The sequence below is a fragment of the Musca domestica genome, unplaced genomic scaffold (genome assembly GCF_030504385.1).
Source record: "Musca domestica strain aabys unplaced genomic scaffold, Musca_domestica.polishedcontigs.V.1.1 29, whole genome shotgun sequence".
Taxonomy (NCBI): domain Eukaryota; kingdom Metazoa; phylum Arthropoda; class Insecta; order Diptera; family Muscidae; genus Musca; species Musca domestica.
This window is the reverse complement of record NW_026712296.1, coordinates 2,972,283-3,044,371: the sequence shown is the minus strand read 5'-3', so window position 1 is coordinate 3,044,371 and position 72,089 is coordinate 2,972,283. Positions and strand designations below refer to the sequence as shown.

Sequence of the window (72,089 nt, the reverse complement as noted above, 5' to 3'; positions counted from 1 at the left end):
TTTCATACATATACGTATAAGGTAGCGATATCCAATTTTAAATCGATTGCCAACATATATATATGTGCAATAATATCTTTGTTGGCGAAAACGACTGAAACTAGAATATTGAACTTTTTTTCGCGGGATCATTCTTAGTCCGTAGGTGGTGATAAGGCTGGTTTTTTGAAAATTTACACTAAAAGGAAACGGAAACTACTAAAATGTACTTAAAATTGAATGTTTTGAATATCCACTGCACAATTAGAGAAGGTAGAACAAAACTATGTCTAAAAAACATGTTTTTCTTTTGGTGCCTTTATTATGTAACAACATATTCAGGGTGAGATAAAAAAACGACAACAAAGTCAAAAGCCATAATTTTTAAATATATATCTTTTTTAAATTTTATTGAAAGAAAGCAAAAAACGTCGAAAATAGTATCAAAATTTAGAATAAGTTTAGATTTGTTCAAATTGGTCACCTTTGGCACGAATTATGGCCTTCAAACGGCCAATGAAACCGTCACACGCTGCCCGAATGTTGCCAACCGATGGTGCACATTTTCAGCTGACCTCTTTGACAAGTAATAACGATCATTTTGTTTGTTTACAAACTGCTGGACAACGAATGTTTTCTTATCGGAGAAAACCTAATTCGGGAGTTCACCACTTTCGGCCAAGCGAAACAACTCTTTAGCTCTTTCGAGTCTATTTTCTTTCTGTTGCGGGGTAAGTTCTTCTACTTTTTGGAATCGCAATGGCTTTACCCCGATCTCATTTTTCAATATTTGCCGAATGGAATATTGCGATATGTTCAGCTCACGAGCCATTATTCGGCCACTGCGACGCGGGTTTCGATCAAGTCGCTTCTTTATTTTTCGAACCATTTCTGCTGATGTTTCTGTTTTCTTCCGTCCACTTCTTTGACGTCGGGCTACGCTTCCAGTATCACGGTAACGAGCGATGATATGAGATACAAACGATTTATTCACATTTACATACTGGAGTGCTCCAACGAAAGCCACTTGTGCTTTTCCAGTCAAATATAAAGAAATCACACTATCACGCTTGAATTCCATCACAAATAACTTTTTCTGGAAAATTTTCACCAAAATGCTTTTGTACCCGATATTCAGTTCAATTACGGTTGTCGTTGCTATAGTCGTCGACTTTATGTGCGAGTCGCCCTCGCTGTCGCTTCGATCCAAAAATGGTATCATGGTAAGGCATAGAAGCGACATCGACAGTTTGTGCGCTGGAAGTTAGTGCAGCGGCGAGTGCTAAGGCAGCAAACAAATATATTTGCATGGCTCTTGATTGTGTTGTTCCAAAAGTTTATGCCGCTCTTTCAAGAGTTTCCTTGATGACTTTTTACCATTGTTTTTTCTGGGCGATCGAGAAGCTTCAATAGTAGGTTACATCAGTCTCGCCATTAGCATTGTCCACTTGCTCATTTTCATGAACTATAATGTCTGTTACACTTATGTTTTCCGTATTTTCTATTTCAAGTGCACGACCTGGTTGAGTCACTAACTTTTGAAACTGCATTACATTCGCGAAAGACTCCTCCCAAGGCGACATAGTCATTTGCTTAAAAATACCACCTCCAGTGCTGCTGGCTTCACCTTCAGCCTTTCACCTTTCACCTTTTAGATTTAAATTTTAAATCTTTCCAAATCCAGAATTAGAAGAACTAACTAATAACAACATACAAAAATAATTTTAATTTTAACATACTTTTTGCCAGCCATTGGGGTCATTAATCAGAGGCCCATTCACATTTAATTTTGTAGCAATGGATTCCCAATCTGATTTAAAATTAGCTGGAACATGACCTTTGGTAAACTCTTTTACCAAACACGGATTTTTTTCCAACTCGGAAACCAACATTTCAAATTGTTTTGCTCTTGTTATTTTCATGGTCGACTAAAAAATACAATGTCGTCACAATTTTTTACGGCGACAGATATTCTCAAAAATCGACTTCACGTCGACTGTTGTATCGACAATGATAATAGCAATCATTTGTCGCTATCGACAAAAAACGACAACCCTAATATCATAATTGTCGCCTCGACTTTATTTTGCGACGACGACGACAACCGTAATAGGACCCATATAATATTAGCACCCGATATTAAGTATTTTGATAATTTTTGCCACATTTTTCCATTTGTCCCTTTGTCCATCTCTCTCTTGTATTGTGTCTAGGATGGTTGGTATTGCCGCCATATAACGATACCTTCCGATATAAGGTATTCTGATGATGATATAGTTCCATATAAGATTGATCCATATAAGATTGGTATCTGGAATTAAGATACGGAATTGGTTTTGGAAATATGTACAGAGCTGAAATCCTCAAATTTGATATGTATGTCACTGTTGGTGTCTGTGGTTGAGAGAAGAAGATGATTTTGGATATGCGTACTATAATAGTACTAAAGTGGGTAATGGGGAAAATTACAACATTTTAATTGAGCTTAATTGGGTAATGGGGAAAATTACAGAGTTGAAATCTTCAAATTAAATATTGGAGTCACTGTTGGTATTTGGTCCTGAAATCTAATGGTGGTTTTGCCAATATAATTGTTCGAAAAGTACTAAATTGCACTAATTGGTGCCTAGGATGGATAGATGTAGATTGTTTTGGATATGCGTACTAAATGTTAGTAAATTTGATATTGGGTGAAGGAATAGAGCTGGAAATCTGAAATCTTCCATAGAGGTCGCTGTTAATTTCTAGGGTTTATATATGGAGACGTTTAAATAGTTTTGGACAGAAAAAATAAATGTGAGTCCATTGTGCAAGGGTTCGGTAAAATGCGAAATTACAGATATTGAAGACTTTTTGGTGTAAAAAGTAAACTTGAATAATGTATAAAACCTTGGAGGTCTTAAAATTTCGACTTAGAATATGATTCCGTGGATATCATTAAAATAAACTAAAGGACAGCTGATTGTTAATAAATGTTGTCCTATCTTTAACAAATTTCGTATCCTTACCAAATTTTTGGTTTTTATGAATTGATTACAAGGATCCGATCGACGTAGACAGCATGAATATCATTAGAGGAATTAATCTATGTCAACCAAGGCCTACATAAGGTCGTTCAAAAAGTCCATCTGACCAGAAAGTTTGCTGTCAAAAACACAATTATGATTTGAAATACAAAGAGAGTCAAGTCACAATAGAGCAGAACTACTACGTTTACTGCCAAATCGTTGTCAAAAATAGTCTTTCTGGCCTAGATCTTAACTCCAGCTAATTAATTTCTAAAAAGAATAAAGAAGAAAATTGCATTCAAATTGTTTTTCATTTTTGTTTGTCGAATTTTGAAGCCTCTTATTTATAAGGGAACGTATTTCGCCTCGCCGTGGGATGTTATCAAAAACCCATTTTAATTTGAATTTCATTCAATTATTTGTAATGACGCAAATAATTAGATCTAAATATTTAGAATAAATGACGTTCAATTCTAAAGTCATGTGAATTCCAAAAATCCAGATAATATTCATTCATTTCTTTCGCTTTCTTTGGCAGCAAGAAAAAAACCCTTTTGGCAGCCAGCAATGGCGACACAGATACCGTGACGCAAAAGGAAAACTTTTCAATTGCAGGAATACTTTTCCACGGACGTAATAATAATACCGAATTCCATAAATTCTTGCTCTTATCTGTTCGGAAGCAATAAAAATAACAATTTGAAATGATTTAAATGAGAAAACCTTAATTTTTGCCGATTGCCGATTTAGGCCACAACATCAATGAACGTCATTTGAATGCGTAATATTTTACAAGTGGCTGGACAAAAATACTGGGCGCCAATATGATCACATGATCATTGACTAATTGATGCCTCTATTTCCGAAATGTGTGTTTAGTTGGAATTTTTAATCAAAGAAAAAAAAAAACAAAAACGTTATTGTTTCCGTTTTTTTATTGATACGTGGTGGTCTGTTCCAGAGCCTGCATGAATCTAATAGTTTTGATATTTTTATTTATATCGCAAATGTTAATATATGAATAAATATTTAATCTATGTATAATGTATAATCTGTATAAACTCGACTAAAGTTATTGACAAAATTTAGGAAACCAAAATACCAGTGGATCCTTTGGACAGAGAAACATAATGAAACGTATATTGAAAAAATATTAGCAGTTCGTGGTAGGCTGGTCTTCTTTGACTACCTCAGTCGGAGTCGTTCAAAATTACAACTCATACATGGTTGACGCCTAAAATCTGGTCATAGTTCAAAATCTTTTTTACAAACGCCAAACTTCAACCTTTTAAATTCATGATTTTGAACACTTTTTAATAACTTGGAGAAAATTAAGAATTTTCAAAAAATGGATACCAGCAACTTAAACTTTCCCAGAGATTTGTGGCTTTACTTTTCCCCAACACGATTTTTATATAAAAGTGCAAACAATTAAACGGCTTCATATGAAGACTACACCAAAACGTTAACCAATCACGATTAATTTTTGCAGGAACATATGTTGGTTATATTCAAAGAAAAATTCAAATCGGGTGGTGCGGAATATTTGACCCGAAAACCTGGATCAACTACCCGGGTAAGACCCGTATATACTTAAGGTATAACTTGAAACATATCTAACAACTGGTCATATTAAGGGGTTATTAAAACATCTCGGGAGTTATATGTAAATTATTAATTTTCTGGACCCCCAAAGTGGAAAAAGGGATATTGTGAGATTTTCTCATCTGGGTATTTCCAACACCGGTTACGCGAAATAAAGTAATTTATACTAGAATTGGGTTGTCCTTGTTCAAAGACCAATATTTTTGGATCCAGGAAAAATTATTACTATCCAAATTGATTTATTGTATCAGGGTCTTAGACCCGAACTGTCGGATCAAATATTCGGGTATTCGATTCCGTCCTCCATGAAGAAATACCTTCGCGGAACCAGGGTTGATGAAAATAATTTCAAAAATATCCGAGAGTTTTTACTAACCTATAGTTAAGCAAGCCTAAGATCTGGTGCGGTTCAACAAATCATTTTCGCAACTGTGATTTTTTATAGGTATATATCATTTGATAGGCCAAAACGTGCCTCATCGAAATAACGGACCCCTAACTAGACTCTAACTAGGTTTTTTTGGACCAAATCTGTTTCAGGCGCACAAAAACACTTGAAGGGAGTATCTGATTTGATCCAAGATTGGTATATCACATTTCTGTCAAACTTGGATCAAGTTCGGAGATGGACAGTATCGGTCCACTCCTTTTGGAAGCTCCCCCACAAAGGGTTAACATTTTCTCAGAAAATAATTTACCGTATAGAACAAAAAAAGATAATTCTATTTGGTGCAAACTTTGCAAATTCCAATATTTGTGCTATGTCAAGTGTGAAAATGAACAATATCGGACCACTCCTTTTGGAACCTTCCCCACAACGGATCAATATTTTGAATAATTATAACTCTTGTAAAATTCGAAATAACCAACCGACAATCTTCAACTTTCACAAATTCAAACATTTTTAATAACACAAAATAAGGTCTAAAGATGGATCATGTCAGAGCACTCCTTCTGTTAACTCCCCCAAAACGGGTAAAATTTTTGAATAATCCGTTTCGCTTCAAGTTTCACATATCCCAATATTTTTACTGACGCAAGATTTGGTATGAATATGGTATATATCAGTCCAATCCTTCTGGTACCTTCCCCACAAAGGGCTCAAGATATTGAATAGTCATTAAGCTCAGAACGCATATAAGCATCCGATTATTTTCAAACTTAGCACATCTCAATATTTCTATCAACAAAAGATTAGGTGTGAAGATGGATTATTTTGGGCCACTCTACCTCCCCCACAACGGGTCAAAATGTTGAATAATTATGTCTCTCATAAAAAGCGAAATAAGCATCCGTTTCTCTTCAAGTTTCACATATCCCAATATTGGTACCTCCCCCACAAAGGTGACAACTTTAACTACTTGTATCTTTCATAACTTGCGAAACAAGTCAGCGATTCTATTCTAAAAATTTCTGTTAACCAGACATCTGATGTGAATGGAATTTATCGGCTCATTCCTTCTCGTACCTCCCCCACAAAATGATAAAATTTGTCTAAAAATTGGTATGTGTAGTTAGTAATGGGATCTATCTCCGGTGGCGGAACATAGTACATATAAGGCCTCGTTTTCGGGTAGCCCCCATATAAGGGTACCTCCCGATATTCGGCGTTTTGATCCACGTATATGTCCAAAAATTGGTGTTTCTAGTTCGTAATGGGTTCTAGCTGCTGTGGAGGAACATAGTATGTATAGGTCCACGTTTTCGTGTACCCTCCATTCCGTATTTTGATGATTTTGCCACATTTTCCCACAGATTTATCAAAAAATTGGTATTTGTAGTTTATAATGGGTTCTAGCTCCGATGGCAGAATATTGAATATTAAGTCTCACTTTTTCATATAGCGCACACATAACGATACCCACCGATATTTGATATTTTTATAATCCAAAAAGATTTGGTAGATGACAATCCTTGAAATATGAAATTGTCTATAGAGGTTCCCGTTTTAGTATGGCCCCTATACAAAGGCCTCACACACTTTATGGTTTTTTGAAAAGTTTAACAGCATTATGCAAAAGGTCTAACTGGTATTTGTAGTTTAAAGTGGAACACGTTTGAATTCAGATACTCAGATGCTTAATTATACTTATAATACGTAATGTTTTCTACTTGTTTTTAACATGTTTGGTCTAATTTTGGTCTATATAATTGATAATATCGATCAAAATATGTTAAAAAAATTGTTTCCTCAGCTGCACCGATGCGACTACTTGCTATATCTGCTTTGTGTTGAACATTTATAATCCCTGGAGAATGGATGACAATTTCTCTCATGAACCATGACCTTTTTTGTGATTGAAAATTTTCATTCCAATAAGTATATAAGCCATCATTCCATTCTAATTATAATCTTAAAACGTGACTGATAATATTATCAATATTCCCAAGTAGGTGTGCATGTCAACAAAAAACATATATAAAATTAAAATTGAATATTCAATTTTAGAATGTGTGTGAAAATTGCTAGCGATCCAACGAATAATTACACCATACTACATATATAATTGAGCTTTACGTTATTATACCCCCAGCCATATGGCTAGATAGGGTATATATCATTTGATACGGTCAAAACGTGCCTAGTCGAAATAACGGTTTTAGACCCTAGGTCTCTTTGGACCAAATCCATTTCAGAACCTTTGTAGTCGATCTAGCGATGTCCGTCCGTCTGTCTGTCTGGCTGGCTGGTGTGCACGATAACTCTCGAAGGGAGTATCCAATTCGGTCCAAACTTGGTACATCGTAATATTTTTTTATCAAACTTAGATCGAGTTCGGAGATGGGTAATATCGGTTCACTCCTTCTGGTACTTCCCCCACAAAAGGTCCAACTTTGCAAATCCTAATATTTGCATCAGTGCTAGTTCAGGTGCGAAAATGGACAATATCGGTCCACTCTATCAAGTACCTCTCCCACAAAGAGTCAATATTTTGAATAATTACAACACTTATAAAATGTGATGTAAGAATCCGATTGTCTTCAAATTTCACACATCCCAATATTTATATTAACCCAAGGTCTGGTGTTAAGATGGAATGCATCGGTCCACTCCATCTGCTACCACACCCACCAAAGATCGAAATTTAAAAAAGAAATATATTTTCTGCACAGAAAGAGAGACGATAATCGGATTTTACCCCAACTTTGCAAATCCTAATATTTGCGTCAGTGCTAGTTCAGATACGAAAATAGACTATATCGGTCCACATTATCAAATACCTCCCACAAAGGGTCAAAATTTGGAATAATTACAACTCTTATAAAATGTGATGTAAGAGTCCGATTACCTTTAAATTTGACGCATTCCAATAATTTTATTAGCTCCATCAAGTGCTTCTCACACAAGGGGTCAAAATTTTGAATAATTATAAATCTTATAAAATATGATTTGGCACATCTGAATATTTCTATCAACACAGGATCTGTTTTAAAGAAGGTAGAGATCGGACCATTTCTTATGATACCTCCCCACAAAGGGTCAAAGTTTGGAATAAACAAAACCTTTATAAAATCCGAAATAAGCATCAAGTTCTCTTTATATTTCACACATATAAACATTTTTGCTTATACAAGATCTGTTGTGAAGATGGGATATATATTGAAATTTATGTTTTCGCATAAAATTCAATATAAATGTTCGATTCCTTAAATTTTTGCACATGCCAATATTTTTATTTGTATCAGATAAATTATCAAAATTGAATACTTCGGCCCGCTAAATCTCGTACCTCACACATATTTTCACATTTTCCGAAAAATTTCACATATCTCATATAAAGTGTAGGAAGTAGTCGATACAGTCCAAATCTGGCTCGTTATATTTATATTAGTCTTAGGTCTGATACGACTTGGTCAATATTAGCTAAATGATTCGGAACCTCCCCCATAAAAGTTCAACAGTTTGAATAATCATAACTTAAGGCTGGGGTATATATCTGTCGGCAAAACCGACTGAAACTATTTTACTTGTTTCCAAAGACTTTCAATTCGGAAAGTAATGTGACTTCTATCCAGATTCATCTAAATAATAATAATTCATTTACCTTTTATTGAACACATTTTAATGATAATTTACAGACGTTTTTTAATCCGTAAGGGGCTTAAAAATGATTTAATGGGCCGTTGTATGCATATATTACAAGTTTTCATATTTCATAACACTGTGTTGGAATAATGCAATAAAATAAATAAAAACAATTTTTTACAATATTTTATTATTTATTTATTTTTTGAAATATGCAGCTTCATCGTTATGACGATCATTTAAAAAATGAGGTGATTGGTCTTGAGCTAAATATTATTTTTTCCAATTGCATTCCTATCAATGTGTCGCAATCAACGATTGGGAAATAAAACATGATGCGTATAGGCATGTGTCTTTTTACTGTCGTCCAAATATTATTATGTATATAAAGAAATTGTCAGCAAATTGTAGCAATAAAACAAATGTGTTTCTTTTCTAAAAATATATATATTTTTTAATTTTCTAATCAATAAAATGCATCTTTATAATCGGTATGAAATATTTGCATTTAATCTTTATTTATTTATTTTTTAGTTGATTAATTGTTCTATTTTAGTTTCATAATGCTCACGGATAACCGAGCAGCCCATTCACATTGAATCCCATACTCCGTGAGATGTTATCACTTAATTCGTCGCTTACTTTGAAAAACAAAAAACCAAACTCAAGAGAAACAGATGAGAGGATTCAATATCCCACCTCATTTTCTCTTAGCATTGCTGATAAGGATATTTTTCTCTTGGGAACATTTAGCTGACGACTAAAGAGAAATGGACTAAAGCAACAATAAATTTGTTATCACCAAACCTGATCTTGAAGTTCAAAACAATCTGCGAACTATAGTAAATAACAAGTAAACATGACTATATCATCCATACAAAGAGTTCGGGATAACTGGGCTTAAAATGGAAGTGGGCGTGGGGGATGGAACAAAGCGAAATATTAAATACGTATCATAAGTTTACGAAAAATACTAATATATGAAAAATACCGTACTATATAACGGCAGAAGGCTTTATAATAGTCCTATAACAATATGAAGTTGGGGTTGTAAGCAAAATGCAGATTTTTTCTGTGCTTAGGGTATAAATTGAATTCTATCCAAAAAATACAGGGTAAGATAAAAAACTGCAACAAAGTCAAATAATTTTTTCAAATTGGTCACATTTGGCACGAATTATGGCCTTCAACTGGCCAATGAAACCGTTACACGCTGCCCGAATGTTGCTCGTCGGTATTTTGGCCCATTCCTGGCGGAGAGTTTGCTTGAGGTAATCGACACTTTGGTATTTTGATATACTCCAGACACAATAGTCCAACGAATTGGTATCCGGAGATTTTGGTGGCCATTGTGCGCTGGAAATGAAGCGAGGAATCTCATTTTGTAACCATTCTTGGGTGGAGCGTGCTGAGTGCGATGGTGCTGAGTCCTGTTGGAATGTCCAAGGTCTGTGGCCAAAATGTTTGCGTGCAGAATATTTTCGCGATAATATTTGGCATTTATTCTGATGCCACGGCCTATTAATACGAGCGAAGAGCGATCATCGGCTGTTATGGCGGTCCACACCATCATCATAACGGCGCTTGAGTTCTGGGGGGGCAACTGGAGGTGCACTTTTCGAGTTCGAGTTTGGAGATGGGTAATATCGGTCCACTCCTTCTGGTACCTCCCACACAAAATGTCAAAAATTTTCAAAGAAAATAATTTATTACCGAGAAAGAGAAAGGATAATTCGATTTTACTCCAATTTTGCGATTGCTAATATTTGCATCACTGTTAGGTGAGGTTCGAAAATGGACAATATTGGTCCACTACATCAAGTAATTTTGATTAATTATAACTCTTATAAAATGTGGTGTATGTGTCCTAGTGTCTTCAAATTACACATATCACAACATTTTTATTAATCCAAGGTCTAGTCTGAAGATGGAAGGTATCGGTTCACCCCTTCTGGTACCTCCCACTTAAAGAGTCAACATTTTGAATATCAATGAAACTCATAAAACGCGAAATTAATATCTAATTCCATTCACAATTGGCACATCGCTATATTTCCATAAACACAAGATCTTTTATAAATATGTTAGAGATCGGGCCATTCCTTCTGGTACCTCCCCCACAGAGGTTCAAAGTTTTCAATAACCAAAACGATGATAAAATCCGAAATAACGAAATAAGCAACCGGCTCTCTTCAAATTATACACATCACAATATTTTCATTAACCCAAGGTCTGCTGTGAAAATGGGATACATCAGTCTACGCCTTTTGGTACCTCCCCCACAAAGGTTCAAAATATTGTATATCCATGAAGCTCATACATCGCAAAATTACCATCCGATTCCATTCAGACTTGGTACATTTCAATATTTCCATAAACACAAGATCTGTTATAAATATGGTCCAGATCGGACTTTTTCTTCTGGTACCTCCCTCACATAGGGTTCAATATTTTTGAAAAACGAAACGGGCAAAGAAAGCAATATAAGCATCCAACTCTATTCAAATTTCACACATCCAAATATTTTTTCTAACGCAGGATCTATTGTGAAGATGATATATAACTGAGATCCTATTACCTAACCCACAAAGGGTCACAGTTTTCAATACTTTTATCTGTCATAAACAGGTCGGTCATTCTTCACAACTTTTATCTAAATATTTCTCTTAACCAAACATCTGATATGAACATGTATTTATCGAAATTTATGATTTCGCATAAAATTGGATATAAATGTTTGATTTCTTTCAAATTTTGCACACGCCAAAATTTGTATCTGTATTAGATGAAGTATGAAAATGGAATACTTCAGTTCGCTATATGCATGCATATTTCCACATTTTCCAAAAATGTAAAGCATTGGAAGTAGTCGATATAGTCCAAATCTGGCACGTTGTAATATTTGTATCAGTTTTAGGCAAGATACGAATTGGTCAATATAGGCCAACTACTTCGGAACTTCCTCCATAAAGGGTAAAAAGTATGAATTATCATAACTCAAGGCTGTAGGTATACATCTGTCGGCAAAACCCACTGATACTATTTTAATTGTTTTTAATTATGATTCAATGACATATTGAATGTAATTTTTATCACTGAGGAATTATATTTGAAATATCTCTTCTAAAATGTTTCAATCCTATTTCCATTTACAAACATTGTGTTTTGTCCTATGCTATTCTGTGTTAATATTGATTCTATTCGGATGACATCTGATATAGAACAATTAAATCAATGCGTGTAATTTTAGTGATACAACAAACAACAGCCACCACCACACAGGGACCAAAGCAGCAGATACGATAAAACCAAAACATCAATCTCAAGAACCAGCGGTAGCAAGTGGCAATAGCTGCTGGTCATATTGGAAATCATCAGCATCGTCATAATCATCATCATCATCATCTTCTTCTTTTTCTTCAGAGCAGCAGCAATAAGAATCACAACAACATTTAAAGCAATCCGAATGTCGCCAACGCCGCCGCAAAAAAGAAACAAAAACAAAACAACAGCATTTCAACTACCATCGAGATCAGCTATGCCCGCCAGTCAGTCAGTCCTCTTCCCAACTAACTAAAGCATAAAACGGTCAGCCAAGTATTTTCCCAGTCTTAAAAGAAACGTGTTGGAATACGGACGTATTGAGAGGAAAAACAGCGATTATTTTGAGAAAAGTTCGAAAGTCAATATAAAAAGAAAAAAAAAAAAAAAAACAGCAACAAGAAAATAATAAATAAAAACAAATTAAATACAAGAGTAAAAAAATTATAAAAATTATTATCTCGAAAAGAGAGTATTTTGTAAAAAACAAAACACAAAAACAAATGAAATATTCAATTCAAATAAAACAAAATAGAAACGAATGATTATTATTTATTATTTGAATAATATTGAAATTCCGCATCGATAATATAACAACAATAACAAGAGTAATAACAGTGACAAAGTTATTGGGAATTGCTTAGAGGTGCTGTCGTAGCGATCGAACAATAAATCCCATAAAACATTCAGTTTCCCAAAGCGAGAGTTCGAATACGAACTGCTTGCTCCGGCCTTTTATTTTCGCTGGAATTTCTATTAGATTAATTCAATTGATATATTGATGGGTCAGATGTCAACTACGACGAATACGAATACGACTGCGACGACGACAACAGCGACAGTGGCAAGTATTGGTCTATTTGATTCGATCGTGTCCAAGTCATACCAATAATTGAAATTCAAATTCGTTCAACGTCTACCCGAGACGCCGGAACATTGGCAAACGGCAAGGTGGTTGCAGTATCAAGCCATATAAGCCAGAAATCCCATTCCATTTATCAGTGAATCAGTGATATAAACGAAAAAAAGTATTTATTTGAAAAACAAAAATAAACTGCAGTTCTAAATCTCCCAAGAGAAAGAGAGAGGAGAGAGTGAAAAGCATCTCTCCATCAAAGAACAAAAACAAACTGAAACATTTCAATTTGTTTTCGAAGAGAATTCCAATTGCCCATTTCGGCGCTGAGTTGTTGATAATTTCGAATTTTGATGAATGTTTTGAGTTGTACGTCCGTCATTGGACTTGATAAGAAACAACAGCAGAAGAAAAGGCAAGCAGCAATCCAGCCCGCAAGTCAGCCAGCCAGCCAGCAATCTCAAGTAGCCCCTCGGTTCGTTTAACATTAAAACGCCGTCATCACTGTTTAGTCGTCCTAGTCGCAGTCGCTCGCAGTAATCACAGTTTGCCTTTCTCCTTCCCCGATCTTCATCTCGTCAACTGATTGTGGTGTAAATTTGTGAAATTGTTTTTGTACAACAAAAAAAAAATTAAATTTTCCATACGGAAAACCCGTGGCAAACATTCAAACATATTTAAGTCAATGAGGAACATATGTATGTGAGTGTGTCATGAAAAATCTGTAATTCAATAGAATCCGGAGTCATAAACACACAAATACGGGAAGAGAAATAAAACCGACCGACCGACCTACCGACCAACACATCTGTGATTGTATTAGTGAAGGAAACCAAAATCAAATCGAAAATCACGAAGAAAAAATTTCCAAAAGTGGTTAACATAAAACTACACTTGAATTAAAAGAGAATCAATAAAAAATAATATATTATTCATAATTGTGAAAATGTTGTTACAAAAATATTAAAATAAAAAAAAAAACAAACATAACAAAAAAAAGTGTTTCAACCCGTAAATACACATACACATTTATATCAAAGAGCAAAACCTTGATACGCGCAGTCCTCCAAAATGGCATCATTAGTTTATGCCGTTTGGAGTATTACCAATGTGGCCTCGGTCCATTGTGCTGCCCGACCCGAAATCTCGCCCTGTACCTGTGAACCCACCTATGCCCATAACTATGTTGAGTTGTTGTGCGAAAAAGTCGATTCGTTCCATACCATTGTCAATGCCTTGTCGAGTAAATTTGATCCCTATGTCAATGTCAGCCTGAAAATAACGCATTCGCATCTAGAGGACTTGGAAATGTTGTCGTTTATGGATATGAAAATGAATTTGATAAAACTTCGAATGCAGTGGAATGAGCTAAAGTAAGTGCAGAATTATAAAGAAATTATAGATGTGTATATAAGTGAATATATATGAGTATGCAAGTGAGATTTTTTTTAATAAATTCTATTATAGTGTTAAAATATTGAAAGGAATCTTTTTTTTTAATTAGGAAAGCAAGAAAGAAGAACAGTAAAATGATTCGATGATAAAAATGATTCGATATAAATAGTAAGAGATTTCTCTTGAGAAAATGTTATTTATGAAGGTATCAAAAAAACAGTTTTTTATAGGTCAACACATTAGCTCTAGACTTGATTTGGTCTCAGATTGAACTAATCGTTACGACACTTTGTGTATGGTTTGAGTTACGACTGCGGCTCGAAAAATATCGCATTGAACATCATAACGCTCATTTACTCAAAGACGATTACATCCCTAAAAGATTTCAAGTTATCGATTGAAATTCGACTTCCTGAATTAAAAACAAGTAAGCAAAGGCTATAGTCGTGCGGGGCCGACCATGTGATACCCTGCAGCACTTAAATGTGTTGGCTGACCCCTTGGGTCTAAATCCATTTTGGTAGATTTCGTTTTTGAAATAATGCAATGCTGCCCTTTCCAAATGTTAAGTTTGGTTGTTGCCCTATATTTTTGGCCTTCTGTGGTGCTGATGGGTATTCAAAACAATTTTACACGAAGGGTGTGGTCCACTTTACCCGCTAAATAAAATGCAATGGTTATCCAAAATGCTAAACTTCTGCCCTGACCCTAATAGTACGTTTATATATATGAGGGTTAACCCACTGGATTTGAATTTAAATTGTCATATCCATTACTTTTACTTCAAATAAATCCCCTCAAAATAGGTTAACCCTACAAAAACTTCTAACGTAAACATGGCATAACTCTCTCCTCCTGCAAAATTCCGTGTCATTTGGTTCAATAGCGACCTGTAGAGCGGCTGACAAATCAGGTACATTTTTTTTGGTCAAATAATGGCTAATATCCGCCCAAATCGAGTGAATTTCGGGACGTACGTTTCCATTTGGTGGAAATCGGCTTCGATATATACTTTTTAATATAATCTTTCTCGAAGAGATCATGCACTCTATAGCATGTCAGTTGGTATAAAAGATAAAAATTTCTCCGTCAAATTTAGTGAAAATCGATTCAAAATTGGATATGCGTCCCATATATTAGTTCCCTCTAAAACCAAACTATAAGTGCTCTAAAGCCAAATGTTGATTCGTGATATGATCTACTTCAAATAACTTCTTTTGTTACGGAAGCTCTACAAAATATACATAGTGGTGTAAGGTATAATATAGTCAGCCCGCCCGACATTTGACGTTTCCTTACTGGATCGAAAATATAAACGATAGCGGGCGATATGTTGGAAATACTAAACGGATGGATCATTTGATGATATTATATTTACACGAGAGCCCCGACTTGCGTCGTCACGATTTGTGTCGTTTTGAGTTGCGTCGCTTTTCAAAAACCAGAAAATTCGATTTGCGTCGTTGCAATTTCAAGTTGCGTCGGTCCGAGCTACATTGTGGATTACTATTTTTTGCATTTGCAGTGCCTGATTTAGCAAATTTTCTGTCGTTTAGCATTTTTACAACTTCTGGCACCACTGTTTTAAATATATTAACTAGTAAACTAAATTTCAGTGATTCGATTTGCGTCGTTTTCAGTTGCGTCGCGATTCTCCGGTCCCTATTAACGACACAAGTCGGGGCTCTAGTGTATTTGAAGGTCCTAATGGGTATAGCCCCAATATAATGGTTTTTATTTAAAAGTCATTTTTCGACAATTTTTTTTTACCTTTTTTCCACTACCTTAAAAATGGTGGAGGGTATTAAAAGTTCGGCCCGGTCGAACTTAGATGTTTTTTTACTTGTTTCCTCTAGGAAAGTACGGGAACACCACAAATATTTTTCCCAAATACTGAAACTACAAAATTGTAGCCCATATAGTAGAACATAAACCGTTAAAATAATTATGGGATACCGTTACTACCTCCACTTAGACTACAGTAAGTGACCAGGACCTCTATAATACGTAAAATTAGCTATATGACAGTCATTTAGTTGAATATTCAAGCTAATACCTTCGAAGTTACGAAAATCGGGAGACACCGCAATGTGAAGACCACAAGAAATGATGGACCCACACTGAAACTTCTGTGCCAAGAGGATGAATGATTTACTAAAAGTATGCACAGGTGATTTACTTAAAAGTGAGCCGATGTATGCTACTTTGAATACCAGTTTAGTTCTGAGAGCTGTATCACGATTTCGTCAGTCGGACGGGCAGATATACAGATGGGATAAATTTGAATAAAATGTTGCTCTGAACAAGATATAACGACAAAAGACATATATAATCTGATACTTTATATAAAGAGGCATAATGTTGTAAAATGCAGAACATTTGAATTTGCCGTTTTACAGGTAAAATGTGAACCCCACCTAATTAATTAAAGTGTGGTAAAAACTGAAACAACCTCCATTCCGAAAGTGCCTTTAAAAAAAACTATAACACGGACATTTGTAACTTTTAACATGTTAAAGGAGTGAACCGATATTCTCCTTTGACTTGATTCACATTATGTGATAGTTGTGTTTTCTCAAGATATTGGCCCGTTATGTACCATGTTGAGATACACAAAGTTTGAAAAATGCTGCCAACTGTATACGCATGTTATAAGAGATACAGGATGAGATGAAAACACTGCAACCAATTTCAGACTGCTGTCATTTCTAAGCCTGTTAAAATGTTAAAATTATTGCAACGACATCTCATTATATTGTTTCGGCGTCGCCGTGGCCGAAAAATGGCTCGTGAGCTGAACAAATCGCAATATTCCATTCGGCAAATATTGAAAAATGAGCTCGGGGTAGAGCCATTGAAATTCCAGAAAGTGCAAGGGCTTACACCGCAACAGAAAGAAAATAGACTCAAAAGAGCAAAGAGTTGCTTCGCTTGGCCGAAAGTGGTGAACTGCCGATTTTGGTTTTCTCCGATGAGAAAACAATCGTTGTCCAGCAATATGTAAAGAAACAAAATGATCGTGTTTATTTACCAAAGAGGTCAGCTTAAAATGTGCACATTCGGTTGACCACCAGAACTCAAGCGCCGGCCATGATAATGGTGTCGGCCGCCATAACAACCGATGGTCGCTCTCCGCTCGTATTAATCGACCGTAGCATCAGAATAAATGACGAATATTATCGCGAAAATATTCTGGAGGGTGTATTAAAGCCTTGGGTACGCAGACATTTTGGCCGCAGACCTTGGACATTCCAACAGGACTCCGCACCATGGCACTCAGCACGCGCCACCCAGGAATGATTCCAAAATGAGGTTCCTCGCTTCATTTCAAGCAAGCGCTTCGCCGAGAATGGACCAAAATACCGCAGAGCAACATTCGGGCAGCGTGTGACGGTTTCATTGGCCGTTTGAAGACAATAATTCGTGCCAAAGGTAACGAATTCGAACAAATCTAAACTTATTCTAAAATTTGATGCTATTTCCGACAGTTTTTGCTTTCATTCTATAAAATTAAAAAAAAAATGTAAAAATTATGGCGTTTGAATATGTTTTTTTATCTCACAATTATTAAAATTTCTGACCATCAGAAAGTGGTTCCGCTATATCCCATTTTCATGCCAGATCTTGTGTTTGTAGAAATATTGGGATGTATAAAGCTTGAAAAGAATCAGATATTCTTTTCGCTTGGTTATTCAAAATCACGACCCGTCGTGGGGAAGGTGCCAGAAAAAGTGATTATTTTTATCCTAAATTCATACCAGATCTTTAGTTGGAAAAATATTGGAATTGTTAATTTTTATTTGGCAATAAGACTTTTATTTTTAGTTTTGTACGAATTGGGATTATTTAAAATGTATATCCTTTGTAGACCGATATTATCCATGTTAACACCTGACCTAGTACGAATTCAAATATTAGAACATGCTAAGTTAAAAAGACCGACCAACGAAAAAAAGCATCAATAATTATATAGTCTGTGCCAAATCGACCTTGAGCAATGCAATTTGACAATTCTCCTTCAGTGTGAAAAAGCGATATGTTTGAAAAAATTGCAATTACAAAAATATAAATTGCTTGAAAATTCCTTACCATTTTAGCCTAGTTATATGCAAATCTCACGCAAAGTCTTTAATACAGGTCAATACTCATAGACAAGGTAAAATAAACCAAGAATATATTTCTTGCAATTATTATACATGTACATACATGCATGCATACAAACATACGTATGTAAACATACATACAAACATACATGAATTATGTGTACCTGTGATGATAAACTTCAAAACGTGTGCAGTTTTGCATTTTTATGTGTTCATCGACCCATTCTATTGTACATTCATTCACACATCAACAAATGAATAAATAATTTATAATAATTGAATCCTTATCAATAATTATTTTGTGATCGTAAGAAATATACTAATAATAATAATAAGAAGAAGACGACAAAGTCTAAAACAATCGCATTCTTTCTACAAAACAAATAATGTAAATGTTTCGTTTCGTTTTTGTTTCATTTGTATTTGTTTCGTTTATAACTAAAATGCAAAGAGCAGAGTAAATAAGCGGCTGCTGCTACTACTGCCGTTCCTTTGTATACATGCTTATGTATGTACGTATATTCGGCTAGATGACAGACGATATACACAGACATCTAGACGCACAAAACTAATATTGTATGGTCAATATTCCCAGTAGAACTACGTAATTTGGTTTCGGATAGGAATGTGATTAAGTGGGGGAAACCGCTTAAAGTCAGTTTTCACCAAGCGTTTTCAGAAATATTTTGTTCGTCAGTCAGTCAGCATAGAGGGCACCACCATGACTTGCTCAAGTTCCAAATATATGTTTCATTTATTTTTGTACTGTTTAATATGCAGCTCGTAGAATCTTATTGTTTTGGTTTTGAATTTTCATATTGTGGCAGGGCGTTGAGTAATTTGCTCCAAACAATGCAAAAATGTATATTTGATCCCAAATATCAGCATAATTTAATGTTTAAACTTCAACAATTAAATGTCAGGGATTTAAAACTTGTGATTAACGTATCCCCTATTTCACTTTGATATGTAATCATTGAATGGTAATGACAACTACAAAGACTTAAAAATTAAGTTTGCGAGTCATGGAAGATTTACTAGAAGGTAGAAGGATTAATACAACAAATGTCCTGCATCCACAACAACATAAAAAATTAACTTTGAAAAAAATTCAAGTATAGAGGTCTACCTGCTTGGCTTGTAATGTCAGAATCCCTATCAAAACAATCAAAAAACCAAACAACTCGTTGCATTGATTTTGAATACATAATTGAAACCCGCGAAAACGGAACGAAAGGTTAAAATATCTTTTTAAAAGCATATTCTATATATCTTTAAAGGTTTATTTCGCTATTAAAACTGTAGATTTTATAGATGGTTACGTTGCAATAAGCATTTTGAAAACACCCGAATTTGAATACTTTCTGAACAATTATACAACACTATGTGTAGGGGGGTATTATAAGTTTGATTGGGCCAAAATTTATGTAACACCTCGAACTGTTGGTTTCCCACATAGGAAAGTATATATGGATCTTCCTATATCGCCGAGCTGGGTCAATCTAGCTATGTATGATCGTCCGTCCGTCTGTCCATGTTAATTCGTAATCAATCTACAGGTCGCAATTATGGCCTGATCCTCAGGGTTAGGGTCAGAATAGAAGCTTATTGTTTTTGTGTTTGGGTTGAAATGGACCAAAAAAAGAAAAATTTCTTGATTTTGCATTGCCCTACAGGTCGCAATTATAGACCAATCGACAGAATTTAGCATGAGGCTAGAGTTAAGGGCTAGTCGGAAGCCTACCATTTTTTTGGTCATCGGACAATATTTAGCGGTTAAAATAGACCATCACTTTTATGTAAAAATTACGAAAATGTCCACTAAACCGTGAATATTTTTAGTCCTGGCGTAATCACAAATGCACGTAAATGCTACTTCTGGCCTTTACATTTACGATGATATTCAATATATTGCATATACAGGGTGAGATGAAAAAAACTGCAACCAACTTCAGACTGCTGTCATTTCTCGTCCGACAGCTGTTAAAATTATTTCAGTGACAGCTCATTATATTGTGTACAAGCGTACAAAGACAAATGCACGAAAATGTCATTTCTGACCTTTACATTTACGATGATATCCAATATATCGCATATACAGGGAGAGATGAAAAAAACTGCAACCAACTTCAGACTGCTGTCATTTCTAAGTCACTCGTCCGACAGCTGTTGAAATTATTCCGGTGACAGCTCATTATATTGTGTACAAGCGTACAAAGACATTTTGGTGAGAATTTTCCAAAAAAAAATTTATTCATTATGGAATTTCAGTGTGATAGTGTGATTTCTTTGTATTTGAGTGGAAAACCACAAGAGGCTATCGTTAGAGGACTCCAGCATTTAAATGTGAATAAATCGTTTGTGTCCCGTACCATCGCTCGTTACGGTGATACTGGTAGCGTAGCCCGCAACATCAGAAGAAATGGTTCGAAAAGTAAAGAAGCGACTTGATCGAAACCCGCGTCACGGTGGCCGCAAAACTTACACCGCATCAAAAAGAAAATAGACTCAAAAGAGCTGAAGAGTTGCTTAGCTTGGTCGAAAGTGGTGAACTGCCGAATTTGGTTTTCTCCGATGAGAAAACATTCGTTGTTCAGCAGTTTGTATAAAAAAAATGATTGTGTTTGCTTGCCAAAGAGGTCAGCTGAAAATGTGCACCTTCGGTTGGCCACAGGAACTCAAGTGCCGGCCATGGTGATGGTGTGGGCCGCCATAACAGCCGATGGTCGCTCTCCGCTCGTATTAATTGACTGTGCATCAGAATCAGAATAAATGCCGAATATTATCGTGAAAATATTGTGGTGGTTGTATTAAATCCTTGGGCACGCAAACATTTTGGCCGCGGACCTTGGACATTCCAACAGAACTCAGCACCATCGCAATCAGCACGCGCCACCTAAGAATGGTTACAAAATGAGCTTTCTCGCTTAATTTCAACTGCGCAATAACCACCAAAATCTCCGGATACCAATGCGTTGGACTATTGTGTCTGGAGTATTTTGGAAAGCAAGGTTGGCACTAAAAAATGCCGAAGTGTCGATCACCTGAAGCAAGCGCTTCGCCGGTGACCAATTCGAACAAATCTAAACTTATTCTAAAATTTGATGCTATTACCGACATTTTTTGCTTTCATTCAATAAAATTTGTTTAAAAAGTTTGTGCAGTTTTTTTATCTCACCCTGTATAGTAAAATATATACAATCTTATATATCATTGAAGGATATGTTTGTTAGACCGCGTGTAACTCAAGAACGACTGAACGGATTTTTACAATACTGACAAATTCGGAATGGCCTCTTGCCAATAAAAAAATAAAATCTTAGAAAATCGCGTGAAAACATGCCAGTAAAAAAGAGAACATTTTTTGTTAAATTATGTCATATTTTTTATCGCATATTTGACTTACAATATTGAATTTTACGATTGATATTATGGTGTGGTCCCCTTACAACACTATGTTTTGGGATTATTATATTCAAGTCGCAATTATCGCCCGATTCTCAAGAAATGTTGCATGCGGATAGAGTTAGGGTCAGAAATAAAGTCTATTGTTTTTAAAGATGTATGTTTAGGTATTCAAATGGACCAACAATTAAAACTCTCCTGATCTTGCAGTGGCTCTACAGGTCACAATTAAAAACCAATCGACACGGAATTTTGCATGAGGTTACAGTTTAGGAGTATAAAGTGTAGCATTTTGGACGACCCTTGAATTATATTTAGCGGGTAAAATGGACCACAACTTTTGTGTGAATTGTTTTGGATACCTACCAGCACGACATGGAGTATAAATATAAGGAAAATATCCCCGGTAAAAAACCAAAAGTAACATTTGTGCAGGACAGTATGGCATTATTTCCAATAATCGACTAAAATGTGTATGGATCTAAGGGGGGTTTCCAATATATTATCGTGTTGTAGGGTATCACACGGTCGGCCCGCACTCTATCTTGTTTCTTTGTGATATCGAAAAATTGCAAAACTAATAGATTCTTGCAGGTTCTGGAATAGAGCATTTATAGTGAATTTGTAGGAACACTTCTTACAAAAATTGTACTCCTTTTATTTGGGTATCATAAAGAAACATTAAATAATTGATTCAAATTGGTACAGATGTAGCTAATAGTTAAGTATATTTTAAGAACAAACATCAGTTGGGGAGAAAATATATGCATATATTTATACATCAGGATGGTAACGTGGAATGGGAAATTATCTCCTTGGAAGTTATCGTAAAGAAAATGAATGTTGTCGACTGATAATCAATCAAGCAGAAAGAGAATAATGACAACACGGCTCAGCATGTCTGAGAGTAACTCTTTAATTCTGCTTGTCTGGAAATATTCCATTGATATGGATTTTTTGTTTTCATATTTTTTTATTTTGAAAATATTGTTTATTTCATCCCAGGAAAAACAAAAAAAAAAAAAATGATTAGTCAATTGTCTAATGAAAATCCAAATAAAAACAATTCTTGTTTTTTTTTTATTAATTCCACAGAAAACATGTGGAAACAGCATTCAGTTCAATCGGACTTTACTTTCGACTCAGCGGAAAAAAATTTGCAATAACTTTGGAAAAAATATAAGAAGAAGTTTGTCAGATTTATTTCAAAATTTGTATTTAATTGTATGTCCCAATTTAAATCTTGAATAGACAATACGGCAAATGATATTCTTAAAAAATTACCCCCACATTTTAGGTTTTTTTTTCTGAAAAATTCCCAGGTCTTGATGATCGGCTCATTGATTAAAAAAATAACCTCAATTTTGGAAAGTCCCGAAAAAGTCAATAAACATTGACAACAAAGTTGCAATGTTTTATTCATTGAAAATAAAAGAGACAAATAAAATCTCAATTATAATCTCTGTGTCTAGCAATGTGAGTAACAAATCGGATGTGGGCGATTATTTCCACTTAAAAATGTTAAGTTGTACTTAAAAAACCGCTCTCTATAATCACGGCATCACGCACTTAGGCTTATCATCAGACGTTTCACGACATGGCGCCTTCATACCGCAACGTTTTTGTTTTTCACACGGATTTCACAAATGATATTAAATTAAAATCATAAACGATTGCAAAATAAGAAACAAGTAAGCAAAAGCTATAGTCATGCGGGGCCGACTATGTGATACCCTACAACACTACAATATGTTAAAAGCCCCCTTATGTCTAAATCCATTTTGGAAGATTTCGCCTTTGAAATTATGTCACGGTTAAATTTAATCTAATGGTCAACCAAAATACTAGACTTCTTCGATGTCCTTAACATTCTTCTCAGGCATGTCGATTGGCTTCAATTGTGTAATAATTTTGCTTCAATTGTGTAACTATTTTGCGATCATCTCCAAAAGCAAGAGGCCCCTCTGTATCTCCAAATTTAGACTCATCTACATGATTTGCTTGTCTACGATATTTGTATGGTATTTTCTCACACAAAAGTAGTGGTCCATTCTACCCGCTGTTCTAAACTCTAAGTTCATGCGAGATTTCGTGTCCTTTGGATTCTATTTGTGACCTTTATAACGGGTATAAAATCAGGAATATTTTTAGTTGTTGGTCCATTTAAACCCCTAAATACATCGCGGACATCTTTGAAAATAATAGGCCTAACCCTGCTGAGCCTAACCCTACCTTTTTTCGTGAGGACAATTGCAATCTATATATAATAACCCCAACTTGTGTTGTAAAATGAAAAAATATTATAAAATGTATTCTTCAATATTATAAGTCAAAATGAAAAAATCGCATGCGATAAAAAATATGAAAAAATAAACAAAATGTCACAAAATACTACAAAATTTATATTAACATTATTATTGACATATTTTTATGCGTTTTTTTTTTATTTTATTCTTTTACGCCAAGAGGGCATTCTGAATTGACAAAATTTGTCAAAATCGGTCCAGCCATTCTTGAAGTATAAGCATTTAAGCTAACATCCCCTTCCTTTGTATATATGTATTGTATATATTCCGCTATATATATCCGATATATTTACTATCGGTATCTATGTAACGGTCAGAATTGACCTGTACGTCTTTTTATGATTTTGCCAGGATTAAAAATATTCGCGGTTTAATGGAAATTCGACTTTTATTTAACATAAATGTTATGGCCTATTTCACCCACTAAATATTACCCGATAACCACCAAAATTGGAAGGCTTCTGCCCAGCCCTAAGCTCTAGAACCATACCAACTTCCGCTTCGATTGCGACCTGTAGAGCAGCTGCAAAATCAGGAAATTTTTTAGTTTTTGGTCAATTTCAACCCCTAGATATTATGCAATCATCTCCAAAAGAAATAGGGTTCTATTCTGTCACTATCCCCGTCTCCATTCTTAATTTCGTGAAGATCGGGCCATAATTGCGACCTGTAGAGTGATTACAAATTAATATGGACAGACGGACGGACGGACATACATAGCTAGATCGACTCAGCTCGACGAGCTAGGAAGATCCATATATACTTTCCTATGTGGGAAACCAGTATTTCGAGGTGTTACATAATTTTTGGCCCAATCAGACTTATAATACCCCCAACACATAGTGTTGTAGGGTATAATAATAACAATGATTTCGTATTAAAATTTAATTTTTTATAGTAGAAAAAAAAAAATACCAAAAGTCATTATTCTAATTAGAACATATGTATATACAAATGTATACATGAATGTTTTTTTTTTTCTTCTTTAGAAAGCCTATCATTTGTGCAAGCAATGTTTGGGTTTTAATTATTAAAATATACCGACATAGAGAGAAAGTACGGAGCTATGTCTTGGGCACAATAGCAAATATGAATGACAATCAATTTCGACAATATTTTGTTTTTATTTAAATGACCAATTTTTTTGGCAATCGTAACTCCTCTGAATTTTACGTACTAACTCATTATTATACCCTCCACCTTGAAAAGGGACTTTGTCATTCCGTTTATAATATCCCAAAATATTCGTCGTAGACCCCTCAAAGTATATATTTTCATGATCAGCATAAAATTCTAACTGTCCGTCTGTTTGTTGAAATCACGATACAGCCCACACTATTTAACATAGAGCTTTTTGACAGAACAACTTGAATTGTATCTAGGATGGTTGGTATTGAAAATTAGATTTATCGGTCCACATTTTGACCGCCGTTTAGCCGCAATATAACGGTGCCTTTCCATATTCGGTATTTTGATGATTTTTGTCACATTCTGTCAAGGATTTGTCTAAAAATTGGTATTTGTAATCATAATGTATAGGTCCACGTATTTATATAGACCCCATATGACGGTACCTCCCGAAATTCGATATTGATGATTTTTGCCACATTTTTTACGGATTTTTCTAAAAATTGGTAATCGTAGATCATAATGAGTTCTAACCCTTGTGGCGAAACATTGTATGCATAGGTCAACGTTTCTATATAGCCCCCATATAAGGGTACGTCCCGATATTCGGTATTTTGATGATTTTTGCAACATTTTTGCACGGATTTGTAACTGTAGGTCGTAATGGATTCTAGCTCCTGTGTACACTCATCGCAAATTATGATTTTGCATGATTGATTAACTTTATCCATTGACGAAGTTTTCTTAATGTTGCAAGTAAATGTACAAAATCGGCCGAAAATTTACATAGCAGCTATATTCAAATCTGAACCGATTTCAATATTATGTGACAAATTTATTTGTAGACCAAATGCCATCACATATTCCAAATTTCATTGAATTTGGAGGTACATAGCATGTTTGGTGCATCAAATACACGGAATCGGCCGAAACTAAAAATGGAAGATATATCCAAACCTCAACCGATTTTAATATAATTTGACAAATAAATTTTAAGACCAAAATCCATAACACATTTCAAATTTTATTGACATTTGATATACATATCTTGTTCTTTTTATGCATCAAATCCATGAAATCGGCCGAAAATATATATTTTTTTTGACTAAATTCACATTTCAAATTTCATAGAAATTGGAGATGCATCGGAAAAATTCAAACTTCCTATATCCTATATCTAAATCTCAACCAAATTCAATATCATTTGGCTAATTATTTTTTTTACCAAATTTCGTTACACATGCCAAATTTGAAGACTGTACCTGTAACCGATCAGTAGATGTGTGCATACAAATTTACATTTTTTGGAGGTACCTCCGGTTCTGATGCTATATCTGCATTTCAAAAATTTATATAGGGTATTTTACTTTCAGGCGATGCGATTTGCAGGGAAATATGTTCAACGGTGTTTGAACAAGCAAACAATCAAACCTATAAACATTTTCCTCTTTTAAAGATATAGATTTTCTGTCGGAGAATATAGTACCCATTGTAAACAGCAAATACCAACTTTTGTAATATTCCTTTGAACTATAACGCTAAACTAAAGAAAATATCGAATAAAGTGAGGTACCATTATATGCCAGAAGTAGAACCCATTGCGAACTCCAAATTCTAAATTTCAAAGAATTCCGGTAAAAAAGTGGTTAAAATCGGCAAAAACCCGAATTTTAGGAGGTACTATGGAGGGCTATGCGCAGCGGTGGCAATAGCCATAGTAAGTAGTATCCATTGTGAACTCGAAATTCTAATTTGAAACATTTCCGGTGAAAAATGTGGTCAAATCATTAAAATACCAAAATTTTTGGAGGCACACTTGGGCATATAGATATAGACGGATGGACATGGTTAAATCTAAAATAGATATTTCGAGGTATTACTAGCGAAATGACAAACTTAAAGAAGTTAAATGGAATTATTCGGTATTGCCGACAGCTGCATAACATCAGCCAATGTTCGGTTGTTTAAATATATTTTGATTAGCGTTATGTTTATTCAAACTGTTGACCCTTCATAGAAGCGGTTCCAAGGGAGTGGGCCAATATTTTCCATTTCGTATCTGACATTTGTCTGATAGAAATATTAAAACGTATCAGATTTGCATTATATATCGACTACTTGCTTTCTTTATTATATGAGATATTTGATAATATTTGGAAAAGTTCGCGTTTTATGGAAGTTATAGTTATTTTAAATTTTGAACCGTTGTGGAGTAGTTCAATTTTGTCCATCTTTACAACAGATTCTGTGTTGATAGAAGTATTGGGATGTGCGAGTTTGAAATCAGATGCTCATTTTGCGTTTTATGTGCTCAATGGTTATTCCAAATTTTTACCCTTTGCGGGGGAGGTACTAGAAGGAGTCGTCCGTTCAATTCATACCAGACCTTGTTTTAGTAAAAATAATGAAATGTGCGAAATTTGAAGATAATCGGACTCTTTGTGGGGGAGGTACCAGAAAGAGTGGTGGGATATCTTCCATCTTCACACCAGGTCTTGCTTAAGTAGAAGTATTGGGAAGTGTGAAATTTGAAAAGAATCGGATGCTCATTTCACTTCATGGTTATTCAAAATTTTGACCCATTGTGGCGCAGGTACCGGAAGGAGTGGTTTGATATCTACCATCTTCACACCAGATCTTTTGTTAGCAAAAATGTGTAAAATTTTAAGACAATCGGACAATTTAACATTTTATAAAAGTTATAATTATTCGAAAGTTTGACACTTTGTGAGGGAGGTAATTGATGGAGTGGACCAATATTGTCCATTTTCGCAACTGACCTAGCATTGGAATGTAAAAAGTTTGCACTGAATCGAATGATCCTTTCTCTTTCTATCAGGTAAATTATTTTCTTTGACAATTTTACCCATCTGCGAACTTGATGTAAGTTTTACAATAATATTACGATGTACCAAGTTTGGACCAAATCGGATACTATCTTCCAGAGTTATCGTGCACAGCAGCCAGACTGGCATCTCTAGATCGACTCCAAATGTCTTGAAAATTAAAAATATAGGTCAGTCTTCTGACACCTTCGTAACCTTCGCACACCCCAATAGAGCCCACAATGTCGTCAAAACAGTGCACATGACAATATTTGTATCAAATTGTATGTCTGGTGGTAAATTGGAAAATACTTTCCAATTCCTTCTGTTATTTTCCCCACAAAGGGTCTAATTTTGAACAAATCTTACTTCCTTAGAAACGGCCAAAAAATTCGAAAAATCCTGTATTCCATGTGAGTCAGGTGCCAAAATCGAAAACAAGCTATTTCTCTCCAGGAAGTAATTCACAAAATGTAATCCTGTAATATATTTTTGAATATTATAGATCGTTGACGGGTTGAGATTTATGTTTTGGAATATTCTATTAAATGACCACATAATGGGTTAATGTAATATTGAACCAAAAAGACTCCTAAGTAGAACGGTTGCCACATTACATCCTCCTACCAGAACGTTTCCTTTTTGATACGGCCAAAACGTGCCTTATCGAAATAACGGTTTTAGACTCAAGGTTTGGAGGATATTTGGAGTCGATTTAGTAATGTCCGTCCGTTCGTCTGTCTGTCTGGCTCCCTCTTGCTCACGATAACTCTCGAAGGGAGTATGCGATTTGGTTCAAACTTGGTACATCGTAATATTATTGTCAAACATAGATCGTGTTCTGAGATGGACAATATCGGTCCACACTCTCTGGTACCTCCCTTATAAAAGAAAAAAGAAAATAATTTTCTGCACAGAAAGAGAAAGAATAATCCGATTTTGATCCAACTTTGCAAATCCTAATATTTGCATCAGTGCTATGTCAGGTGCGAAAATAGACAAAACGGTCCACTTCATCCAGTACCTCATCCAGAAAGGGTCAACATTTTGAATAAATATAACTCTTATAAAATGTGATATAAGTATAAGTGATTGTCTTAATTGTCAAACATAGATCGAGTTCTGAGATGGACAATATCGGTCCACACTCTCTGGTACCTCCCTTATAAAAGAAAAAAGAAAATAATTTTCTGCACAGAAAGAGAAAGAATAATCCGATTTTGATCCAACTTTGCAAATCCTAATATTTGCATCAGTGCTATGTCAGGTGCGAAAATAGACAAAACGGTCCACTTCATCCAGTACCTCATCCAGAAAGGGTCAACATTTTGAATAAATATAACTCTTATAAAATGTGATATAAGTATAAGTGATTGTCTTAATTGTCAAACATAGATCGAGTTCTGAGATGGACAATATCGGTCCACACTCTCTGGTACCTCCCTTATAAAAGAAAAAAGAAAATAATTTTCTGCACAGAAAGAGAAAGAATAATCCGATTTTGATCCAACTTGCAAATCCTAATATTTGCATCAGTGCTATGTCAGGTGCGAAAATAGACAAAACGGTCCACTTCATCCAGTACCTCATCCAGAAAGGGTCAACATTTTGAATAAATATAACTCTTATAAAATGTGATATAAGTATAAGTTATTGTCTTAAAATTACAAACATTAACATCCGATTCCATTCAGACTTGGCACATCTCAATATTTCAATCAACACAAGATCAGAAATAAATATGGCAGAAATCGGACCATTCCTTTTGGTAACTCCCCTACAATAGGTCAAAGTTGTCATTTTCGCAACTATGATTTTTCATAGGTACATATATTCCAAAACGTGCTTCATCGAAATAACGGACCTAGAGCATAACTAGGTTTCCTTGGACCAAATCCATTTCAGTTAAAAAAATTGAATATCCATTGAAGCTCATAAAACGCGAAATTGATGTCCGGTTGCATTCAGACTTGGCACATATCAATATTTCCATCAACACAAGATCGGTTATAAAGATGGGAGGGATCGGACCATTTCTTTTGGTACCTCCCTAACATAGGGTTTAAGATTTTGAAAAACCAAACGCTCAAAGAAAGCGTAATAAGCATCCAACTCTCTTCAAATTTCACACATATACATAATACTCGGTCGACTATATGTGGCACCTCGCACGCACATTTAATATTTTCTAAAAATTATCACATATCTCATATAAAGCAGTCAATATAGTCCAAGGCTAACACGTCGCAATATTTATATCATTTTTATGTAGGTACGATACGAAATGGACAATATTGGCCCATTCCTTCGGAACCTACTCCATAGAGGGTCAACAACCTGAATAATCATAACGGAAGTCAAAATTTATTTAAATATTCGAACATTGCCTGATGGTATATATCTATCGGCAAAACCGACTGATATTTTCTCACTTGTTAGTCATAGCTCTTGGAGGTAGTGGTAACAAATAATAATAGCAACAGGACAAAAATACTTTTCTTGCATACATAGGAAAATTCCTTGAATTCCACTTTCTTGAACTACCTCCATTAAGAATTATTAGCATTATAGTTCATATTTTTCTGAAAATATTCCAATGATATTGCGACAGGGTCACACAGTATGTACAAAGTATCGAGAAAAATATGACGACGAAATGACTTAATTGAATTTTATTTTTTATTGCTACATTCAATCAATGATGATCAGAAGGCCAATTAGGTCGTGTGACAATTAAATTTCGTAGCTGTTGATATTTTCATTTGCAAGATGACGAGAGAACAATAAATATGTGCGACTCATTTTTGCCTGTAAGACAAACAAAAAAAGAAACATGACTATCGATTGGAATAACCCAGTATAGCATTTGAAGAACTTGTAAATAAATAGTGCTCTTGCTTAAGAAAACGAGTGAGAAACACGTAAAAACTTTGGTCTGAGCGAACTTTTCTTAACTCCTCGCCCAATAAGAAACCTATATTTCAGTCAAATCGCATGTAAATTGTGATAAATAAAATATGAGGTTATCGCCATTAGGGTTTTTTTTTTAAATCTAGTCCTACATTCAAAAACGATTAGCGAGCATTAGTCTCAGCAAAGAAATAAAAAATAAATTAGATCACTTTTTTGGCAGCTGTTTACTGTTGATCTATGGTATATTTAGAAAATCTGCATATTCCAAAAGAAAAAATTGGGAATCACATATGACGAATAGATTTTCAAAAGATAATCCAAAGCATTTACTTTCAGCATTACTAGTAGGTTGGGAATTATAGATTATTCCTTAAAGAATTACAATTAAATCGACTTAATTTTTTTTTTTCAAGTAATGAGCAACGTTGAGCAATAAGTAAACAGATCCGCACATTTTTTGCCGATGTTACAAAATTAAAATAAAGAGAAAAAATTAAAATATTATATTCAAAATTTTGACCCTTTGTGGGGGAGGTACTAGAAGGAGTGGGGCGATATATCCCACCTTCAGACCAGATCTTGGGTTAAAAAATATTATAATGATGATTGTTCATTTTCGCACCTGACCTAGCACTGATTATCCTTTTTTTCTGAGCAGTTAAATATTTTCGACCTTTTGTGGGGGACGTACCAGAAGGAGTGGATCGACGTTGCCCATCTCTGAACTCGATTTAAGTTTGACAATAATATTACGATGTACCAAGTTTGGATCAAATCGGATACTCCCTTCGAGAGCACCAGACGGACGGACACCGCAAGATCGACTCCAAATGTCCTGAAACAGATTTGACCTAAAGAGACATAGGGTCTAAAATTATTGTTTCGACTAGGTACGTTTTGACCGTATCAAATTATACATACCCTCTGTAGCCATATGGCTGAGGATATAACAAATAAAAGTATATGAATTGAAACGAGTTCCACTTTAAACTGCAAAAACCAGAAAGACCTTTGAATAATGCTGTTAAACTTTTCAAAAAATGAGATATGCCCCCTGTAGCCATATGGCTGAGGCCGTTGTATGGGGGCCATACCAAATCATCTTAAATGCCATGGTAAAGGATTATTAGAATTACCGATTATTGGTGGGTATCGTTATATGTGCGCTATAGGCAAACGTGGAGCTAAATATTCAATGTCTTGCCACCGGAGCTAGAACACATTATGAACTACAAATACCAATTTTTAGACAAATCCGTGGAAAATTGTGGCAAAAATGACCAAAATACCGAATATCGGGAGATACCGTTATATTGGGGCTATACCAAAACGTGGACCTATATATACTATGTTCTGCCACCCGATACGAACTACATATTCTAATTTTTAAACAAATCCGTGGAAAATTGTGGCAAAAATGATCAAAATACCGAATATCGGGAGGTGCCGTTATATGGCGGCTATACCAAAACGTGGAACGGTGCATCTCATTTTCACTACCAACCATCCTAGACATAATACAAATTGTTCTGCCAAATTTTGAAGCTCTACGTTAAATAATGTGGGCTATGTCGTGATTTCAACAGAAAAACGGACAGACGGACACCTTTAAATCGACTAAGAATTTTATACTGATCATAAATATACAGGGTGACAGCTCATTATATTGTTTACAAGCGTATACTTTATGGGGTCTACGACGAATATTTAGGGATCTTGGTGGAGGGTATAAAAAGTGGAAAAGGGTGATTTTGGTCCTTCTATTTAGGTTACTTGGCGATGTAATTTTTCAAAACGCCGATACGCGTATCTTCTATTTTAGGCTCTACTCGATTTTTCTTGCAATTATGGAAAAAAATGATTTTTGTCGCACAGTGTTATTGTCGAACGATGATAGTCGTCTTTGGGCGATGTCGTATACATGCCTAAAGTTACACAATATAATTGATCTTCATAAAACGTGTTCTTCCCTACTGCCATTGAAACAGTCCTCTTGAAAAATGCATGGAATTTTTTGTAGTCTATTACATAATTTTTGCTAGAGGAGGAAGAACTGTTGTAGGCCATAAAAAGCAATCACACGTAGCTAAAAATAACACTTTAACGGCGTGTATGGAATGTGTTGAAAAGGACATCAGTTCTTTTTTTTTTGCAACTGGCAGAATGAAGAATGTTGGCAATAGATTTTTTTGCTTCATGTCGACACCATTAATCTATAGATGAATAATTTGTGTGATTCCTGCGTTGGTAACCAACCATCCATCCATCATCTATCACAACAAATGGGATTTCTTCAATCAAGCCATCTTCTTGGAGAGCAGACAAATGATTTGATGGCGACAACGACATTGTTGTTTGCAGTTAGTCGATGATTTTATCACATCTTTAACAATTTGACGTATTTTTTTTGCACAGCGTTGTCGTCTCCTTCATTTCTCATATGAATTATGCATCGAGTGAAAATCTTTGTGACCACTGGCATACTTGCACCAGACTCTGTTTAATTATAGGCTGACCAGGCGCCATATAATAATATGATCACATATCATAGTGATGGGAGGAACATCTTGTCAAAAGAATTGGAAAAAAATTGAGTTTGGTGACATTGAATGTCCAGACATAGACGTGTTAGAATTTTCTTTGCACCGGCTCCGAACGAGACACATTCCATTTTTAGAAATATATTTCTTTTCTAATTCTATTTTTATACCAAACTCAGACAGGCTCCATCGTTTATGTTAGAAGACAGTTTTGCAATATAGCAATTTGTAGTCGGGCGCCACACGATCATTAGATAGACGGCAACATTATTTATGAGTGATTGATTATATTTTTATGTGGAGGAAGTTTAACAGATTTACTGGTTTTTATTTGAATTCTTTATAGAGTTGTAAAAAAATGGAGCTTAGATCAGGGTTTCTGGAGTCGAAGGATAAAAGTCTGTTAATAATAGCTTTTCTGACAAATTTTCAAATTCAATTTTTCATTGTCGGCCAACCTTTATCACTTCTATGTGGTTTGACCATCTTTGGAGATAAGAAACAGTAGAAACTGGATTGGAAATTGTATGTTCTCGCTTAAGATATTAACACAATTCTAATCCTGATGACCAATATAACTGCCAAGTCAGTTGAAAATCCACCCAGTTAAAACCCTCCACCATAAGGTATATATACCTTTTGAAGAATATAAACATTCTCAAATCTTCGATGATAGAAGAGAAGTTGGTCCTCCCTGTAGAGATGCCCTATAATTGGCCAGATTTAGTCTGTGTGCATTTGTTGGGAAAAACATACGAAATTACTGGCCTGACCAGAAGATCCAAACTCCATTTGCGGTTATAGCGCGATGGTAGTCCAGCTTACGGCTTTCACTTTCCCTAAAGTGTAGCCAACGAGCTTAACAAATTTCCAGATATTTTTTTCGTCCGCTTTTTATCCCCTTCACCTTGAAAAGGAGGGTATATTTACTTTGCCATTCGGTTCGTAACATCCCTAAATATTCCTCATATACCCCATAAAGTATATATATTCATAATCAGAAAAAATTTCTAAATCGATTTAACGATGTCCGTATGTCTGTCTGTCCGTCTTTCTGTAAACAGCCCACATTATTTGATGTAAAGTTTTAACATTTGGTAGAACAATTTGTATTGTGTCCGGTTGGATGGTTTGGTATTGGAAATGAGATATATTGGTCCACGTTTTGGTATAGTCCCCATATAACGGTACCTGCCGATATTCGTTATTTTGATGATTTTCGCCAAATTTTTTCACGAATTTGTCTAAAAATTGTTATTTGTGGGCCATAATGGGTTCTAGCTCCGGTGGCGAAACATTGTATGTACAGGTCCACGTTTTTGTGTAGCACCCACATAATGGTACCTCTCAAGATTCGGTTTCATCTGAAAATATGGCAAGAACCTCGAATATATAAAATCGTTAGGAACCGCTATATCGTGCCACTATAATGTACATCTACAGGGTGAGATAAAAAAACTGCAACAATGTTAAACGCTATAATTTTTATTTTATTATATTTATTTATTTATTTATTTTTTTTTGAATGAAAACAAAAAATGTCGGAAGTAGCGTCAAATTTTAGAATAAATATAGATTTGTTCGAATTGGTCACCTTTGCCACGAATTGTGGCCTTCAAACGGCCAATGAAACCATCACATGCTGCCCGAATGTTGCTCTGCGGTATTTTAGCCCATTCCCGGCGAAGCGCTTTCTTGAGATGATCGACACTTGGGTATTTTTTAGTACCAATCTTGCTTCCCAAAATACTCAAGACACAATAGTCCAACGGATTGGTGTCCGGAACTTTTAGCGGCCATTTTGCGCTGGAAATGAAGCGAGGAACCTCATTTTGTAACCATTCATGGGTGGCTCGTGCTGAGTGCCCGCACTATCCTGCTCCGGCAGTCCTGTTGGAATGTCCAAGGTCTGCGGTCAAAATGTTTGCGTGCCCAAGGCTTTAATACACCATTCAGAATATTTTCGCGATAATATTCGGCATTTATTCTTATCGGCTGTTATAGCGGCCCACACCATCACAATGACTGGCGCTTGAATTCTGGTGGCCAACTGAGAAGGAGAAAACCAAATTCGGCAGTTCACCACTTTCGGGCACGCGAAGCAACTCTTTAGCTCTTTTAAATCTATTTTCTTTCTGCACATTTTGAAATTTCAATGGCTTTACCCCGAGCTCGTTTTTCAATATTTGCCGAATGGAATATTGCGATATGTCCAGCTCACGAGCCATTTTTCAGACTGAAGTTGGTTGCAGTTTTTTCATCTCACCCTGTTTTTTGCACTATATTTGCAAGAGAGGCTTCTATCCAATTCGGCAGAAAATCGTGACCTTCTCTTCCATTATCCTTTCTTTATGTATCAATCATAGCTCTGCGGTTCTCATTGTGAAGCCATTAACAATGGTTCCTCTCACTCACTCGTATTTATAACTATTGTTCTCTTTGTTGTTTACATGCATTCGTTGATTTGGGTATTCTCTCTTACGAATGGACGTGGCTGTCATTACGCGGGAATATTGTAAAATAACATGGATTGTTATTTCTGAAGCCTTTATGTACAGACAAAAAGCTATAAATACGAGTGAGTTGATGTCAGCAAGTGAGTTATGTTTCAGAGACGTTAAATTGTTCTGTAATGAAAAGTAAAATTGGAAAAACGTTAAAAAAAAGCTGTATGTTAAGTAGATTTGACAAAAGAATCGTAATCCAAACGAATCGTCGTTTTATTTGATGCAAGTCTCTCCGCTCAGTTAAAACCAAATTACATAACAATATACAATAATTAATCCAAAGAAAAATTAAAATTAACATATTCTCTTTTCTCTTTCAGATCTGTTCCGGAATTGCCATTTCGAGGGTTATCGAATGTCGAGTATCTGGGCATAGGCGACAATGAACTCGAAGAGGTACCTAAGCATATGCTAAATCATATGCCGGTGGTAAAAACTCTCGATATTGGACGGTGTCGCATAAAATCTGTGCTGCAAGACGATTTCAAAGGCATACAAATGCTAATGAATCTCTTCATGCCGAGTAATAATATAACACGCCTGGATCGCAACACGTTTCCACCCAATCTGGTGACACTACATTTGGGACGTAACCAAATCGAAAATCTCAATGGAACTTTGCGGCACCTGAACAAATTGGAATCACTTTTCATCAATATGAATCGTATTGCCAGCTTGGATGACGAACTGCCCGAATCGAATCGTCTCAAATTGATTATAGCTCAAAATAATCGTATTGAACGTTTGCCGGAGAGTATGCGAAATCTGAATAAATTGGAAACGTTGTACATACAACAGAATCGCATACAAAGCCTGGATCGTGTCCTGAAGAATGCCCACAATCTCAATGAATTGTATGCCTCGAATAATCGCATTGAACTGTTGGCCAGTGATGAGTTTCAGTATGCCACTAAATTGGAAGAGCTATATCTGTGCAGCAATCGAATACAATCGTTAAACGGTTCTCTGTTGCCATTGAAAAAGTTGTACAAGGCGAACTTTTCATTCAATGCCATCGAAGAGTTTTCCATGGATGAAATACGTGGCCTGCTGACCCTTAAGCAATTGGATCTATCGAATAATCTCATAAGGAAATTGTCCGGAAGTCAAGGCAATAACATTGACAAGAGTTCATATCTAATTGATTTATATCTGGATCACAATGAGTTGACATCTCTGGATGGTGCGTTAATGGGCTTAAACAGTTTGAGGATTCTAGGCTTGACTCACAACCGTTTGGAGCGTATATTACCGGAGGATTTTATTGGTCTGGAAAAGTTGGAAATATTGGAATTGTCCCATAATCGCTTGTTAACACTGAGGGAAATGCAAACGGTAAGTGTGGGCATTATTAATAAATTTCATGAAAAGAGATTTTAAATAATTTATCGTCAACTTTTTTAAATGTTTACCATATTCACTGATATCGAGAGGATTTCCATGAAGGAGGCCCAAAAATAAACTTCTCACTATACAATGTATAAGAAATGATAGAAAAGTAATGTTTTCGGAGAGACTTGTGGCACACTCTTCTGAACAGACCTTCCCATGATGACAACATCAAATATTTTAATATATATTTTTTTTAATAGTGTGTAATCATTTTTGTCTACTAATTGTACGGTCTAGACTCTAGAGCAAGGCTAGGCAAAGAGTATCCCTTGGGATATCTGTGTGTTCACCAACACAATTGTAAAAAATAAATTGTTTTGAATTTTCTGTCAAAATGGTTTTGGGAGAATATTTAGTTTTGTTCGAGCAGTCGCTGAGGAAGGTGCTGTCGGATATTTTTATGAATACACCGTAAGAAATATTGGAGCACAAATATATCTTACTACATATTCGGAACAAATATTTCCGAATTTGGAAAAATTTAAAAATTTAAGATTTATCTTTTTTGATTGAATTCTATTTGATAAAATTTGCATACGAATTCACATGTTAGGAATAGAAATTTATTTCATATTGTTAGACAAATTTATTATCCTTCCAAATTAATGGACATTTTCATATCCCTTGATTTCTCTGTACATATAGTACGTTCTTAGTCAATATTAGGGAAAATAACAGGATGTGATGTTTGTCATTCTGTTTGTAATTCATAGACATAATATTTTAGGACCCAACGCAGGATATGCGTTTCTGATCAGCATAAATTTCTACAACTATTTGCGTATGTCAGCCTGTGGTAATCGGTATTAATTTTTAAAGGATCAACCTAGATGGTTAGGATGTTAAGTCCGAAATTATTATTTGTGTCTAATATTTTTTTTTTTTTAAATTTTTTTTAATAAAAATTATATAAAATTTTTGAAAATGTCAACTTATGTATTTTTTTATTTCAAAATCAAACATAATTGAAATAACTGTGCAAATATATCTTCGAATTGTCTGATCAAAATATTAATTTTTAACAACGAAGTTGTTTTTAAAACGGAAAATTTTAAATTGAAAATTTAAAGATAACCAATTATTTCTCACTCTGTAAAGAGAGGCAAAAAACACTTGCAATATTTTGTTATTTCAAAACACATACAATCACAAAAAATTTTTGAGGCTCTCTGCCTAGCCCTGGTCTAGAGCAGGGCTAGGCAGAGAGTCTCAAAAAATTGTTGTGATTGTATGTGTTTTGAAATAACAAAATATTACAAGTGTTTTTTTGGCTCTCTTTACAGAGTGAGAAATAATTTGTTATCTTTAAATTTTCAATTTAAAATTTTCTATTTTCAAAACAACTTTATTGGTAAAAATTAATATTTTGATCAGAAAATTCGGAGATATATTTGCACAATTATTTCATTATGATTCATTTTAAAATAAAAAAAAAAATATATAAAAGTTGACATTTTCAGAAAATTTATATAATTTTGATATTATTTATGTTTAATAATTTCGGACATAACATGCTAACTATCTAAAGTAATACCGGTTGCCACAGACTGACATACGTAAATAGTCGTAGAATTTTATGCTGATCAAAAAATCATATCCTGCGTTCGGCCCTAAAATATTATTTCTATGAATTACGAACAGAATGACAAACATCAGATCCTGTTCTTGACTAAGAACGTACATATCATTTCAGAGAAATCAAGGGATATGAAAATGTCCACTAATTTGGAAGGACAATACATTTATCTAACAATATTAAATAAATTTATATCCATGTGAATTGGAATGCAAATTTTGTCAAATAGAATTCAATTAACGAATATAAATCTTAAAAGTTGTAATTTTTACAATTTAGGAAATATTTGTTTCAAATATGTAGTAAGATATATTTATTTACATATTTACATATTACATTTACATATTTACATAGTTACATTTACATATTTACATTTACAGAAATTTTATATAATTTTGATGTTATTTGTGTTTAATAATTAATAATACCGATTTCCACAGGCTGACATACGCAGAAACTCATATCATCCGTTGGGTTCTAAAAGATTATTTCTATGAATTACAAACAGAATGATAAACATCGCATCTTGCTATTTTTCCTAATATTGACTAAGACTATACATGACATTTCATAGAAATCGGGGGATATGAAAATATCGACTACTTTAGAAGGACAATTAATTTGTCGGTCAATATGAAATTAATTCCCTCTTTATACAAATTCTGTCAAAAATAAATCAATCAGGTATATAAATCTTAATAGTTGTAATTTTTATAATTTCGGAAATATTTGTTTTAAATATGTAGTAAGATATATTTATGTGATCCAATATTTCCTACGGTGTATTCATAAAAATATCCGACAGCACCTTCTTCATCGACTGCTCGAATAAAACTAAATATTCTCCCAAAACCATTTTGACAGAAAATTCAAAACAATTTATTTTTTACAATTGTGTTGGTGAACACACAGATATCACAAGGGATACACTTTGCCTTGCCCTGGTCTAGAGCAAGATCGAAAATATAAAATATCCAAAATGTATGAAATGTCAAGAAAATAGTTCAAAACCAGTAAGAAAAGTCAAAAATCGGGCGGGGCCGACTATATGATACCCTACATATTTAGTAGAGCTCCTGGAACAAAAGAATTTATTTAAAATAGATCATACCACCTATCAACATTTGGCTTTAGAGCAGTTATAGTTTGGTTTCAGAGGGAACTAATATGTAGGAGGCATATGCAATTCTGAATCGATTTTCACTAAATTTGACGCAGACATTTTAATCTTTTATAAATAGATACATATATAGGATTATATTTAAAAAATATATATATATATGTCAGATCTGAGTTCTACAAAATGGAAAGCTACGTCCCGAAATTCACTCAATTTGGGCTGATATTAGTCATTATTTGCACAATAAACGAGAGATCGGATTAATCTGAAACGATCTTGATAAAATTTGACAAACACCAAATATGTTGAAAAATATAAATGGGAGCTATATCTAAACCGATTTTTGCCAAATTTGATGTACTTGTTTCTAGATTGAATTCGGTCGGATGTGCCAAAATTCAGGTCATTTTGACTATGTAGATATATGGGAGCTATATCCGATTATCACCAATTTCAATAGGGTTCGTCCTTGGGTTAAACAATATTGTTTGGAAAATGTCATCTCAATCGCAAGAATACATGTACAGTCGGACTGACATGCATAAATCGACTCAGAAAGTGATTCTATGAAGATCCTCAAAAGTAACTATGGGTCTATCTCGCTTCCTTCTCTATGTTACAAACAAATGCACGAAGTCAAATATAGCCCTGTAAAATGCGCCAGCAAAAAGTTGATGTGTTAAAACAGTCCATGTGTAAATGCATTATTCGTCAGAAGTCGAATAGAGCTTCCATATATAGCTTCCTTGGATTTCATCCTTATTTTGCCCCAAATTAGTAATTTCAGCTGATTGCAGTAGTTCACAACGAACAGTCATAATACAATACAAATTTAAGTAGTACATAGCTACTCCAAGACATATTAATGAAGTAGGTCAAAAGTTGGGTTAAAATGACATGCCAAATGTTTGGTTAAGCTGTTATCCCAAAAGATATTCGGCTCATGTGTGTCCAAATTTCGATATAAGGTTTTTCGAAAAGTATGACACTTTATTCATTTTTTTAATTGTATAACTTAAAAATTGTTGAATATTCTCTTCAAGAACATGGAATCAAATAAATTATTAAATTTTTTCTTACAGACAGTACTGCCAAGCTTGAAAATTCTCAAAGTGGACTTCAACAATTTGACTGTGCTCGATAAGGACTTCCATGGTCTACCGGTATTGTGTCAAGCCAATTTGACACACAACCAAATTGTTTCGATTTCTCGGGAATTGGTGGCAAAGACCAGTTGCGTCAATCACAATGTACCAGGCCGTTTGGAATTGTATCTTGAAGGTAAGTCGACGACAGGCTTTAATCAAAAGTACAAAACTTTTTAAATTTATTTTTTTATTTTTTATTTTCCCCCTATTCATTTCCAGACAATCCATTTAGCTGCAACATGTTGTTGGATGAATATTGTCCTCTGATGAAAAACACGGAGAAACAAATAAGATTACGCACCAAATGCTTTGAAACCTACGAAGAAATGTGTCAGAGCCGTCAATATATTTTGATGTTGCCAAGTGTGAATCTGAGCCAACAACAAGTTATACCAGTTATAGTACCGTCAACTGAACTCTTGAAGAAAGCAGATAATTTACTGCCACCACTATTTGCACCATTGGCAGGTGGTGGAGCCAACATAAAGCCCTTGATTATAACACCAACAATCAAAATTGTGGAAGCGCCGGTCATAACAATACCGTTGACGACGACAAGCACTACCACCTCGACGACAACAACATCAACGACGACTCCGGCTCCAATAACCACAACTCATGCTATTGATGCAACTAATAACCCCATCATAAACACCCCATTGTCTGACTCAACAACCGCAACACCTGTTAAAGAAGAACAGCTACTAAATGAGACCAACGATAATGAAACCCTAAAACAATCCATGGAAATCACAAATGGAAAAGCAATGCTGAACAACGATGACGACAAAATTGAAACAGCAACCATTCATATGCCAGCACTTAATGCCACCTTGGAAGGTGATGTGGTTACTCCGGAAATACAACAAGAATCTGTGGTCACACAAAAGCCAGCCATTTTAGTTGTGAATATTGACAATGCAGCAACATCGGACACGATTCCCTCTAATCCCGTTGTGGAATCGAAATATTCAACTGTTGAATATATAGCAAATCTGGAAAAAGTTGTTGCTCCCATCGAGGCGGAGCCACCGCAACAGCCGCCGCCGGATGTGCTCATTGAAGAGGACTCAAAATCCAATGCGATACACGAAGAGTATCATAACAATGTCATGACCGATTACGGAAGTGCACCACAAAATTTATTACAGCCGGATGAGCCGCCTGAAAATCCTTAAGAATATATTGATTGATAAATTAATTAATTGATATTATTAATAATTCATCATGTTTATTACAATAATACAACACATACTATAATTAACAATAACAACAACAACAAAAAGTAATAATTTAAGTTTTAATAATATTTGCATAACTTTATGTCTTTGTCGAGAGTATGTACGTACGTATAGGTGATCCAGAACCCCTTCTATTTCCATTCTATTGAGCATTCCTCCGCAGATCGCGATGGTGATATCATGTGATTACAACGAAGACGAGGAAGTAAAAAAAATATTTTCACCCGAAACAAAAAAGGAAAATCCACATCCTTCTAGTATATAACAAAACAAACACACACACACACACACCTACTGACACACTAACTACCTTTGAACTACAAGCAGAATATATTGTTTAGTCATTATTTTTCATCGACAGCAAAGAAAGCTCTTAAGTTTTATGTGTTTTTTATTATTTCTTTGTTTTGTTTTTAAGTTTAGTTTATATTTTTTACATAAAAATTTGTTCTATATACGAAAACATACACACATCATATAACACAATAGAGTACTATTATATACTTCATACATATGTAGCTGGTAAGAAAGGATAATGAGTATGAAAACCCAAAACTAAAGCGATGACACACATACATACAACATACCCATTGTATATAGAATAGTAATGATTAATTAAATTAAACTTAGCTATGAAATGTTGAATATTGTTTTAATTGTTCATGAACGTTTAAGCCACATTTTTGTAATCGGGCCGAGAAGCATTCTCTTTTGGTAGACCTATTGGCAAAAATACATTATTTTAAAAGCCGCGACTATCCGAAGAGGAGAATAAAAAGTTTCCTTACCACCACCGTCGTTGACGATTGTAAAGTATTAGCAAAAATTATTCGTATTGCACTGCAGGTGAATTTTATATATGAAACAAGTAAAGAAGCAGTTAAGTTCGTCCGGTCCGAACCTTTAATACCCCCCACAATTTGAAAAGTAATTCATGTAAAAATAAGTCTGCGAAAGCCGCAAACTCAGTATTGGAGGAACATCAAGTACTAGGAACATCCAATCGAAATTTCAAACAATTCTATAAAAAAAGATGGCTTCAGTCATTAAAACGCCGAATATCGGGAGGAAAAATTATATGGGGGTGATAGGAAAACGTGAACCTATATAGGCAATGTTCTGTCATATCAGCTACTGAATTCTGAATTTTAAACTATTACTTTAGAAAGTGTGGCTAAAATCGCCATTATATCGAATATCTAGAGATACATTTATATGGGGGCTATAGGAAAACGCGGACATATATGAACAATTGTATGCCACAGAAGGTAGATCCCAATAAATCTTTTACTATCAAATTTTAAATTATTGACTGAAATGGCCGGGAGGTACTATTATATGAAAACTATACGAAAAAGTGGATATTTAAAGACAAGGTTCTGCCACAGGAGGTAGACCCCAATATAAACTCAAAATACCAAATGTGAAAATCGTTAAAATACGTAATATGGGTAGGTACAATTATATGGGGGCTATAGGAAAACGTGGACCGATATAGCTCATCTTCGAACTTGATCCGACAGCAGACAAAAGACAACTGTATGTAAAATGTTAGATTCCTATCACATTACGTCTGGCCTCTAGCGTGATTACAACAGACGCATAGACGGACGGACATGGCTAAATCCACTAAGTATTTTACGCTGCGGGGTCTAAAAGTATGGATGAGTTACCAACGGAATGTGTGGAGAGTATATAAAATGTATACCTTTAGTGTACATAAAAAAAACAACCATCACAAACCCTCATATCGAATTTGACGTTAGTATCAAATCAGTTCGGGTTTTATTTATGTTCCTTCAGAACCTTTTATTTATTTCAATCAACAGGGTCTTCAGTCAATCAAATATTGATTAATTTCACAGCAGAATGAAATACAGTTAGGTTTGTGATTTGGCCCAAATTGAATTTCAGCGTTAAAAAATATTCACATTGGAATGGAATTGTAATTTATAGCCTTGTAATCGGGCCTTAACCCTGACGCTAAGCAAAATATCATAATGATCGGTTTAATATTGCGACCTGCCTGTAGAGTGATACATTATATATTGAAACGGTCGTATTCACATGTACAGATCAACTTAGGTCGCCAAGATATGATGATCTGTATACATACTACACGCTGAATCTAGTATCATTAATTCGAGGTGTTACAAACCTTTTGGCTCAACCAAACTAATAATACATCTCAAACAAAAACTAATTTCATTGATGGGGATCTGTGTTTAGATTCAAGACTACAGACTTTTCTAACTTACCTCAACTGGTTAGCCGAAGCACTTTACCAACTATATAAACAAACTTTTTATATTTTTTATATTATAAAATCAATACTGGAATAATTTCTTATTATTATAACAAAATAATACATTAAAATGTTAACTCTTTGTTCACAGCACAGCTCCTCGTACTTTGAAAATTTTAAACGACGGTTTCTAAAAAAACAACAAGGCCAATATGACATACATTTCACAACGTTCAGCTTGCGTATATCATATAATATGAATCTGCCTTTGAGTTGCCAACGCATAATTTTATAGTGTGTGGCACAGCAACATGCCAGACCCAGGCTGATATTCTCCACAATAATCGCATTGCTTATTGTGTCAAACTATGACCGGATATCACATATTTTCGACAGGTAAAAAAAAAATATTTTGTCGGACATATAAATCTTTTTCGTTATTACAAGTTTGATTTACATATAAAAACTGACCAATAAGCAAAAGGTCAGAATATCTGAATTCATGTTGCCATATTTCTTATTGATAATATAACAATAACAGCAAAATTTATACAAATGTAATATTGGTAATGGAAATCGTTTACTTTATATTGAAGAATTGAATTGAATATTTATTTAACGAAATTAATTACAAATTCATTTTGTTAATTTTTTTACTATAATGAAGAAACCGCGAGGAATAACAAAACTGGAATATAAAGAAAATATGTAAGGGTGGGAATACATAAAGTGCAAATTTGGCTGGCTTAAGTCCTAGAGGAACAAAATTCTAAGTCGACATATATATACACTGGTGGCCAAAACTAAAGCAACTTAAATCACAAAGACAATAAATGTCCTGTAACTTTTACAAAAATAAACAAATCGTAATTATTTTTCCAGTTTTATATGAGGGGTTTAATTCACTTTTAAGAAACTTAAAATAAAAATACAAAAATAATTTTGAACGAAAAATAATATGTGGAAAACTAAAATGACCCAATTTTTGCTTGGTCAAAACTAAAGCAACTTTTGATTTTTTATTTTAAAATAATTAAATTTTGGCTAGTAGTTGATAGCATAACCATTATTTTTGATAGCAGCTGCACACCTACGAGGCATTGAATCTATAACACGCTCAATTTGATCATTGGGTGTGCTTTCCCAAAATGTTGTGTTTACTTATTTCCGAATCTCGCTTGACCTTCCTATCTACGATACTCCAAAGGTTTTCTATGGAGTTTAGGTCAGGTGATTGTGCCGGCCATAACAAAACATCAATTTTTGACTCCCGCAACCAATATTTGACAAGTTTTGATAGAAGTTTGGGATCATTGTCATGCTGAAACACCCAAATCAGCCGAATATTTTACTCAGCGTAAGGGAACAACGTGATGTCCAACACATCGTTGTAAACAAACCGATCCACAACTTCCTTTATTTTATGGATAGACCCAAGTCCATAGTAAGAAAAACAGCGCCACGCCATTTTTGACCCTCCCTCATGCTTCACTGTACCTTTGCAACACTGCGGCTTGAGTCCTTCATTTTTTGGTCTTCTCACCGTAAAATTTTTCACGTCTGAGCCTTTAATATTGAACGTAGACTCATCCCAGAAATAATGTTTTTTCCATTGAGCTTGATTCCACTTAATATTATCGTTTCCGAAAGCCTTTTTGATTTTTTCAGATATAAATGGTTTTTTGATGTCTTACGGGTATGCAGACCAGCTGCCACTACTCGTCTACGTACTGATCTCCAGCTTATATCCAATGATTGCTCTGTCACCAATCCAGTTGAACTCTTAAATAGTTGTTTTTTATTTCTCTCACAATTTGTGGATTAGTACGGGCTGAAGTTTTTCACGGCCTTCATCGGTTATAGACTGTTACTACTGATCCAGTTTCAAAAAACCGACTTAGTATACAGAAATAATTATGAAATCACAGAAATATTTATGAAATATTTCTCGGAAATTATTTTCTGTGATATGTTGTTTTGATAGTCACTGATAATTTGCTGTTTAATTCAGTTACTGTATTTGCTTCTAGCCATTTTAAAAAATTTTTTGGGCAGTACTTAAAAAACGAAAAGAAAAACACATACTATTGTAAAAAACTTTTCAAAAAGGATTTATGACAAGCGAAATTGTCGAAGGTAGCAAAAAGCGATAAATATCACAGTAAAAACAACTGAAATTGCAGCGGTTATATGAATGTACAACAGAGTTGCTTTTGTTTTGTCCAAGCCAAAATCGGGTTAATTGACTTTACCAAACATTATTTTTTATATAAAAATTAATTTTGGTTTTATGTTTTAGGTTTTGGAAAAGTGAATAAAGTACCTAATTTAAAACAAGAAAAACTTTCTCATTTTCTTAATTTTTGAAAAAGTTACAGGGCATTCATTCTCCTTGTAATTTCAGTTGCTTTAGTTTTGGCCACCAGTGTATTTTTTTTTTTTTTTACCCAAGGGTGGAGGGTTTTAAAAGTTCGGCCTGGCAGAACTTAATATTTTTCATTTGTTCATCTTATATATTGTTGTCTCCATTGTAAAATATTTTATAAGGTCGACAATAGATATTCCGTTGCACATGTTAAAAAATATGTACTGTTTTGGTACCTGACATTATTGTTTTGAAAAACAGACCTACCTAATACCCAATGTTAACAAACACGTATTTCTTTATATCAATAAATGAAGTAAATAAAGTTGAAACGCATTCACTTTTTTATCGACACACATCAACAGATACACAAATCTGTAAAAATCAGTATGTGTTAGACTTTCCCACTACTTTTTTTGGAATGCCACAGTGTAAACCTTCTAATTGCGTTACATGTCTACTATTCCACTGCACTTCTATGTCGGTCTTGAAGAATGTCAACGCCGTTGGAGTAGCGAAAAGTTTCTTCAGACTGGCTTCGTCATTCATACAAAGTCAATACTTCGAACTTTCCTTTGCTGTCATAGAAAAAAAATTATAATAAATTATTGACAAAACAAGTTAAACAACAAAAAAGAAAGCAAACCTAAAGTGATTTTTCGGCGAAGCTAAACAAATTATTTCGTATTGAGTTCTTTATTTTGTAATTGTAAAAAATAACAAAAGAAATTTGTATTTTTTCCTCGTCTTAAAAACGTCATTCATTCATTCATTGTTCATGCTGTGTCATCAGTAAAGAAAAAAATATTGCTGTAAAATTCGAAAAGTCGGATAAAGAAATTAGAAAAAAGAGATTTTACAAAGAAAGCTGAAATTTCGCCGTAATTGTGGTGTTGAGTTACTGATTAATAACTTTGCGTGGGTTCGCCATATTTTTAAGTGTGAAATACGTATTCAAACAACATATTGTTAAGACCTGAGACTGCTGCCGCTGCTGCACCACACACATTAAGTATCTGTTCATTTTCATCATTCCCAAATTGTGAAGATTTGTTGAGTGTTTGTAGTCCACTGCCGCCCTACCTCCCAATTCCAGCCAGCCAGCTAGTTAGTCAGTTGATCGATCGTTCCAGCATTGCAAAACACACAGCTGCTCAGGAGAAGAACAGCTTGTAAGTGACACCGCTATACTAATTTCTCACTCACCTCCCCAGTGCGTGTGTGTTTGGACGATTGTCTCGTTACGTCGTTTACCGTCATCATCATCATTATCGTTTGAATGGTCGCTCGTCCATTACTGTATTCTTGCTCTTCTTATTTTATTTTGTTTTCTTCTTTTGCTGTTGCACATTCCCCGTTGGATTTGGTTGATTGGGTTCATCAGTCGGCCAGAAACATTACAAAGTAAAATAAAACTCCCGACCGACGAAAGTTCCACAATCGAGTGTAACGCCCGTATTTTTTTAGTTTTGTTTTCATTATAATTTGTTGCCGTTTCTTGTTTGCTGCATACAGGTGAGTCAAACCGAAAAAAAAACATATTTAAACTATTCAATTTTTAATAATATTACTCTTCTTTTTATTGTTAAAAATATCGTTGTAGTTTTATGTATGTGTGTGGTTTTGTATTGTGTTTTTATAAAAGTTGTAAGACTTTTGCTTTTCTATTATTATGTATTGTAGTGTCTTGTCTATTTACTATTAGTAAGCGCAATCAAGCAACCAACCAATCAACCACCCACCCCTTTTTGGTGCATCTGTTGACCGACCAACGAAGGAGGTGGGACGGCTATGTGTTTGTGTTTTTATTTTCCTTTGTAAATGTCTTTTTCTTTTCGCCTTCTCTTTGTTTTGTTTTCTCCACACCGCTCTCCGCATACCTCCCCTCAAATCCACTTGTACTTTGTTTATAAATTTCAAACCGGAAATATGTTTATTTTCTTCTTGCTATTTTTGTATACCGAACGCGCTCTTGAAAGCTTTCAAATGCCTTTCTTCGATAGTTTAGCTGAGCTGATTTGTTGCTGTGTGTCATTACTACAGCTAGCTAAATAGAAAGTAGTTGGCCATTCAATTTAGCAATTTGCTGTTTGAATTACTACTTTGCTACCACCGGCCAGCCATTGACGTGTTTTGTATTAACGCAAAAAGTCCAATGAAATCAATATTTTTTTTAAATCGATGATAATAATAACCTCCACCATCTAGTGGATCGCATATTAAATTTGTCATTTCATTTGTAACACCTGAAATGTATGTAGGATATCACATCAGCATAAAATTCTTTGTCGATTTAACTATATCCGCCCGTCTGTCTATTAGTCCCTCTGACGAAATTACGACAGAACTCTCCGAAATAAAGATTGGGCTTTGAACATTTGTCCAGATATTGAAGTTGGTATTTGATATTGAAAATGTCGGAGTTATCTGTCCCATAGAGCTAACAAATAATCAAAATTTAAAATATCGGTTTCATTTTTCAACATAGGTCATTTTTTTGGTATAGCTCCCATATCGATTCCTTCTGACTCTCGGTATTTGAATTTTTTTTTAATTATTTTTCGTTCTTGGTGGATAGAAAATCTTTTCTTTCAGTCGGTTTTGCCGAAGGATGTATACCCCAGCCTTAAGTTAAGATTATTCACACTGTTGACCCTTTATGGGTCAGATTCCGAAGCAGTTTGCCAACTCAGATATAGCAAGATGTAAAGAATCGCCGACATGTTTCGCAAGTTATGACGGATAAAGCATTGAAAAATGTGTTAGTGGGTTAGATACCAGAAGAGATTCGGAGATATATTATCTTCACAACAGATTCTGTGTTAGGAAAAATATTTGGATGTGTGAAACTCGAAAAGAGTCGGATGCTTAATTCGCTTTTTTGTGCGTTTTGTTTTCTGGAAACCTGTATGGGGGAGGTACCAGAAGAAATGGTCCGATCTCAACCATCTTTACAACAGATCTTGTGAGATGTACCAAGTCTGAATGGAATCGGATGTTAATTTCCCGTTTTATCCGCTTCATGGGTACTCAAAATTTTGACCTTTTGTGGGGGAGCTACCAGAAGGAATGGTCCGATCTCTTTTATCTTTATAACAAACCTTGTGTTGATGGAATTATTGAGATGTGTCAAGTCTGAATGGAATCAGATGTTAATTTAGTGTTTTATGAGATTCATGGGCATTCAAAATTTTGACCCTCTGTGGGGGAGGTACCAAAAGAGATATATTCCATCTTCACACCAGACCTTGGGTTAATAAAAATATTGTGATGTGTGCAATTTGAAGACAATCGTAAACTTACATCACATTTTATAAGAGTTATAATTATTCAAAATTTTGAACCTTTGTGGGTGAGGTACTGAATCGAGTGGACCGATATTGTCCATTTTCGCACCTGATCTAGAACTGATGGAAATATTAGGATTTGCAAAGTTTAAGCAAAGTCTAATTTTCATTTCTCTTTATGTGCAATAAATTATTTTCTTTGAAGATGGTGACATTTTATGGGGGAAGTACCTGAAGGACTGGACCGATATTGTCCATCTCCAAACTCGATCTAAGTTTGACAATAATATGACGATGTACCAAGTTTGGATCAAATCGGATACACCCTTCGACAGTTATCATGCGCACCAGCCGGTGCAGGTAAACGTTCTCCTAAAAATTGTTTTATTATAGGATATTTATTGTATTAATATTCCATGTTATGTCTTGATGTAAAAAACTTAACGACATTAGGTATTAGATTCTTGTTCTATTAAAATATGAAATAAAAAGGTTTCCTTTATAATTTTTTTTTTCGTTTGACATTTTTTTCCTTTATACAAGTTTTCATTTCACATTTTCACAGAAGGTTAGGTTAGAAAATGATCCACGAAGAAGTTAGCCTGTTGTCTTTAGCAATTTTTCGTCTTCAGGCTAACTGAAAAGTTACTGTCGGAGAATGAATACAGATCGTGCCTAAATACCTCCCCCATAAGCCTACGTCTCACATCGAAAAGTGTTGGCAAGTGGCAGAGTAAATGGTCGGTCATTTTAACTTTTAGTGTCGTCGCTACCACAATTAGAATTCATGGCCCAATGTTACAGTGACCTGCGATGATTCCCACAAATAGTTTTATGTCTGATTTTGCCAATGGAGATGAGCGACCTTGATCTCTTCCCGCAGATTGCTGGTCAATTTTCTAAAAGAAGCTCTTGCTACTATTTGTCACCCAATATTCGGTAGTTTTTTTTTTTGTCACAGAAAAAGAGTTCAAAAATGGTGCGAAACGAATGTTTCATTATCATAAATAACGTTCACAAGTGTAGTGACAATAATCCGATCGTTACCGCCTGAGACTGGATTAAAAATACGCTTTCGATCCTATCATGCTAATAAACTTTCTAGGACCCCTTACAGTACAAATGAAACAAACAAACATACAGAGCTTCAAAATCTTAGAATTCCATTTAAACTATGCAAAGAATGATGCCAAACGTTCTATTTAATTTCTAAAAACAATATTAATTTGATAAGTGCTTGGCTATACTGGTGGGGTGTTTGTTTTTCTTCTCGAATAATTTCGCTTATCACGACATCCCAAGAGTTTTTAATGTTTACCTAAGTGTTTATCACACTAATATTATTCTTTTTATTTTTCTATTTCACAGCAGTGTGTGTGGAAGTAATGCTGATATTTTGAAGTGTCAAGCGTCACAGCTCCAAATTGCAGGCAATATAAAACCTTAATTTTCTTTGTCTTCAATTGCGAGTGTCGTATATTGACATTTGTTGTTTTGAAAAGCATTTGCCACACATATACTCGCAAAATTAAATTCATTGCAAAATGCTTAGTGAAATAAATTAAATAAAAGAGTGTACGTCTGCTCCAGTTGTTGAGTTTGTGAAGGAAATGCATAAATTGAAACAAAAATTCAAATTCAAATATAAGCATTTTTTCAATCAGTATTTCCTTTATTCATTTAAATAACTGACGTAGAATGACCAGTCCCAAAACTCAAAACCAAGTACTGAACTTTATGTATACAATAATAATATGATTTGTTTTATTGCTCCTCTGGCTGTTTTTTTTTTTTTTGAAAATGTAGACCAACTCTTGGCACAAATTTGCTGCCATTTTTCCAAACTTTGACTTATATCTGACTTTTTGCCTTGAGACCTCGTTATATCTGGTCATTGATCTTTAAGCAAATAATGTGTGTCATTTGAAAACAAAGTCGACATACGTACATACACCGAAAAATACTTTCTTCTTTACATTTTAATATTATTAAAAAACAATTTCTTCGTTCTCTTTTTTTTCATTCTTTATTCTTAATGAATTCTGTTTGTTTTTCTTTTCATAAATTGTTTTTACATTTTTTGTTTAGTAAGTTCTCACATGTTTGCTTACTTTGTATGTCTGTAGATAGAGTGATTTTTTTCGTTGATAAGATAAAAAACGTATTCGTTGAATTGAAGGTATTTCTAAGGTTGAGTCATCACAGCGCTTAATTTGCAACTGTTTTTGTAGTTGCCAATGGAAAAAAGTAGTTCATCGAGCAATGTTATAAGCGGTGTTTCGAAAGCTTCACTGTTCGAAGGGGAATTTTTTGCTTATGCTCGCTTAATTGAAAATTGATAAAAATGAATTATCAATAAGCTGTGACTGAGGGTAGATTCATAATTTAACCTTGAAAACTTAAGGGATAATCGTTTTTCCAAATCATTTTATTGTCGTTTTAATGTTTGTCAATCTAAGATTGTTAGATTTAGTTTGAAAAAATGTATGAATAGGGTTTATTTTTAAGACAGAGAAATGTTAAGCTAGATTTTCCGGCAAGAATGATTTACACATGTTTAATCTCTAACCACCATCAACCGAGAAATAAATATCCGACATTAAATATAATTTAGACGAAAAGAGATATAACCACAAGATTTATATTCTGACTTCAGTACCAAGAAAAAAACAGGCAAAACTAAACGAGATAGACTCATAGTTCCTTTTGGTGATCTGCATAGTATCACATTCTGAGCCTATTTATGCAAATCCGTCTGTCTGTCCATGTATTTTTGTAAACCAATTCCAGGTCGCAATTAATTCCCGATTCAGATGAAATTTTTCATTAATCATTTTTTTGGACAAGGACGAACCCTATTGAAATTGGAGATAATCTGTCAAAATTTAAATATAGCTCCTATATATATCTTTGTCCGATTTGCCTTTTATTGTGCACAAAACGCGTATCAGCCCAAATAGTATAGGATTTTTTACATATGACCAAATTAAGCCTGACAATAACTATGCCAAGTTTGATCGAAATCGGTTCAGATATAGCTTTAGCTCCCATATACATTGTTCATCCGATTTGTTATATTTGTTCTCCACATCCGTAATATGCACTCTGTAATAACTATATTTGGAGAAATATATCAAATACAGCTCAGAAATAGCTTTGCCAATTTTTTTGAGATCGGCTGAGTATATCTTCCATATATAATATATCTTTATCCGATTTCAAGTTAATTGTGCAACAAATGGGTAATACAAGCCCGAACTAAAAAGGCACAAATGTCTGGGCAAATTTAGTAGAAATCGATTCAAAGGAAGATATTCCTCTCATATATTAGTTACTTTGGACTTACAATTGTAACTGTAATCATAGTTGGAATGATTTAATTCTCACAAAATTCCCATAAAAACTTTTATTGCTTATGTGAAGCCTCTACTAAATATGCAAAGTGGCGTAGGGTATCATAAAGTCGGGCGGACCGACTTTCTTTACTGTTTTTTTATACCCTCCACCATGCATTGTATGCAGGGTGCAATGGTCTGGAATCCAACTAAGCTTAATGGACGACTTAGCCTTTCCCAGTGCATATTACATCCCAAAAATTCCATAGGTTTAATAGTACATGAATTTAGTGATTCCTGGGCCGCTTGACTATCGATATATATTCATCGAACCGTTCTATGGCTTTTTTGATAGCAAAGATTCGTATCTAGAATACGCTGCAGTTGTTGTTCAGTTTGAAGCAGTTTCTGGTGTTCAGGTTTTTGCAGAGGACCCCTGCATCCGTTCCACTTTCCATCTTTAAACCATCGGTATAGACGGATATAGAGTTGAATGGTGGGCTGTTATGTGTCCAGATTTCTCTGTCAGGGATGTGGATGTCTACCAATTTAAAGTTCAGCCGTGATTGTTGTTGCAGTAGTACATGTGAGTTTGCATTCTGCTTACTTAATGGGCTGTAGTCAGAGATCTTCTGGAGTTAGTTGGATAGGTTTGAACTCTTGATACTGAAAATGGGCCATGTAGGTCCTCGTTTTGGTATAGCCCCCATATAATGGTAACTCCCTATTTTAGGCATTTTGGTGATTTAAGCGATATTATTCACCGCAAATGTTTCAAATTTGGTATTTGAAGTTCGTAATGGTTACTACAGCCTATGACAGAAAATTGTCTGTGCAGGTCCACGTTTTAGTATAGCCACCATATAATAGTACCTCCCTATATTCGGTATTTTGATGCTTTTAGATACATTTTTCAGCTAATTTTTTTCAAGTTTCGCATTTAAATATTGTAATGGCTAATGACAAAAGTTGCAGGTCCACGTTGTCGTATAAGGGCTACATTCGGTATTTTTAAGATTTTAACAGAATTTTTAACGGATTTTATTTTTCCAAATGGTGGAGGGTATACAAAGTTCGGCCCGGCCAAAGTTACAGCTTTTTCACTTGTTTTCCCACATATTTTATCGATCTATTCCACTATGCTCATCTATTTCTATGCAGTTATATGGTTTCGCTAACGACACAAGCATGGACTGAGGATTTTGCATTCTAACTGCAAATGTCTAACAGTTGTCTGGCAAACCAAATCGTTCCTCTTCACCACCATTTTCTCTTGCAATATCTGACATTAGTGCGTTTTCTTTCGATGAGTAAAAGTGTGACTTGATTGAAATCCGTTTAGTTGTGTACGACTACTCAAACAATTATAATGAAAGAGTATTTAAAACATTTTTTGGAAGTTTTTGAGATTTATTTTTGAATTCCATAGATTCTATATGCAGAAATTTTAAACTACGATCCTTAGATCGACATCAGCAAAGGTCCTCCCAATATTCAGCATTGTTTGAGGAAAGTATTATAAGTTTTTTACGAAGTTTTGTTTAGATAAATTTGAAGTAAGGGAGCGTCCATATTTTCTTATAGAATTTTTTGTTCCAAAATTTCCAAATCCGATCCGGCGAAATTGCCCCTGTTTTTTTTGGCCTGTTAATATAATGTGTTTTATTTTTTATGTAAAAATTTCCCCTTGAACCATTGCAAAATGTTTCTTTTATTGTTAATTTGCATTTAAATATTTTCGATTTTAAGTGGATTCTGTTACTATTTATGTATTTCCTTGATATATACAAATGCCTTGCAAATGAATCTCATATATACTTTTTTTTGGTAAAATTCCCAAATCATGTTGTTGTACTATTAAAAAATAATATTCATTGAAATTGTGCTTTAAATTTGTTCTTATAACTCTAATCTTTCTCTCAGCTTGCTTTTGGAGCACACTAAACAAACGCCAATCAATTACAGTTTAAAGCAACTTTTCTTAAAAGACAAAGAAAACAAATAGTTTAAAAACAACCAAAGCTTTTCTCACACGAACAGCCTTTTTAAACAGAAACTAACAAAGGCTTAAAAAGTAAGTTCTTATTTAAAAAAAAATGTGTTAAATTTTATTTTCAATTTCCAAACACCCAGTCACAATCATAATATATATCTCCTGCTAACTCTTGTTTTCATGTTCATTATAAAGTATCGGTCCTCATACAGTCTAACACATGTGTATGAGTTGTTTATTTTTTAATTTTTTTATTAATTTATTATGTTTGAAATTACATTTCATTGGAAGAATGAGAGAGGGAAGATAATTGTTTGAAATACTTACAATATATTCCATATTATTGACCAATTGTTGGGTTGCCACATGTTGATGATTTTTTTTTGTTAGTTTTATTTAAGCTTATGACCTTTTTTTATTTCTTTGTTACCCATCCTATTTTATTTGACGGTAATATACCTATACAGACCTCTTCACAAAATTGAAAATTATGATTTTTTTTTAAATGTTTTTGCAAAATATGTCTAATCCCATTATGGTCATTTCTATAAAACTGTATTTATTTATATGTGAGAAACTTGCAATGTTTACCAAGGTGAAAGGTACGTTGGACTATGGGTTCGGAAAGACCCACCACAGTAGTTTTTAAAAAACAACTACAACAGTTATAAAAAGTTTTTAGCCATAAATGCCAACACTGTTTTTATACCCTACACCACGTAGTGGCATAGGGTATTACGTCTTTGTATATTTGTATACAACATGGAGAAGGAAGCGTGATAGACCCAAAGTTACTTTTGAGGATATTCATAGAATCACTTCCTAAGAAGATTTATGCATGTCAGTCAGTCCGTCCGTCCGTATGTCCGCCGCATTTTTTATTCGATTGAGATGAAATTTTCTAAACAATATTTGTTTTGCCGAAGGACGAAACCTATTGAAATTTGTGTCAATCGAATAAGATTTAGATATATATCTTCAGCCGATTTCGGGTTATTTGTGCACCAAATGGCCAATATAAGTCCAAACGACCTGAATTATGGCACATCCCACCGAATTCAGTCTAGAAGCAAGTACATAAAATGTACATTGAATTCGGTTCAGATATAGCTATAGCTTCCATATATATGTTTCATTTGATTTCCCTCACATGTGTAATATGCACTCGACAAGAATGATATTTGGTACGAGATATCTTACGGAAATACCTCTGACATATTTTATCAAGATCGGTTCAGATTTGGATATAGCACCATTATTTTTTTAACCGATTTCGTGTTAATTGTGAACCAAATGGCTAATATCTGTCAAAAAGTCCTGAATTTTGGTACATCCGACCGAATTCAGTCTAGAAGCAAGTACATCAAACTTGGTGAAAATCGGTTCAGATAGAGCTATAGCTCCCATACATATATATGTTTCATCCGATTTTGTGTTTAAGTCCCTCACATTCATAATATGCATTCGACAACAATGGTATTTGATACGAAATATCTTATAGAAATCGGAAATATCTCTGCGAAACGCTTGCTTGAGGTGATCGACACTTTGGTATTTTTTAGTGCCAACCTTGCTTTTCAAAATACTCCAGACATAATAGTCCAACGGATTGGTATCCGGAGATTTTGGTTGCCATTGTGCGCTGGAAATGAAGCGAGGAACCTCATTTTGTAAGCATTCTTGAGTGGCGCGTGCTCAGTGTGATGCTGCTGAGTCCAGTTGGAATGTTCAAGGTCTGCGGCCAAAATGTTTGCGCGCCCAAGGCTTTAATACACCCTATTTGTACGCTTGTAAACAATATAATGAGCTGTCACTGGAATAATTTTAACAGCTGTCGGACGAGTGGCTTAGAAATGACAGCAACAATGAAGTTGGTTGCAGTTTTTTCATCTCACCCTGTGATGGCATCAGTAGAGGTGGTTTTTTTTTAAGCCCAAACGTTCCAGTATAGAATATCGACTTCAAGTTGCATGAAATTCATGGTTATGTAAATCATTTGATATCCCCTGGTCTCCTCAAATCCAAAATTTACATGATGCTTTTATCTAACCTATAGATGATAATGAATGTTCGAATGGGGGATGTATTCAGCCGACCCTACCTCTTGTTCATCCTCACGTGGTCCACAGTAGTAAGGACCACCGGCCATTTTGAACTGAACTGCCTGACCATCAATATACACAATCACTTGTAATCATTTTCTACTACAAAGTTCTCTTACCATTTCGGTTGCATTCTTCATTGCAAGAATCTCTGCCTCAACAACGCTACAATTATCATTAAGTTCATGTGAGCTTCTGATAAGGGCATTATCAACAATAAATAACAAATTTTTTTTAACAATATTTGGTAACCCTACTACGCACAAAACTATCTTACAAACTTTTTCAACAAAAAGAAAAAAAAAACAATAACAATCAACATTGATACCATGATAATAACAATAATAAATGTTCTTGCCATAGACACCTTGTCGTTTACACTATCACACTAATTATTATTCACGAAATTCACTCACCACATCACGAATTTATGTTTGTTTTGGTATTTGTTTTCTTATATTCGAATTAGTAATGGCTTTTCAATTCAATTCCGGAAACATTTTAAATCAAATGCAAACATTTTTTTAAAGACACCACCACTTACTTTTCGTTTATTTGTTTGTTATTATTTCTATTTTATTTTACACTCGAAATATTTAGGATTAAGACGTTTTAGAAATACTCGAAGAGTTTAATGAATGACATAACTTCTTATAAAATTGAATTGTTATTTTGAATTGACAGTTTTTAGGGAATCTGAGATTTTTAATTTTTCATAAAAATATTGGACTAAATTGATTAAATGTATAGGGTGAGATAAAAAAAACTGCAACAAAGTCAAACGCCATAATTTTTGCATTTTTTTTTAATTTTAATTGAATAAAAGCAAAAATGTCGAAAATTTCATCAAATTTCACTAAAGGAGCAAAATAACATATCACAATATTTCACTTGGAATCTCCCACCCCCATACCATAACCCTTAAAATTAAGAACTTAAATCCTTTTTGGGATCGTGATCGACTAACCGAATGCTATCACCTCCACTTGGAATTTCCCACTCCCATGACCCGAAAATTGTTGCACAGTGTTATAGGTTAGGTCCTTATATTTAAAAAAATGGTCCCCAATGGTCCTAATTATTACAACCTCCATCTTGGAAAGGAGGGTATATTAAATTCTTCATTCCATTTGTAACATCTCTAAATATTGGCCATAGACACCATAAAGCATATACAGCGTGATATAAAAAAATGCAAGAAAGACAAATGCCATAATTTTTACGTTTTTTTTCTTAATTTTTGTGAATAAAAGCAAAAAATGTCGGAAATAGCATCAAATTTTAGAATAAGTTTAGATTTGTTCGAATGGCACGAATTATGGCCTTCAAACGGCCAATGAAACCGTCTGCCCGAATGTTGCTCTACGGTATTTTGCCCCATTGCCGGCAAAGCGCTTGCTTCAGGTGATCGACACTTCCGCATTTTTTAGTGCCAACCTTGCTTTCCAAAATACTCCAGACACAATAGTCCAACGGATTGGTGTCCAGAGATCTTGGGTGGCGCGTGCTGAGTGCGATGATGCTGAGTCCTGTTGGAATGTCCAAGGTCTGCGGCCAAAATCTTTGCATGCCCAAGGCTTTAATACACCCTCCAGAATATTTTCGTGATAATATTCGGCATTCGGCGGCCCACATCATCACCATGGCCGGCGCTTGAGTTCTAGTGGCCAACCGAAGGTGCACATTTTCAGCTTACCTCTTTGGCAAGTAAAAACGATCATTTTGTTTGTTTATAAATTGCTGGACAACGATTGTTTTCTCATCGGAGAAAACCAAAATCGGCAGTTCACCACTTTCGGCCAAGCGAAGCAACTCTTTAGCTCTTTTGAGTCTATTTTTTTATGTTGCGGCGTAAGTTTTTGCATTTTTTGGAAATTCAAAGGCTTTACCCCGAGCTCATTTTATCAATATTTGCCGAATGGAATATTGCGATATGTTCAGCTCACGAGACATTTTTCGGCCACTGCGACGCGGGTTTCGATCAAGTCGCTTCTTTACTTTTCGAACAATTTCTGCTGATGTTGCTGTTTTCTTTCGTCCACTTCATTGAAGTCGGGCTACGCTATTAGTATCACGGTAAAGAGCGATGGTACAAGACACAAAAGATTTATTCACATTTCAATGCTGGAGGGCTCTGACGATAGCCACACCTTTGTGTTTCTAGCCAAATGTAAAGAAATCACACTATCACCCTTGAATTCCATCACGAATAATTTTTTTCTGGAAAATTCTCACCAAAATGCTTTTGTACGCTTGTCATTGGAATAATTTTAACAGCTGTCGGACGAGTGGCTTAGAAATGACAGCAGTCTGAAGTTGGTTGCAGTTTTTTAATCTCACCCTGTATAACTATTGAAATGCCGGAAAAAGTTTTTTTTTTTCAACATTTTTTAAAATTATTTTTATGCATTTGCGATATCACTCCAAAGCTTAAGAATTGTCAATTCAAGATCATTCCTATTATAATAAAGTTATATAAAAATAGTAATCCATAAAAGTTATGTTTTAATTGGACAATTGTCTATCAAACTAAACGCCCAAAAGAAAATATTCAACATGTCCACAAACAGCCATCCAAACAATACAATGCAGGGGGGCAAACATTGTACTTTGCACAATATGTGACGTAAATGGCTGGCAGTACATCGTCTAAAGTCTTTAGTGTCAGTCAGACACATTGAAATTGTATAGAAATGCGAAACAAGAAAAAAATACTTGTAAGGCTTTTCCTTATTAGTTAGTAGTGGACATTCTCAGGGGCTTATTTACATTATATTCCTCAGTTTTACTCAATAATTCAATGGAATAGTTTAGTTTTTTAGGTGCTAAATATTTTAGCCACAAAAATTCCTAAATATCTAAGAAACATAACTTTTGTTGGGAAACTTACAAAAATTAGTAATTTCTCTGTACTAATTTTAGTCTATTTTCCACACAAACTTTAAATGATAATTCTTTGAAATCTGTCTTTTTCATTTTTCAAGTGAGAAAACATAAGGACGATATGCAAGTCAATGTGGCAGGTCTAAGACGCAATATCAAAAATTTAGCCCATAATTATTCAGATGCCCAGGTAAGAAATATCTTTAAATTTGTTTTGGATAAGCGATTATTACTAAGTGTGCTTTTCTTTCACCTGCAGGTTAAAGTGCGCGAGGCCACATCGAATGACCCATGGGGTCCTTCGGCCACCATTATGGCTGAGCTAGCCGAATTAACAAACAATGTGGTGGCATTTTCGGAAATCATGCAAATGATCTGGAAACGTCTCAATGACCATGGCAAAAATTGGCGTCATGTCTACAAAGCTTTAATTCTCTTGGAGTATCTCATCAAAACCGGCAATGAGAAGGTAGCCCAACAATGCAAAGAGAACATTTTTGCCATACAGACTTTACGGGAGTTTGTTTACCATGAGGAGGGCAAAGACCAAGGCAATCATGTTCGTGAAAAAGCCAAACAATTGGTTAATCTCCTCAAAGATGATGAACGTCTAAAGAATGAACGTATTAAGGCGCTTAAGGCCAAGGAACGCTTTGCCCAATATCCCAGTGGATTTGGTAGTGATGGTTATATTGATGGTCCTGTTGCACGTGATATGCCACCTGGTTGGCAAGAGGAGCCAACTAAACCCACCTCAGAATTGGAAATGGTACGTCCTCAAACTGCTGGCGAGGAAGAGTTGCAACTACAACTGGCCATGGCCATGTCACGCGAAGAAGCTGAGCAGGAGGAAGCAAAACGCCGCAGTGATGATGTCCGCCTGCAACTGGCTTTGAGTCAAAGTGAACAGGATTTCAAGTAGGTTATTCTTATGTTTTGCAGAATCCATTAAATGGAGGCAAGTTTATCAATTTTCATATAGAAATGAATTACATTCTAGGCAAAACAATCAACATCCCCAGCTACAGCAACAACAACCTAAAAAACAAGAAGAACCTCAATCACATTTGCTGGATCTTTTGGATATACAATTGGGAGCTACTAGTATTTCAAGTCCACCATTGGGTTTAGCCGCTGGCGGTTTAACTACAACAACGGATCCTTGGATTACGCCGGCAAGGGCAGCCAGTCAAATGTCCGATCCCTGGACTGGCACAGCTTCGCCGCCAGTTGATCCATGGCAGCCAGCATCTACATCACGTTCCACACCTTTAAGTGCCGCTCATATGGGAGCTGTTGGTGGCATAGGTGCAACTCTAGCCATGAATAGTAATGGCACAAATGGTGCCGAGGCATGGGGAATGCGAACACAATCACCATCTGTGACATCGGGTTCGTCGACCGAAGGATGGCTACAAACAAATGGCAATAGTCATGCAGTTGCTGCAGCTGCCTCGGTCGATCCCTGGCTTTCATCGAAACCAACCGCAGCGGCAAATGTTGCATCAGTAGATGCTTGGCTAACGGAGAGTAATAAACCAACAGTGTCTGCAACACCACCCAAGACATTGGTGAGCGATGATCCTTGGGCTCCTAAAACGAATGATGGCAGTGCTGATCCTTGGAAGAGTATAGAAAATCCAACAGTTAAGGTATGACCTCAAAAATTTTTAGTATTATGCTTAAATGCTATAATGATATTACATGTTATGAAACTGCTATTTATATTTGGTGTGAGAAAAACAGTGCTTTTGCTTCTACATTTCAACATAAAAAATCAATCTCAAAAACCCACGGGCTTTTAAAAGCACAACAAAAACTTCGTAGTATTCATTATAAAACAAAGCGCTAACAAATCCTTTTCTTAAATGCTTAATTAACCAATTTTATTGTTTTACAGCCATCCCCTGATTTAGATGAATTCGATATAATTACACATCGCAATAAAACAATGGCCGATGATCTTTTGACTGCAACGAATTCACAATCCAATGCCAGCAATAATAATGGTAAGTATCAATTTTGTCTCAAAGTGAACAGGATTTCAATTGGTCAATTTTATTTACAGCTAATCTCCTTGATGATTTGGATCCTTTGTCTACAAAAAATACATCAACAGTTAATGCATCGACAGGAGCTACATCGAAGAGACCTCTAAAAGATCCCCAATCATTTTTGGGTGAAAATTCAAGTTTGGTCAATTTAGATAATTTAATAAAGCCTGCAGTACCACAGAATACCACAAATGCCGCAGCTTATAATCCATTTAGTGATACTGTTATACCACCAAAAACAAATTTGTTCCAACAACAACAACCAGCAGTAAGATGGACAAACACACACCCCAGTCATATACCATTCTCTAAATTCGTTGTGTATATTTCATAATTTTTTAGGTGCCGTCCATAAATCAGCTGAAACAACAATCGTTCCAAATGACTATGCAACAAGATCCATGGGCACCAGCAAGTAATAATATTACAGCGTCACAGGTAAGTGTGGGGATATTTTCTTTTAGTTTAGCGTGTGATATGTTTATATTAGTCCGAAAAAAACAAAACATTGGTAAGGGATTTAGTCTTCGATTCCTTGTCTATCAGTTGTAAAGCTGAAAGTATTTTTGAGGTGTATTGTTGGAATTAATTGGTAAGGGATTGATTGTGAGATAGTGGTTGGTTTATGTATATTTTTAATGACGTTAACCGATACTTTCTAGAGTGGGGACTCATTTTGCATAAATATGTAAAAAACACGAACATTTACAAAGATTGTGCGTTGTCTTGGATGATGATTCGAAATCGTTAGCTGATTGAAAATTCTGCCATTGAACATTTTAAAATGTCAAAAAATTTATTTTATTTGTCACATTAGGTAAAACGTTTTTTTATACCCTACACCACATAAGAGTGGCATTTGTTTGTAACATGGAGAAGGAAGCTAGATAGTACTATAGTTTCTTTTGAGGATCTTCAGAGAATCACATTCTGAGTCGATTTATGCATGTCAGTCCATCCGTCCGCCCGTCTGTCCATTTATTCTATCGAACAAAACGCAGGTCGCATTTATTATCCGATTGAGCTGAAATTTTCCAAACAATATTTGTTTGACCCAAGGACGAACCCTATTGAAATTGGTGATTATCGGATCAGATTTAGATGTAGCTCCCATATATCTTCAACCGAATTGTGCACCAAATAGCCAATATAAATTCAAATGACCTGAATTTCGGTACATCCCACCGAATTCAGTCTAGAAGCAACTACATGAAATTTGGAGAAAATCTGTTCACATATAGCTAAATAAGTGTATCAAATTTTGTCAAAATTGGTTCAGATTTGAATATAGCTCCCATATATATCCTCAACAGATTTCTGGTTAATTGTGCACTAAATACCCAATATCAGTCCAAATGACCTGAATTTTGGCATATCCGACCGAATTCAGTCTAGAAGCACGTACATCGAATTCGGTTCAGATATAGCTATAGCTCCCACATATATGTTTCATCCGATTTGGTGTTTAAGTCACTGACATTCGTAAGATGTATTCGGCATTAATGATATTTGGTACCAGATATCTTATAGAGTTCGGAAATAACTCTGCCCAATTTTTTCAAAATCGGTTCAGATTTGGATAAAGGTCCGATACATAGCATCAAACGATTTCTGATTAATTGTGCACTAAATTGCCAATATTTATCCAAATGACATGAATTTTGATACATCCGACCGAATTCAGTCTAGAAGCAAGTAGATCGAATTCGGAGAAAATCGGTTCAGATATAGCTATAGCTATAGCTCCCATATGTGGAACTCGGCTCCGATAAATATTTTTAATAGCAATGTTATTTGATATACAAGATTAAAATGTCTCCGTCAAATTTAGAGAAAATCGATTCAGAATTGGATATGGCTTCCATATATTAATTCCCTCTGAAACCAAACTGTAACTGCTCTAAATCCAAATGTTGATAGGTGGTATGATCTACTTCAAATAAATTCTTTTTCTTGTGGAAGCTCTACTAAATATGCATTGTGGAGTAGGGTATCATATAGTCGGCACCGCACGACTTTTGACTTTTCATTACTGGTTTTAAATTTGCGCCTGTGATTTGTTTCTGAAGTTTCTGAAAGGTACTCTCATTTACTATATGAATTTTAATTGCTCAGAAGGTAAAAAATAATTTTTATTTCAATTTTAAGAAAGCCACACAATTATGACTAAAGTTACATCCATACAACAATCTCTGTTTTTATGACAGTCTTCTTTATCTTTGAAACATAAATTTTTAGCATTATTATGATAATACCGACTCGTTAGGGAATTGTTTGCATTGGGGTTTTAATATCTTTAAGCAATATTACTTGTTTGTTGTTTTACTTTAGTATTCTAATTTTTATTTACATATCTTTTTTTATTTTCTTTTGTTTATGCCGTTAATTTTTTTTTCAAATTGTTTTATACTTCTTCTTCTCTTTATTTTTAACACAAAATGCATTCATTCCAAATCTTTTTATTACTACAAAAAACAAATCCCGACCTGTCTCTCTCAAAAAATAACCAATTATTTGGCTTGGCTCCTCCCGACATTTCACTTAACTTTTAACAGTTCAAAACTGATACTTTTAATGACAATACAATTTTTACTAATAGTTCAAAATCGAATGTGAACACAAACCATTTCAATTATAACACTAACAGTAACGTCTTCAACAGCATTCATCCCAGTACAATGAAAAATTCGAAAAGTGATTATGATGCCTTTAAGGTTGATGCAAATTCCAATCAAAATATTGACAACTTTTTCAATAGTTCCATTAATGATTTGCGCAATATCACATTAGGCAATGACTCCTTTATGGATTCTTTGGATTTGTTTAAGAATTCCAATAACACTTCAACTCACTTGTCGTATCCTTCTCTATATCCGCATGTTGAAATAATTAATATCAATGACTTTTATTCATCGTTGAAGTCGTCACCTCCATCATCTCCCTCGCCAGCTTCCCCTGTGCCCCATTCATTTGCATCATATTCTGTTCCTGCTGCTGCAGCACCCTTTTCAATACAACCTGATGTTTTAAATGCCAACAATCAAACTCATTACAACCAAAACCAAAACAACAACAACAACTATCAATTCGGCAACAACAACTCCTATTCATACAACACGCCTTTAGGATCTAATTCGTTTGTTGGAACTTTAAATCAAAACCCAATATCGGCAACAATGCCACCACCACCAACAACATCGTCGTCCACATTCACCTCGAATTATAGTAAAATTTTATCAGCCACGTTGGCTTCTACACCTGGAGTTACCATAACGCCTTTGAATCTACAGCAACAGTCCAATGCTGGCTCTAATCTCTTTGGTTATGGTTTCGATGATACCACTAATGATTTTAATAGTTCCCAGTGTAAATTGGAAGTGAGTACAAGATATCCGAATGTAGTTCGATTTGTTTGAGTTTTGTTCTTTTTCTTTGTTACTTTTTTATTTGTTTTCATTGCTAAAAATCATTTTTCGATTGCAGTTGAACTTCAAGCGAAGACTTTTGCGCTTTTGCTCCCATTACTACCTACGTATATATTATCTGAGTAATTGCCATTATGTTATTTGTATTATACAGAATATTGACCATAGTATGCGGAATATACACTTCCCACCAGTGTATAACATTCAAGTCCACAATGACCCTACTCAACCTAGAACTGCCTGTAGAAATATTGGGGCTGTTGTAACAACAACAATGTATAATAGTTCCCACGACAGATATGTCTATCATTCAAAGCAACCAGAGTTCTACTTGGCCAAGGAAGGTCAGTCACCTCACCCATTATTGAATTTTGCCCGGGAAATCATGATTATTCATTTTTTCTCTAATGAGGTTTACACCAATATTGTGGAGGGTATATTAACTTTGTCATTCCGTTTGCAACTCCTCGAAATACTCATGTTGAACCCATTGAGTATTTCGAGGAGTTGCAAACGACATTATATACTGGAATTGTTTAAAATTCGAATTTGAAGTTCGTAATGGGTCGTACAACCTATGACGGAAATTTGTCTATATTTTTGTACCCTACACCATATAGTGGTAAGGGTATTATGTCTTGTTCATTTGTTTGTTACATGGAGAAGGAAACGAGATAGACCCATAGTTACTTTTGAGGATCTTCATAGAATCACAATCCTTCTTTTGGCCCAAAAACGAACCATATTGAAATTGGTGATAATCGGTTCAGATTTGGATATAGCTCTTATATATATTCAATCGATTTCGGGTTAGTCGTGCACCAAATGGCTAATATAAGTCCAAATGACCTGTATTTTCCAAACGAATTCAGTCTAGAAACAAGAAAATTAAATTTGGTGAAAATCCGTTCAGATATAGATATAGCCCCCATATAAATGTTTCATCCGATTTAGGGTTTTAAGTACCTCACATGCGTAATATGCACTCCAGTAGAATGATATTTGGTACCGGACATTAGATACTTCTCGAAAATACCTTTATCAAATTTTATCGAGATCGGTTCAGATTTGGGTATGGATCCCATTTATATTTCTTTACCCGATATAAGGTTTATTGGTAAGGTATAAACCAATACTTCAAATTTGGTGAAAATCGGTTAAGATATAGCCATAACTCCCATATAAATGTTTTATCCGATTTGGTGTTAGAATCCCTCACAAGCGTAATATGCATTCTACAACACTGATCTTTGGTATCATATATCAGATACAGCTCAGAAATAAGTGTATCAAATTCAGTCAAGATCGGTTTAGATTTGGATATAACTCCCATATATATCCTCAACCGATTTCGGGTTAATTGTGAACCAAAAAATCCTGAATTTTGGTACATCCGACCGAATTCAGTCTAGAAACAAGTACATCAAATTTGGAGGAAATCGGTTCAAATATAGCTATAGCCCCCATATATATGTTTCATCCGATTTGGTGTTTAAGTCCCTCACATTCGTAATATGCCTACGACAACAATGATATTTGGTACCAGATATATTATAAAGCTCGGATATACTTTTGCTAAATTTTGTCGAGAACAGCTAAGATTTGGATATAGCTCCCATATGTATCCTTAATCCGATTTCAGGTTTATTGTGCAAATAATGGCAAATATCAGCCCATTTAGTGCAACTTGGCTCCGATATTTATTTATTTTTTTTAATATAATCCTTCTCCAAGTGATATCATGCATTCTATAGCAAACTATAACTTCTCTAAAGCCAAATGTTGATAGGTGGTATGATCTGCTTAAAATAAATTCTTTTGTTACGGGAGCTTTACTAAATATGCGCAGTGGTGTAGGGTATCATATAATGGGCGCCGCCCGACTTTTGACTTTTTCTTACTGGTTTCCTTCATGGTGGAGAGTAGCAAAAGTTCGGTCGGCGGAATTTATCGCCTTTTATACCTGTGTATTTTTGTTGATGAAGAGTTTTAGGCCCTAGGGAGATGAGTATAGGTGGCTCTATCCTTATCCCTTTGTTAACATAGTCATTTTTTTCTTCTCTAATAAATGAGCGTAGTTTTTTTTTTTATAAAAGCAACTAAACCCGTTGTTGTTTTTACTGACTATTTTGAAACTACAAAAGAGGTTTCATTTATCAAACATCCATTTTTGACCAAACTTGAATATATTCGTTATTTAACCTCGTATATGTAAATAGTTTTCCGTGCTCCTGGAATTCCTGTGCGATTGTATAATGTTCTTAAAATTCCGATGAATGCTAGCATTATAGATTGTGATTTAAAGAGAAAACCTTTGATAAAAAAATTAAAAATTGCTTTACTAATTTTAAGAATCCCTTTTCGAAAAATCCAGACAAATGTTAATGCTAATTTAAATATTCCTTGCAATTTTGTATCTTGTAGCCATCAATGGAAGCTTGGACGCTTAAATAAAAAATGGGTAAAAACAACTAAAAATTAACTACAACTTTAACTAGCAAATGAATTTATTTGTTACACAATATCCGTTCAAAAAACACGCATAGCCAAATTTACTAATCCTAACTGTAAACTATAAAAATAAAAAAAAAAACAAAATTTAACTTCTAACAGTTGTCATAGTAGTAGTTATAGTAGTCGTTTAAAAACATTGGTTGTATTTGTTATAATATTCCTTTTCCCAAACGAGAAAATTATTGCATGCGATTTTCTTTCTATATATTTCTATTAATTTTTTGGTTATTTTTTTTTTTTGATTCACATTTATTGTGTCCCATTAATGTTTCCCTTACATTTATTTTACAGAATAACAACAATATGCCTTGGCTAAAACCGGAAGCAGCAGCATCGAATCCATTTTTGTCATAAATTCTAAGGAAGCCGATACAACGTGAAGATGGAAGCCGTGTTTTTTATTACATACGACAGGATTTTTATATTTTTAACATGGGGTGAAACAAAAGCAAAAAAAACTAAATTTAAACGAAATTTTTTAGAAGATTCACTTTCATACACCTACCTTACATACATAAACATACACCAACACACACACACACACCTAAACAAAACACGCGTAAATGCCTATATAAATAAATCAACAAAATCAAATTCAATAATAATTAAAAATACTAATATTTTTTATGTAAATGTAGCCTAGAATGGATGCAGAAAAAAACTAATCGATAGAACGCAAGGAAAGAAAAATTGAGAAGAAAAAAAAAAAACATAAAAAAACAAACAAAGAACAACATAAAGATAAATTATTATTTTTTTATTCGATAAGTATTATAATTGTAATAAATTAAAAAGAAAGCAAACAAACGATACAAAGAAAAGCTTAATTCATTAAGTCGAAAACAATAAAAAAAAGAAACATACATATGTACATATGTGTGGTGTATTTAATTAATGGTCTATGTTTTATTTAATGGTTTGTAAATTTGTAGACCCGAAGTACAGCTGATTTGGTAGGGGCCGAAACCTTCAAAATACCTTACCAAAAGTGGATTTAGGTTAGGTTAAAGGACGCGCAGTTACCATTTGGAGACCTATAGGTCCATTATGTTCATCCTACAAGAATAGGAAGAAAAAAAGGAAGGAATGGTTAATAGAAGGGGGTGAAGATAGAAAATAGAGTTATAGAGTGTGACCTACGGCTAAGGAATTTGCCGTGTCGTCTTGAATCTTCCTGCTAAGTGAAGTGGACTTAATTGAATATTTTTTTTCGAGAAGTCATTTCTGTTTGGTCAGGCCATCTCCCGATAATCGTTTCCATTAGCAGACCGCCTGATTTCATAACCTCTGAACGCCGTACTTTCCCTAACCAAGTGAAAGCTCACTGGCCATAATTCAGAGACTTCACAAACCTTCGCTTCAGAGAACTGACTAAACACTCCGAATTTCGGGTAGTATAAAAGATTTTCCGAGTCATCATCAAAGCTGCAACCGCTCGCTATATATGCTAGTCGCATACCCGAAATGAGAACAAAGAATTCGTAACGTATGCGGATGATTGTATGATCATGGCGTCGGTGTTGATAACATATGTGTAAGTTAAATACTATATCGAATAGCTAGCCGTCTGCTTCCACGCGAACAATATGAAAATATCCGCCACATCCTTCACCACATGGTCTGCGGAGATGAGAACACAGCTGAATATGCACGTCAAGAGATATATAATTCCGATCACGAAAAACCTCAAGATCCTGAAGGTCACATTCGACCTTCAGGTATTTTCGGTATGTTCAAGTCGTCCGCGCAAGCCACAGCTATCTACCACAAAATGAAGAGTAGGAACAAGGTCCTCAAAGCGCTGGCCGGCGGCACTTGTGGTGTGGACAAGAGGACCTTGTAAACCTCTGTCCATGGTCTGCTATGCGGCCCAGTGTGATCTGGGTATGCTAGTGCTACGCTGTGGAAGAACATCCAGACCAGCCAGAATACTGTCCCGAGAACTGCGACAGGGTGCTTCCTCATGACAACAGTAGACCATCTGCATGAGGAGGCGAAGGTCTTCCTCGCACATCAGCATAACCATATACTTTCGTTGCAGTATCTGCTTGGGTGTTTTAATGGGAGTTAACCAAAGTATTATATGTTATGTCCTTCCTGATACTCGCTCACCCAGGCGTGTCAGGAAGGACATTAATAATCTAGTGGGGGAGGTCCCACGTATAAGAGAGCCTCTAGATCAAGAAGCCTGTCAGACAGATCTGAGTGGCATTCATAGTCACGGATGTCAGAAATAATTACAGTATGAATGCCGTCCTCGGAGTCCAAGCACGATCCCTTACAGCTGAAGAAGATAGACCCATAGTTCTTTTTGATGATCTGCATAGAATAACATTCTGATTTGATTTATGCATGTTCGTCTGTCTGTTCATGTAGCTTTGTAAACAAAGTACAGGTCTCATTTATTGCCCGATCCAGAAGAAATTTTGCACAAGTCATTTGTTTGACCCATTGACGAAGAAATTGAAATTGGAGATAATCGGTCAAAATTTAGACATAGCTCCCATATATATCTTCGTCCGATTTGCCTTTTATTGTGCACCAAATGTGTAAAATCTGTCCAAATAGTATAGAATTGTGTACATACGACCAAATTAAACCTGGAAATATGTATGCCAAATTTTGATGGATATCGGATCCATATATATTGTTCATCTGATTTGTTATATTTGCTCTCCATAACTGAAATATGTACTCGGTAACGACGATATTCGGGGAAATATACAGCTCAGAAATACCTTTGCCAAATTTGATGGAGATCGGTTCAGATTTGGATATAGCTTCCATATATATCTTCGACCGAATTGTCTTTTATTGTGCACAAAACGTGTAATATTGGCCCAAATCGGATAGAATTTTGTATGCCAAATTTGGTGAAAATCGGTTCAGATATTAAAGATATAGCTCCCATATCTATTGTTCATCCGAATTGTTATGTTTGTTCTCCACAGCCGTTATGTACTCCGTTCAGCTCAGGAATACCTTTGGATATAGCTCCCATATATATCATTATCCGATTTCATTTTAATTGCGATCGGAGGGCTCGTGAAAAGGTGCCTAATTATGAATACAGAAATGTTATCAGGGCCATGATTTCAATGTGGCTTTATGTGTGAGGTTTTGCTGGGTGGAATAAACAATGAAATATTGGAAGAGATTTCTGGTGTTTTTTTTCAGCTCCCGCAAAGTTTATGAAGGAGAATGGATATTGTAATAAGGAATAAATATTAATAAATGCAGATATCATGGTATGTCATATTAATAAATGTAAAATAGTAATTTATTTTTTTCCAAGAACCTCACAAATGAATGTCGAAGTAATGTAATAATTATAGTCTGTCCGCGTTTATTTATTTCAACGTGAATAAGTAAAAAAAAAACCTATCATAAATAACATAAAGAAACGTTTACGGATCACAACATATCGGCACGATTATGCAAATTAGTTTGCTCCGTATATCACATGCAGTTTATTTGGTTTTATTAGAAAA

At 34.8% G+C, this 72,089-nt stretch overlaps 2 protein-coding genes across 11 annotated transcripts; both read left to right on the top strand.

Moving 5' to 3' along the window:
- Window positions 1-12,217: 12,217 nt before the first annotated feature.
- On the top strand, window positions 12,218-43,040 carry LOC101896256 (leucine-rich repeats and immunoglobulin-like domains protein 1). The gene is made up of 4 exons (XM_005190748.4): window positions 12,218-14,169; window positions 36,239-37,253; window positions 41,089-41,287; window positions 41,374-43,040. The coding sequence occupies exons 1-4, from the start codon at window positions 13,868-13,870 to the stop codon at window positions 42,330-42,332; spliced, it is 2,475 nt and encodes an 824-aa protein (XP_005190805.2). The 5' UTR covers window positions 12,218-13,867; the 3' UTR covers window positions 42,333-43,040.
- Window positions 43,041-47,542: 4,502 nt separating this feature from the next.
- On the top strand, window positions 47,543-69,493 carry LOC101896549 (epsin-2). Of its 10 annotated transcripts, none has more exons than XM_011297227.3 (11): window positions 47,543-48,177; window positions 48,390-48,520; window positions 55,551-55,701; window positions 60,707-60,795; window positions 60,865-61,523; window positions 61,588-62,257; window positions 62,506-62,614; window positions 62,674-62,927; window positions 63,002-63,097; window positions 65,215-66,036; window positions 68,890-69,493. In XM_011297227.3, coding segments are annotated over exons 3-11 (2,763 nt in total). In that variant the 5' UTR covers window positions 47,543-48,177; window positions 48,390-48,520; window positions 55,551-55,700; the 3' UTR covers window positions 68,953-69,493. The 10 variants fall into 10 exon arrangements, with proteins under 10 accessions (XP_011295529.1, XP_005190810.1, XP_058980480.1 ...); XM_005190753.4 differs by adding an exon at window positions 68,509-68,545 and having other exon boundaries at window positions 47,543-48,520; XM_005190750.4 differs by having other exon boundaries at window positions 47,544-48,520; window positions 61,606-62,257.
- Window positions 69,494-72,089: the final 2,596 nt, after the last annotated feature.

What these genes read in the sequence shown, in the direction of transcription:
- LOC101896256 (XM_005190748.4), top strand. Translation starts at nt 13,868, where the DNA reads ATGGCATCATTAGTTTATGCCGTTTGGAGTATTACCAATGTGGCCTCG. An exon ending in CACTGAGGGAAATGCAAACG is followed by an intron (nt 37,254 to 41,088) that starts GTAAGTGTGGGC and finishes TTTTTCTTACAG; the next exon opens with ACAGTACTGCCAAGCTTGAA. An exon ending in TTTGGAATTGTATCTTGAAG is followed by an intron (nt 41,288 to 41,373) that starts GTAAGTCGACGA and finishes ATTCATTTCCAG; the next exon opens with ACAATCCATTTAGCTGCAAC.
- LOC101896549 (XM_011297227.3), top strand. An exon ending in TCCAACAACAACAACCAGCA is followed by an intron (nt 62,928 to 63,001) that starts GTAAGATGGACA and finishes ATAATTTTTTAG; the next exon opens with GTGCCGTCCATAAATCAGCT. An exon ending in GTTCCCAGTGTAAATTGGAA is followed by an intron (nt 66,037 to 68,889) that starts GTGAGTACAAGA and finishes TTTATTTTACAG; the next exon opens with AATAACAACAATATGCCTTG.